At 37.4% G+C, this 66,956-nt stretch overlaps 3 protein-coding genes across 4 annotated transcripts; all 3 read left to right on the top strand.

Moving 5' to 3' along the window:
* Nucleotides 1-11,518: 11,518 nt before the first annotated feature.
* LOC103972790 (uncharacterized) lies at nt 11,519-30,873 on the top strand. Its single transcript, XM_065089854.1, has 13 exons — nt 11,519-11,937; nt 13,742-13,877; nt 14,380-14,510; nt 15,031-15,232; nt 15,779-16,017; nt 16,115-16,226; nt 17,365-17,509; nt 17,625-17,767; nt 26,853-27,022; nt 28,091-28,399; nt 28,488-28,543; nt 28,760-28,971; nt 29,238-30,873. Exons 1-13 carry the CDS (start codon nt 11,719-11,721, stop codon nt 30,431-30,433), a joined length of 3,270 nt encoding a protein of 1,089 aa, XP_064945926.1. The 5' UTR covers nt 11,519-11,718; the 3' UTR covers nt 30,434-30,873.
* A 1,239-nt stretch (nt 30,874-32,112) lies between these two features.
* Nucleotides 32,113-33,400, top strand: LOC135597209 (probable pyridoxal 5'-phosphate synthase subunit PDX1). The gene has a single exon (XM_065089855.1). It carries the CDS (start codon nt 32,232-32,234, stop codon nt 33,165-33,167), a length of 936 nt encoding a protein of 311 aa, XP_064945927.1. The 5' UTR covers nt 32,113-32,231; the 3' UTR covers nt 33,168-33,400.
* A 4,729-nt stretch (nt 33,401-38,129) lies between these two features.
* LOC135597210 (uncharacterized) lies at nt 38,130-59,077 on the top strand. 2 transcript variants are annotated; one of them, XM_065089856.1, is made up of 9 exons: nt 38,130-38,384; nt 38,480-38,580; nt 38,682-38,792; nt 49,994-50,098; nt 50,271-50,375; nt 50,892-51,030; nt 56,045-56,160; nt 56,248-56,304; nt 58,747-59,077. In XM_065089856.1, exons 1-9 carry the CDS (start codon nt 38,201-38,203, stop codon nt 58,846-58,848), a joined length of 1,020 nt encoding a protein of 339 aa, XP_064945928.1. In that variant the 5' UTR covers nt 38,130-38,200; the 3' UTR covers nt 58,849-59,077. The 2 variants fall into 2 exon arrangements, with proteins under 2 accessions (XP_064945928.1, XP_064945929.1); XM_065089857.1 differs by lacking the exon at nt 50,271-50,375.
* Nucleotides 59,078-66,956: the final 7,879 nt, after the last annotated feature.

Consider the following 66,956-nt stretch of genomic DNA (forward strand, 5'->3'; position numbering starts at 1 on the left):
TCTGATAGATGGTTGTCGCTTTCTAGTGGATCTTCTCAATGGAATCTCAACTGATGATGGAGGTGCTTGTTCAATTGGTTCAACATCATCAATTGTAGGAGTATCATCACTTGCATTCTCATCACAATCTTCTTGTTCATCTCTCCATGATCATCATGAACTAAAAGGAACTGGACCCAAACTCCAAGGAATATAAACAGAGGTTTTTGGCTTCTCAACTTTATCACCATCATCAAACAATTGTTCTTCAAGAAATACAAAATCTCTGCTTTTAATAATCTTTTTGTTCACTGGATCTCATAATTTATACTCAAACTCTTTATGACCATATCCCAAGAAGATACATACTTTTGCCTTATTATCAAGTTTGGACATTTCATCTTTGGAAATATAAACAAATGCTTTATACCCAAAAACTCTCAAGTGATTATAAGATATATATTTTCCTTTCTATACTCTGGAACATCACCTTTCAGAGGAACTGATGGAGAAAGATTTATGAGGTTAACTGTAGTTCTCATAGCCTCCCCCCAAAATGACTTCGGTAACTTGGCATGGGAAAGCATACACCTAATCCTTTCTTCAATAGTTCTATTCATCCTTTCTACCACACCATTATGTTGAGGAGGTTTAGGAATTATTTTCTCAAGCCTGATATCATGAAACCTGTAATAATTCTCAAAAGGACTCATGTACTTACTACCATTATCTACTCTAATATACTTTAGCTTTTTTCTAGATTCTCTTTCAACACTGACATGAAACTATTTGAAAACATCAAATACATAGTCTTTAGATTTCAAAGTAAAAGCTCAAACTTTTCTAGAATGATCATCAATAAAAGTAACAAAATAAAGAACACCTCCAAGAGTTCTAGTTTGCATAGTACAAACATCAGTATGAACTAAATTAAAAACATCTGATCTTCTAGATAATAGATATGTATAAAATGTAACTCTATTTGTTTTTCCAACTAAGCAATGATCACAAGATTTAAGAGATGTACCTTGCAACTCTAGTAAGAACTATTTTCTAATAAGAGTTTGAAATCCCTTCTCATTGATATTACCAAGCCTCTTGTGCCAAAGATCTATACTTTTACCCTTCTGAATTGCATTAATATCTCCTTTGTGTAACTTAGCTTCCATGACATAAAAATAGTTAAACTTCTTTCCTCTTGCCACATTTAGAGAATCTTTAGTAAGTTTCTATTTGTTTTCACTATAATAGTGTGTAAATCCCTCATCATCAAGTTTGCCTATAGATATCAAGTTAAAATGAATATTTGGAACATGTCTGACATCTTTGAGTATCAATTTACTCCCAATACTGGTCTCCAAGTAAATATCTCCGATACCCACAATCTTCGATGTACTACTGTTTCCTATTCTGACATTACCAAAATTATTAGTAGTGTAAGATCTAAAGAAATCACTATAAGAAGTAACATGAAATGAAGCACCAGAGTCAATTACTCAGTTACTGTCTTGAGCTACAAGACTGACACAATTGTCATTACAAACAATAATGATATCACCTTCAGCAGTAACTGTATTTGTCTCTTTCTCATTTTTCGTCCTTTCATTCTATTCTCGCTTTCAAAACCTACACTCTTTCTTCATGTGATCTAGCCTATTACAATGGAAACATTTGATATCTCTTCTAGACTTGGATCTTCCTCTATAACCATGTTGATTTCTGCTATGACTTCTTCCACGTCTTTCTTGTTTTTTAGTAACAAATGCACCAAAAGAATATTCACCCTGTTCTTTCCTTCTGGCATCTTCATTTAGCAAACTGTCTTTAACCATATCTATAGTTAGAGTCCCCTGTGGCGTGGAGTTATAAATTGTCACCACATATGTTTCTCAACTTTCTGGTAAAAAGTTGAGAAGTAATAATCCTTGCATCTCATCATCTATATTCATTTTCATAGCAATCAGCTTGTTTGCAAGACTCTGAAATAGACTTATATGCTCAACAATATTATCACCATCTTTATATTTCAAATTTATAAGTCATCTGAGGAAAAAAATTCTATTTCCCACTATCTTTTTCGCAAAAATATTTTATAACATTTGCCAAACAACATCAGCTCTGGTTTCATCATAAATATGCTTATGCAAATTTATATCCATCCATCTTCTAATATAGACATTAGCTTTTCTATGTTGAACTTCTCATTCTTCATCGTCTATAGTAGAAGGTTTATTTTTAATCTTGATTGACTTATACAAATCTTTACAATAGAACAAATCTTCCATCATACGGTTCCAAGTGGAATAATTTGATGAGTTCAATTTAATCATACCATCTGACTGTTCCATTTCAATCACACAAGAAAAAACTAGCACCAAATAATCTGGCTCTGATACCACTTGTTGGGAAAAACTTGTTAAAGCAGAATATTTTTTTTCCCTCTTTGTGTATCAAAATGAGTTCATCATCAAAATACCAACTTGTTATCAAAAGTACATATTTACCAGAACAACATAAATAGTAGAGTAATAAATCAATCATACAGTGAGATTAAATTTTTAACGTGGAAAACCCAATGCGGGAAAAATCACGGGACCGTAGTCCACTTTAAACTTCCATTATTAATAGTAATGATAATAAGTTGACAATAACTCTTCTTTAAAATAACCAGAAGATCACAATAACATCAAGACCACATAGTTCAAGAATAGCATATCATGAATGGAACTCATCAAAATAAGAATCCTAAGTCTCACAAAGTGGGTATAGCAAGAAAGTACATTAAAGAGGATAAACTATATATCAGTACCGTTAGGATTGTAGAGCTTACTGTAAGGATTCTCCATATATAATTTGAATCAAAACTGTCCAAGTTTGACCCTTGATCGTTAAGAGAAAACTCAAAATCCTTTTTTTTTCTCTCTCCTCTTTCTCTTATTCTTTTCTCTCCCCGTGCGCCGCTCGCTCGCTGCACACACACCTCGTTGCTGCTCAACTGCGCACGTCTCATTCTTTTTCTTTTCTTTTCTTTTTTGATAAATCAGATTTGGGCTTACATAACATAGAAGAACCCTACCCTTTCGTTTGGCAAAGTCCTTTAGCCATAAGTATTACCAAAAATTAGCAAAGCTTGATGGATGGAAAATTCATGTCTAGAGGATCTCTCAATTGAGTTTGATATGTTATATGTTGATCTCTCTCATATTCCACATTTATAGATGAACTTATTTGGACCAAAGATGCAACTATCCATAGAAAGTCGAGCCAAGAAATTAAATAAGATGCAGAAATGATGCCAAGAAATTAGTTAAGATGCAGAAATATTTCTATAATCATCTGGACTAGGAGATGCATCAACAAGACCAATCCTTTTTCATCAAAGGAGTGATCAACAATGGTTTCCCAATCTAATATGTCAATCTAGGATAAACCTGTTCTTGTTCACCATAAGTTGGGAGGTCAATTTTGATAGCAGATGAGATTTCTCTAACTGTCTGAGGAAATTTCTCTACTCTGAGAGAACATGTCAACACAATATAGCTTCTTGAATAATTCTTCCTTCTTCTATCTCTTTAACTCAGGGAGGGTGAGTTCCAGAAGCCCGTCCCTACCGTTGCTTAACTGTGTCCTCTACCATGATCAAATACAAGGTTCGCCTCCTTCTCTGATCTCTTTCTTATCTCGCTGGCTTCGATCTCCCCTTTTCAGCATGCCTCCATGAGATCCTTGGCACTCGCCCAGCGAAGCCTGCTACGTACCCTTGTGGGGAACCGTCATAGTCTTCTTTCCCCACCCGTGGCGCTCTCCCTTGACTTCTCTACTCGCTGCCTGGTGCCTCTCAAATCGCGGTGGAAGCAGCATAAATTTACTTGAGATCTACCTCTCAAACTACAGCCTCTACAATCTTCGAGATGCTGTGACATCTCTGTGGCCATTTCTTGGCTGTAGCGGCTGTCGGTATCTTCCTCTGCTGTGGTCGCTTCCAGGCTCCCCACAGCTGCTTCTTTGTCGCAACAGCGATCTATAGCAGCAGCGATCTATAGTAGTGATGATTTGCAGCAACTTCAGCAGTTGCAACAGTTGCAACAACCGCAGCAGCGATCTGCTGCAGTAGCAAGCAACAACAGTTGCGATCTGCAGTAGCTGCAATAGCTTTAGCAGCCGCAATAGCTGCAACAACCGCAACAATGATCTATCGCTGCAGTAGTCATATCCCTCCCTCATTCTCCAACTTCCGTGACATAAGCATCTGAGAAGACTCAAGTTCTCTTCTTCTGATATTCTAGTTCCTATTTCTATAGGGACTTACACTTCTTTTATAGGGCTTATCTCTATCAATGCCGCCACGCTAATCCCTTTCAAGTTATAAAAGGGTGACAACTATGCATCCTGGCGGGCTCAATTTTCTAATCTCTTATTTGGATATGACTTGTTAGGCTACGTTGATGGCTCTTTCAATTATCCGCTAGCCATGCTCAACATCTCCGGAGAACCTAGTCCAGTACCCAATCCAGCTCACAAACTATGGTTGCGTCAAGATCGTCTCATCCTCCAAGCTATTCAAGCCTCAGTTGCTGGATCCATCGCTCCTTTAATACCTTCTTGTGAGACTGCTGCCGATACATGGTCTAAATTACAAACAACCTTGGCAAATCATTCGCGTACTCACAAGCTCAGTCTTCTATCTAAGCTGATGGTGACAAAACAAGAGGGAAGTACTATCACTGATTATCTACAAAATATCAAGGTTATCATCGATGACTTGGCTTTGATAGGTTATTCCCTATATGATGAAGAGATCATCATCCATACCCTCAATGGTCTCGGTGACGACTACAAGGAATTGGCTACTATAATTCGGGCACACAACTCGCCAGTCTCATTTGAAGAACTCTATGACAAGTTCTCGACTATGAGACGTATTTGAAGCATGTGAACAAACTGCCCGGACCGACTATCATGGTTCAAGTCAGTCACAAGTCTAAACGAAAGAGCACTCGGTACCTTCCGAACATCACCAAAGGTTTGGCCAATGCATATCTTGATCCTATGGGTCCCATGCAATACCCCTCTTATCCTCCTAATCATAACTTATCACAAAGTGGTAACTCTAATAATCGTCCGTCTTGGCATCCTGCCCCACCGAACCATCAAAGACGGGTCATCTACTAGCTGTGTGATAAAATTGGACACTTCGCTAAAGTTTGTTGGTCTCATCCCCACCTCCTTGCTCTATTACACTAGCCTCAGGCAAATCTCCTAACTACTCCGACGACTAGCTAGTCCAATTGGATTGTTGACTTTGGTGCCTCCCATCATATCACCACTGATCTTCAGAATTTATCTCTTCACAATACGGCGATGAAGATATTATCATTAATGATGGTAAAGGACTTCCTATAACTCATACTGGTTCCACAACGCTTATTTCTAATTCTACTACATTTACACTCGATGATGTTTTATGCATCTCTCATATTAAATGCAACCTCATTTCTATTTCTCAATTTTATAAATATAATAATACTTTAATTTAATTTTTTCTTGATTCATTTCTTGTTAAGGACTTAAGCACGGGGGCATCCTTAGTTCAGGGCCCGAATAGAGGCAACATTTATGAATGACCATCAACTTCACAAATAACTCAGCCCATTGTTCATTCTTCCGTTGCGGCTCCAGTTGATGTGTGGCATTGTCGTCTTGGTCATCCCTCGTCTCTTATTAAGCAGAAATTACTTTCTCGTTACTCTCTTCCTATTTTTAAATCCACTAGTTATATAATGCATTATGATGCATGTCTTAGTAATAAAAGTCATCGGCAGCCTTTTGGCTCATCTTCCATTTCCTCCTCTAAACCATTTAAAATTATTTATACTGATGTTTGGGGTCCTGCTCCAATCATGTCTTTTGATAAGTTCATATTTTATGTCATTTTTGTATATCACTTCACTAAGTATACATGGCTATATCTTATTCACCATAAATATGATGTTTCCACCATCTTTCCCACTTTCCGAAATTTGATCGAAAACTACTTTCAGTCTACAATCAAAATGGTCTGCTCTGATGGTGGCAGTGAATATCAAGCTTTGGCATCATATTTCTCAGCTTGTGGAATCCAACATCTCAAGTCTCCCTCGCATACTCCTCAACTAGTTGGCTCCACCGAACGTAAATATCGGCATATAGTATAAACTAGGCTCACACTTCTACATCAGGCTTCCATGCCTTCAACATTTTGGACCGTAGTCTTTCAAACTGTCGTCTATCTTATTAACAGAATACCTACACTAGTACTATAATACTAGTCCCCCTTTGACACACTATTTCACAAAACCCTAAACCTTCGTAAACTCAGAGTGTTTGATTGTCTATGTTATCCTTGGTTACGTCCTTATGCCTCTCATAAGTTAACATCAAGATCTACTCCTTACATCTTTATTGGTTACTTATTAAAACATAATGCTTTCCACTGCTATAATCACCACACTCACAAAGTCTTTATATCACGCTTTGTTATTTTTGTTGAGTCTAACTTTTCTTTCCACAACCGTCACTATCCTGCCATGCAGACCACTTCACTATCCAATCCTCACCGCTTTCAGTCCAACCGGACGAGCCTCCCATGACATCGTCCAGTTCCTCCCCTCATGATCCACACTATACTACTCCAGTTCAGCAATTGCCCATTCCTACTCCACTCCTTTCTTCTCCAATTGATCAGGTAATAAGTTCCGAAACATAACCATTATCCTTACCTCCTTCTCGACCAAGTGCCCCTGACGTGTCTCTACTTGACCCGGCTTGTGCCACCGACTCTTAACCGCTTATACCACCAACATAGCCTCCCGATCATGTAGTCTCCAACCATCCTATGACCACATAATCTAAGAGTGGTATTTTCAAACCGCGTCAAGTCCTTAACCTACATGATCATCCACCAAATGAACATACCATATTCACTCAAGCCCAAAAATCTCTGCATTAGCGTACCGCAATGTGTGAAGAATATAATGCCCTCCTCCATAACTCAACGTGGGATCTAATACCCTTTCATTATTCAAAAAACATCATCGGGTGTAAGTGGGTCTTTCGAATTAAGCAGAACCCAGATGGCTCTGTTGCCCGATATAAGGCATGCCTCATCACCAAAGGGTTTCATCAACGACTTGGAGTTGATTTTACAGAGACGTTTAGTCCCGTTGTTAAGCCCACTACAATTTGGCTTATCTTGAGTCTAGTCAAAACTGAAGGCTGGCAATTATGATAATTGAATGTTAATAATACCTTTTTATAGGGTTTTCTAACCGAATATGTTTTTATGCAATAACCTCCTGGTTTCACTCATCCTTAGTATCCAAAGCATGTTTGTAAACTTCGGAAAGCTATTTATGGACTTCGTTAGGTTCCAAGAGCTCGGTACATTGAACTTAGCTCCTTTTTAACTTCCGTTGGCTTTCTCAACTCCAAATCTGACACCTCGTTATTTATATATATATTCTAGTATATGTGGATGACATTATTGTCACAGGCAATAATCCCGTCAAAATCCAAACATTCATCAAATAATTGGCAAATCAATTCTTACTTAATGATCTAGGATCCTTGGGCTACTTTCTGGGCGTCGAAGCTGCATTCATATCTTTAGGTCTCTTTTTATCACAACAAAAGTACATTTAAGATTTATTATTAAAGACAAACATGCTGGATACAAATACAGTTACAACCCCCCTCTCTGCTAGTGGCTCTCTTAAATTATCTGATGGAAGTCCTGCTACGGAACCCACTCAATACCGTCAAGTTGTTGGTTCTTTATAGTACTTAGCTCTTACCCGTCCAAACATCTCCTTTGTAATCAATAAATTATCATAATTTATGCAGAGGCTGTTGGGCTGATAGCCCATATTCAACCCATGTGGGCTAGGGCAGCCCACAGCCCACACCCCCTCTTAACCTAACCCTAATTAAGATTAGGGGGGTGTGGTGGCTACGTTTTAAAAGTAGAAAAAGGCTATAAAAAGGCAGCAACGAGGCAGATCTTGAGAGCCACGGGATTCCAAAGAGAAGAAGGAGAACAAGGCAGAAAAGGAAGAGAAAGAAAGGGAAGAAGACAAGGACAATGCAGATAGACTGTTCTCAATCATTTAGCAGTGTTCTCATCTTAGGTTAGATCAAATCTACAGTAGACTCTTGCTGTGATTACTTGGGGAGGTTTTAGATATTGTGGGCAGTGACGTGATCCTTGTATCCCAGTTATTCTCTTGTGGTTGTTGCTAGGGTTTTGGGCAAGAGATTGAGATTTGTATATTCATTATTCTCATAGTGGATTATCTCTAGTTTGCCCCGTGGTTTTTACCCTTCACATTGAAGGGGTTTTCCACGTATATCTTGGTGTTCTGTTTGATTGTGTTTCCATTTTATTCTGCTGCGTATTATGGTCTTCTAGTATTTGTTCATATACAAAGGTTATTCCTCTTTATATCCCCATCAGAGGCTGTCTACTATGCACTGGTCTGCGGTCAAATGAATTCTGCGGTATCTTAAAGGAACCTTCAATCATGGTCTTTTTCTTTGTAAACACTCTCCGCTTCATCTTCATGCCTTTGCTGATGCTAATTGGGTAGGCAACTTTAATGATAGAACATCCACATCGGGGTATATTGTCTTCTTCGGTGCTAATCCAATAAGTTAGAGTTCTAAGAAGCAAAAAACAATTGCACGGTCTACAACTGAAGCTAAATATCATGCCATTACCACTGGCACTGCAAAACTCAATTGGATCACAAATCTCCTCCAAGAACTCAACATCAATTCCACTCCTATAATATATTATGATAATGTCATGCTTCCTATTTGTGTGCTAATCCAATATTTTACTCCCGTACGAAACATATTACTATCGATTTCCACTTTCTGCGTGATCAAGTTTCTCGTCGTCAACTTTGTGTTTCTCATGTCCATATGGTTGTTCAATTAGTCTACTCACTCACGAAGCTTGTCGCTCGTAAATCTTTTGCATTGCATCGATTTAAGATTGGTCTCCTTGATAGGAGTATCATCTTGTGGGGGCATGATAGCAGATAAGATTATTCTAATTATCTAAATAAATTTTATTACTCTATTAAGAAAAATCGTCCCTTTTTATAAATAACTAGAGAATATGTCAATGTCTTGAAATTCTTCGCTACACATTGTTTATTGTTTGTTCTGTAGCTCATCATTCATTCTCTTAGAATGACAGTGAAGGATGTGATTGTTTTGTTTTAGCCTTCAGCTGTAAAAAAAGTGAGAAGAGGCTTCCAGCATCTTTGCACTAATTAAACTAAAAAAATAGTGCACGATTAAAATGGGTCAACATGAAAAGTTTCCCACTAAAAAATAATAATAATAAAATATAGATATAAAAATAGTGAACACAAGAATTGTCTATAACTACATAAAAAAATCAAATCCTTCACTATTAAAGAATAATAAATATAAAGAATAAAATTCTCTTTTGATTTAGTTCAAATTAAAATTTGTAATACGCTATGTTGGGATAAAATTTGAAAAAAAAAAGAAATTCTCTTTAACTTTTATAAATCTACCAAAAAAAAAAAAAAAGAAAAAGAAAGTAGTTGGTTTTCAAACTAATTTGTCAATCGATCGATCTTGGATAAAGTTGGAAGGCCAATTCTTTGCCACCCATTGCTTGTTTCGTAGCTCATCATTCATTCTGTAGGTTGAGAGTAAAGGACGACTGTTCCGATCCAGCTTTTTATGGCTGAACAAAGTGAGAAGAGACTGCTTCCTACATCTTGGAAATGACTAAAACTAATATTGAATCCCAGAAATATTATTACATGATAGGAATAATTAAGCAAATAACAATCAGCATAAATCCAAAAAATAGTAAATACAAAATTTACATGGTTCGATGATAATATAAATTCAAGAAATTAAGCTCTTTTTCTTTTGAGTAAACTCGGAGTCACTTCTTGTTATACCCTCTGATCATATGAATTTTGAAGAATCAATTGTATATATCTCATCAATCTAACTAAATCTATTAAAAAAGTCATAAAGCATATAAAGTGTGTTTGTTTCCTTATCATCTTAAGATGTTTCTATTATTTATAGGATAATTAACCCTTTATTTCTAAGAATATTTTTTCTATAAAAAGTTTTTCCATATTAGAATTCCTTATCCTCCGAATAACGTGATTTCAATTAAACAATCTAAAAAATATTTACGGGTTTCCATCGGTTCTTTTAATTCGTCACTGCGGTTAGTAAAAGAAAAATGAAAATCCACAACAGTAGAAGAGTAATCCGCATTTAAATGAAGTACATAACCTACTCATGCGTGCATGGGGCTGACATGAACCCTATGCATTTAAAGATTTCTCCCTGTTATTAGTAATGATACAGATTAATATAAAAAAGTCAATAGAATCATATTCAAATCTATTCATTTTTTACAAAATTAAATATACTTTTAGATATATAATTAATCTAATATATATATATATATATGTATATATATATATATATATATATGTATGTATATATATATGTATGTATATATATATATATGTATGTATATATATATGTATGTATATATATATATATATGTATATATATAAAACAATAAATCATAATGCTCCAACTATCAGGATCTTACTAATATGGTCTAATAAATAACTAAACTTAAAATACAAACAATCCATGATCCATAATGATATGATTTCATGATGAAACATTCATTATGTTTGTATTATCTTTAAATATTGACAAATTATATTTCTTTTCTTTCATTTACATAGCATTAATTGATTTCTTAGTATTACATATTACTAATAATAATTACATAAAATCATTTTTTAAATATTTAATTTTTTATAATATTTTTATTATTACTAATAACAGTGATAAGTCGTGATGTTATAAATTCTATCTATTTGGGGTCATTTATAAGAAATTTTTTTTATGTTATTAAGATTAAGATATTATTAATCTAATCTAATACGTAGCTAAACTTAGAACACAAATAACCAATAAACCATAGTGATATAATTTCATGACCTACATGCATTATTATTTATCTTCCATTTTCAAATTTGAAATTTTGTAAAACAAATTATTACATGTCAATAATTGATATCTTCTCATTACAAGTCAATGTAAAAAAAAAAAAAAAAATCATATTCAATTATAATCCATTTATAACAAGCATAAAACATATATATATATATATATATATATATATATATATATTTTAAATTTTTAGAATACTTTAATTATGACTAATAATAAGGCATTTGTAATGTCATCCTTAAATTATAAACTTAACTATGAATGAATTGTAAGACATAAATCAGCCCTTTAGAAATTAAACTATAGAATTAGATTTACATTATGTTTATTAATCATTAAAAATGAGGCAGATCATCAAATATTTCAGGAATCAGAACACCCTCCCTGATGCGGTGCTTCACTCATTTATAGCCTTACATTTGCTATATATATCTGCAGTATCCACTTCCATGTAACTGACCACCTCCTCCTCACACCTCTTCCCCTGTTTTCCCATCCTACTACTACTACCTCATACAGAGAGAGAGAGAGAGATGGCCACGTTCAAGTATCTTTGACACTGCAGGCTCAAAGGAGGAGTCTTCTTTCTTTCGGGGGAGTTGTTTGGGCAGGGCCACCGCCTCACATAGCAGCCGGAGGCTCACCATCTTGGGTGCCCCTGTGATGGGTAGCCGCTGGGGAGCTCTGTGCCGGCTCCCTCCCCTCATCTCCTGGACTGTCATGGCTATACTCTTAGTGGATGCAGATGTTGACTCTGATGCTGCTGTGAAGTTCTTGAAGGTCCCTCCGGTCTTCTCGGCCTCATCGTCAGCTACATTTCAGTTTGAGGTCACGGAGGGGAGGAATGGCAGCTCATGCCACGACTGCAGTATCAGCTGCAAGGTTTGTCAGTTCAATCCCGTTTCTTGCTCTCTTCACAAGCTTCTCTCTTCTTGTAATCTTTCTTGATCGATCTGCAAGTTAAACTATGTGCCAGCTAATTGGCACTCAAATAGTACATAGAGCAGAATATGGGGCTTCTTCTTTCTTTTATTAGAAAAGCTCCAGCACTTATCGAGTAATTATATCTGTAAATATGCAAGCTTTAAAGATGCAAATATTGTTTGAAGAGAAATCTTTTTGCAGGAATGCGTATAACAGAGGAGCTAATAACGTCAATCTGTGGAGTCTAACGATGCAGAATAGCAATATCATGTATCTTACCCATTGCTAATGTTCAACGTCGGTGCTTTCTCATGTGGCTACTTTGGGATTTAAAACTTGCTTGCTAGTTTTTAGAACATGTTTGCTCTTCAAGCACCATAAATATCAATAGCTACATCCTAATATATATTGGATGCGTGGTTTCATGCTACAGATCTTTTAAAGAAGTAATCGGTCGATCTTGAAAGAATTTTTCTTGTGGTAGTAACTTCCAGTGTCACAAAGTCAGATCCGCTGTCATGTTAGTGAGATATTCAACTTGTGCTCATTAGTTTATGAAAATGTCACTGATTAACAATTATAGGAAGTAACAAACAGAGAAATTACAAGATACATGGTTGGAGGGATGCGATCAGTGATCAACTGTCTCAAGACTATGGAAATGCTATTAGCTGTATGAACTTCAAAGCCTTATTTGGATTGGGTTTTGTCGGCCAGGTGTTAATACTGGACTGAAAGAAGAGACTTCTATTGGAAGGCATTGTTCTTTGAGCTCAGAAAGGAGATGCCTCATGCTATTAGTTGTATGAACTTCAAAGCCTTCATTGGATTGGGTTTTGTGGGCCAGGTGTTAACACCTGGACTGAAAGAAGAGACTTCTATTGTAAGGCATTGTTCTTTGAGCTCAGAAAGGAGATGCTGAGGCGGTCTGGTAGTTGCCTTCACCTGCAAAGGTGCTATAATAGAATACTGGAGGATTATAACCAAACCACCATGAACAATTCGTGCTTTCTCCTTCTTATCGCCTCCCTTATTCTAAACTATCTCCAAACTTACTGCATCGATTGCTGCTAGATTGGTGAAGCAGATATCTAAGTGTACCTTAATTGTTTCACACTTGAACATTTTGTAGCTTCGAATGGAATCAGTTTTAGTCTTGAGCTTTAATTTTATACAGTCTTATTCACTCCCTTTAATATAGCCTAGAGCCTATAATAATTTATAGATCAATAGATTAGAGAAAAACAATTTGAAGAAGTTGGTTTCAAAAATACTGGCATTTATGCAATGTCTATTTTTCATCAGATATAGGAAGCAACCAAAAGTTATATTATTGAAGAAACTGAAAGAATTAGAAACTGATCAACGAATGTTTCATGATTGAAAAATTAGTGTAGAGAAGGATACTTGAAAGAAGTTGATATATAATTTGAAACACACATGTAGGTGTATTAGATGGTTATTTGTTTCCTATCAAAATTTAATAATCTTTAGTGTTTAAATTTAACAATTTAAAATTAATATTACTATTAGGCATGTGCAACATGTTACAGTGTAATGGAAAAGCTCACAACATATAATGTTTTCTGTACATTAAGGTCATGTCATGAATATGTTTTGAATTAATAGTTAAGATACTGTATCAAATAGAGAAAAGATGAAGCCCTTCACTGAATTGCCTATTGTGATAATTAGTCTTAAAAAAATATTGGTTTGCTAATGTTTTTCTCTTTCTAATTATCACTGTTTGCACATAATGCAGTTAGATAACTACAATTCTTTTGCTTGTGAACGGAAGGAAGTTACATACTCAGGCTTGCTCGATGGAAATCATACCTTTAAGATCTGCTCCAGTGGTTCCCAAGGAGTTCGTTGTGCCAGCTATAATTGGACTGTTGGTTAAGAAACTGCCCTCGTCTTCCTGATTCCTTTTTTGATAAATTTAGTGACATTTTGTCATGAAAGTTATCATGTATCTTCTATGATATCTTCTTTTAGCTTTATGTTAAAATTTGACAAATTTAAATTTTAAACATTTAATCTTCCAAGCAGTCTTTCTTGTATCAATTTAATTTCTCAGCATCTCAAATAAATGTTCCAAATCAGCACAATTTCCAATTATTGATTATGTATATTGTATATTTCATGCTTAAATTATGAAAGGATCAGCTTCTTAGTTCTATTTGGAGAAAATTTCCTTTGAGAATATCTTCATATCAAGTTGCATAGTGTTCCATGTCTTGACAAGGGACTGCTCTGTAGGATTATCTACCTAATAACTACTGATTATCTACCTAATAATTTTCAAGGTATTGCTTGGTGATTGTTTATCTTTGAGCTAAACTGTACCTTGACGGTTAAGGCACTGCAGTTTCTGACTTTGTTGTCCTTTCACTGCAGATACAATTTCCCCTACTGCCTATATTTCTGCTGCATCTTTCACAAATGCGTTAAATATTTCAGTCAATGTTTCTTTCAGTGAACCTTGCACCAGTGGAGGTGGATTTAAATGTTCCCCCAGTCATTGCGATGTATGTATGCTGAAAATTTTAAATTTTGGTTTGATTGTTTAGTATTAGAGTCACGCCAGTCCCCATTTGGTCTTGTATGGGTTTGGTAAGCATTGGCATATCAACACATGAAATGCCAACTTGTGCCACAGAAATTTTTGTAGGATTTGAGTATACGTGTAGCCAGCTTGATAGGCCATCAAACTATGAATTGAAGGATATTTATCCCTTTTAGATTCACTATACAGCAATTGTTGTTCTTTTCTCACATGGTTGGAAATCTCTTACTTCGCTATCCCTTGTTGTCCTGTTTAGACATGGTATTAGGATGACTTGTCCAGCTAGTTTATCTGATTAATTGATGTGCCTTAATTTCTGTCTTCGGTGCTTACCTACATGAAATAAATTCTTGTTTGCCATATAATTTCCAGGTATTAGGCTTTAAGATTTTCCATATCTACCTTTGTTTTCTCCATCCCTTTTTCTTTGTTTTTCCTTAAAGGTAAAAGGTCAATTATCTGATTGCTTCTCTTTTCTATAGCTTCTCATTTATGGAGCTGGCCGTGTTTTACCATCTACTCTAAGGGTTCTTCTTCCTGGCCTGAAATTTTCCTTTATGGTGGGAATATCAGCTGATGTTCAGTTTGGTCGTTTGATACTGGCAATGGATAAGGTATTTTGTACTGACAATGCTGGGAACATGTTCAAACAATCATCAGATTCAAGTTTCATATTGCATTTTGGTATGCTATCTGCTTCATATAATTGCTTCTTTAATCTTATCAAGGTTTCATCTAACTGCATATATTAAGGTTTTATTTTTGGATTTGTTCTTAATAATCTAAAACTCATACTGGATTGTCTAAAAGGCCTGACAATCATATTACTTGCAAAATTTGCATTCACTTCAATTTCTTTTATGCTATGAGGTGAGAATGAAGAAACTATTTTACATAATTATCTCTGCATTTTTCCAAATATTAAATTATATATAAAAAAATTGCCTTACAAAAGTAATATCATGCTTGTATAATATGTTCAATTTCCTGAATTATCGAAGTGTCAAGCTAGATCAAAAAACTCTGAACATTTCATGCTGCCAATGCTAAGTCCATGGTGTTGATATCTTGCATGCGCCATCGATTCTAAAATTCAAGGCTTCAAGCTGTGGTTTAAGACTTTAAGTAATTAGTTTTTCATTAATGTAGTACATTGAAGCATCAAGATAGACTCATATGCGATGTCTTGGTAGTGCTTTTTCACCTTTCCTCTTCCTTTGCAACTTGCAGATAGAAGAAGTGTTTTCATGAACTTGACAAGTCACGTCCCAGAAAAGCTACTTCAACTTAATGGCTTGCTTCGAACTGTGCAAGCTAGTAACAGTGCTAGGGATTTGAAAATTTATCTGTCATTCTCAGAGCCAGTTCTTAATTCATCTGAAGAAATTCTGGATCTTCTTCATGCAAGTAGTGGTTTACTTGTTCCGACAAATAAGAGTAATCTTGGAAACCGTCGGTTTGGCTACCTAGTCAGTTGTTTTAAATGTTCACTTCAGTTATTCAAATTTTAATTATTGTATCTGATTTTCTTCAAAATTTATGCCTTCAAGTATATGCTTCTTTTAGGTACAAAATATTTCAAGCATGACTGTTGTTACTATAAGTTGTGATACTACATATATAATCACCAGACAAGGGACTCCAGTTTCTCCATCAGATCCAATCACATTCCTTTATGGTACACTTTTAGTAGTTTTAAATTCTATTCCAGAATTTTTTGACTTTTTCCTATGATATGAAAATTTGGGGTTGTGTGAATACTATTTCAAGTAGCAATTTAGAAATTTTTACCTTATAATATTATTCAAATCACAAATTCAATACGAAAGGCAAATGAATATGGGAAAAATTCCATTGTCACATGAATATCCATGTTACATAAATGATTATATGTTGATGCTTTAAAAGCTTATTGTAATTTTAGTGCATGAAACCTAATTTTCCAGATATATTCAAAAGTCTTGTAATTTTTATCAAGAATTAAAATCTCGGTCTGATATTGATAGCCAAATCGGTATGATACCATCACTGGTTAATGCTTGGTACAGACTGGTAATAGTCGGTACCACTTGGACCATGGAGAAAGATTGAGAAAAGAAAGGGAAAAGGCAAAGAAAGAGGTTTAGGCGGTAGGAGGATGAGTTGGAGGAGGTGACGACATGACAAAGGTGGAGGCAGAGGAGTCGGAGGAGGTGGCTGAGGAGGAATAGAAGGAGGTGGAAGAGGAGGTGGAGATAGAGGGGGCAGAGGATGAGACAGAAGGGAAAAAAAAAAATGTCAATAGTTGTCAATATATTAGAAAACTAGAAAAAGGAGTTGGTACTGCTATCAGGCTGTAGGCTTACCATATGTTACAGTATGGTCAGTACCGATCAGCTTCCTATCCAGTAAACCTGACAGGGTGAGTTTAATGAGCATGGGCTCAGTTTTGAATCACAGCAGGCAATTGCATACCATCAGTCATAGATTGCCAAAACCGGTCAGCATCAATTACCACTACCGAAACTAAAATCCATGATTTCCATTTTTATCTAATACACTTGAAGAACCCATTGGAAATAGTATATTCATATTTTTACTACATAGATGTCACTTTACATGATGATGATACAAGACTTAGTGTAGGTTTGCAACATTAGAAACTGAACTTTTCTACATAATTTCCACGGATAAGATCAATATCAAGCTGTGTAAACTTCCTGGTGCTTTCCTTTTTCAGAAAATGAACTATAATGTTTCTGAGTTGCTCTTTATCCATCCATGACTTATTTTTACCACCCTTATCTGATACATGTTAATTGGTCCTGAATAATTAGATGCTGACAGGCCATCTGTAAGGCTGAGTACAACTTCTAACATGCGGACCAGACAACATAAAATCCCAGTGCTGATAAACTTTGAGAAGCCTGTTTTTAACTTTAATTCTTCAGCTATAATAATTTCTGGAGGATCGATACTGAGGTATGCTTTTCGCTGCTTGTGAATACTTTTACTTAAAGCTCATCGTTCTATGCTTTAACATAAGTTGGTTTAGTGGCCCTGACTACTGAGAGTTTCTTGTTGGCTTTGAGATTAGTTTTCATGAAATAACAAAGAGCACATATATTAGTGAAATACACGGCAATGGTAGTGTGATATCAGTGGAAGTTCCTGAAAATAGGACAACAGATATTGCCGGAAACAAGAACCTTGCATCAAACCTTCTACAAGTGAATCACTGTAAGGTTTTCTGTTTTTCCGTGTGTAAAAGTTCTTTCTCATCTATCACTCTGAAACACAAATTTATATCATTTCATGTCATAATTGTTTCTGTTTTTTTAACTTCAACGTATTGAGGATCAGTTTGCAGATTTTAGCTGAAAAGTTTGTATCATTGAGAACACAAAAATTTATGCAAACCTTAGCAGATGCAGTGACATATAAAATGGCCCTAGAAATACATGTGGTTTCCTCTGATGTTAGAAAAGGACAACATGTATATAAATAAACTTTACATTTAATGGTGAGGAGTTCTTGAGCAAGCAGTAAAAGGTTTGGTAGCCATTGCTATAAAATTATTTCTATTCCTGCGGAGGTAGCAAATGTATGATAGATATTTGTAGTTGGTCATTGTGCTAGTCTGAGTTCAAGATTGATCTGGCTGCAGTTTGATGGGACCCACTTTTATATTTTATATGGATTTCCAAGTGAAGTTTCTTTGTAGTTTATTATCAGGTTTTATGTTCCCATTATGAGTTGTCCTAATGCTTACACATATGTTACCTTCCGGAAGTTATTAAGCCCTTTGTACCTAAATGGTGAGTTCTAGATGTCTTTTAGATATGATTGTATGGGATTATAAATTTTCCATAGTAGTAAATTATTACCCTTCAATTTGTTTAGTTAGAATGAGTTCCGTGAAGCATTTAAATAAGGGCAGTACGTGCAGCTACTTTCTTTGGCCAGTGGCTATGTGTTCTCTTTTGTAAAGTTCTTAAGCCTTTCTACATATGTTTATCTTCCTCCTTTATCTTATACTACAACATTAAGTTGCTGCCTATCTCCTTACTACCTTGTCCTTAATTTGCTAATTTTCCCTTAACATAATGCGACATAAATTTCTATCAAATCAATTAAGGTTTCTGGTGTTAGGATCGGAGCGGCACTAAGAGGGGGGGGTGAATTAGTGCAGCGGATTAAAACTTCGATTTTAACAAAATCTTTCGTACGTTAAGAATGAAACTTGAGAAATTTAACTTGAAGGCGTATTCTTAAAGTTGCGCAGCAAGAGTAATAAGGAACTAAAGCAGTAAGAAGATTTGCAGTAATGTAAATGACAATAATAAAAAGCAAACCAGAGATTACGCCGATTTTTAGAGTGGTTCGGTCAAATGACCTACTCCACTTGCGAGGCCCCTCTTCGATGAGGCTCCCACCTTCCACTAGCAAGTCTCTTGAAATGGAAGGGTAAACACCCCTCTTACAACCTTTTACAAGCAGCTCAACCTCTTACAAATTTTCAATAAGAAAGAAGGAGGAGAACTCTCTAGCAAATTGAAAACAAGACTTGCTAAGACTTTCTAAGACTTTTCTCTCAATCAAAATGCTTCTCAAAAGTTGTAACCTCAGCTGAGATTTGAGGGGTATTTATAGGCCTCAAGAGGATTCAAATTTTGGGCTCCAAAATTTGAATTCTCTTAGGGTTCCCGGTGCTGGCGGTTCCACCGCCCAGCCAGGCGGTGCCACCGCCCAGGGCTCGGGTGCTGGGCGGTGCCACCGCCCAGCCAGGAGGTGTCACCGCTTGGCTCTCGGGTGGTGGGCGGTGCCACCGCCCAGCTAGGCGGTGCCACCGCCTACAGTGTTTTCAGCCCGACTACAGTGTTTTCAGCCCGACTACAGTGTTTTCAGCCACTAGTTGGGCTTCAATCTTGGCTCTCTAGTTCGCTGGTTTAGCCTAAACCAACTCTGACTTTGGGCCCAGTTGGCCCCTAACCAGGATATAGGATTATCTCTTAATCCTAATCCTAATTACAAGTGGACTACATAACCAAAACACATCCTAAGCAAATTTTCAACCGCGAACGTCGAGTCTTGTTCTGGCGAGCTTTCCGACGAACTTTCTGCCGACGGGCTTCTAGCAAGCTCCCGAACTTGTGATGACTTTAATGAGTAGCCGAGCCTTCTCGGTGATCTCCGTGAACCTCCGACGATCTCTTCGGCGAACTTCCGAAAATTCCGACAGGTTCCCGATTTCTTCTCGGTTGGTTCTGGCAGCATCTCCGACGATTCTTCGGACTCTTAAACGTCCATCGAACTTGACTCCGGTATTCTCGCTTTGTGTTTTTTGGTTATCGTAGTTAATCCTGCACACACAAGCAAACACTCTACTCCGATCTAGACAATTATTATAACGCAAATTGACATTCTGTTGCCCGGCACGTCATTGGTTGGCGCTTCATCCGATTCTTCGGTGCATCGTCCTCTCTTGCAGCTTGTTGCCCAATCGGCGGTTGACCTCCGCAACCCCGATATCCTTGGCGCAATTTCGCTCTCCTTGGCCCGATGCCCGACGCCCGAAGCCTTCTGCCATCCAATATCCTGACGTGATCTCCTCCGACGCAACGTCAATTCCTCCTGCGTTAATTGTCTAATCCTGATCGAGTAGACCTGTATCACTCAAAATGTAGTCAAACATTTAAACACAATCAATTAGTTTCATCATCAAAATCCGAGATTCAACAATCTCCCCCTTTTTGATGATGACAACTAATTGATGACTAACGGAGTTAACCTTAACTCCCCGGAGTTTAACTAAACTCCCCCTATCAATATGCCATTGATAGAACACTTGGATTATCCCAAATCCAAGTAACATTCATCACATGTTATGAAAAACATTTAAACTATCATGCAAATATATAAAATATTTAATTCAATGCATGAAGTCATCAATATACTTCTCCCCCTATGTCATCAACAAAAAGGAGAAGTAGCTACTCTTATGTGTTTATTATATGGGTTCAAACCATTGCATGAAAAACATAATATTAAATTTTTATCATCATGCAATTTTGAAGATAGAAAATTTAGCAAGTAATGCATCATGCTTGGGACATTCAAGCTATCAAGTTTTAGATATACAAGTTTTACAGCATATAAGATAGCACTTTTGGTAATGTTCAAGATAGCAAGTTCTACATCATGCAAGCTAGCAATATTGAGATGTTCAAGAAAGCAACTCTTGCTTCTTGAAATATGCAAATTGTAAGCTAGCAAATTTTTGCTTCCTTTGCAATGTTTGAGCTAGCAATTTTGCTTCCGTTGCAAAGTGCAAGTTAGTATGTTTTGCATCTTGAGATAAACAAGATTGTATTTTTGGTATGCAAATTTATAGTATACAAGCTATCAACTTTTGCACATAAAAAGTTAGCAAAATTTTACATCTTTTGAGATGTGCAAGATGGACTATTTTGCCTCTTTTCAAATTGTGCAAGCTAGCAAATTTGCTATCTAGCAAGTTTTGCTCCCCCTTTGTCAGTGTCAAATAGAAGGGAATAACAATACAATCATGTAATTCATTTCTCTTTACTATAATATTCAAATCATGATAAGGGTAAATAATAAAGATGAAAAATGAATGTCAAAAGACATATAACATTTTTGACAAATTTCTTCTTTTGTAGATAGAAAACATGATAGGAAACAATCTTGATTCAAAAAGAAAACTCAAGTTATAAATTATCAAGATGTCAAGTAGCATGTCATGGTTTACAAAAACAAGTTTCTTGCTAGTTAATAGCAAAAAGAATCTCAATTCATGCATATAAAATCTTATGATTCACATAGAACATCTCCTCTTTTATAAAACGAGAGAATCATGATGAAGAATCTTGATTTACATAGAGTTTCAAAATATAATTATCAATATCATGAATACTAAAAGACCATGAAAATTTTGATAAATATCCTTTTAAATAGAAAACAAACTTGATTCATTCAATAGAAAATTGTGAGAAATCAAGATCATGATTTCAATAAAATCCATTAAATTCAAATCATTTTCATAATCTATGAGATTCATAAAAATAATACAAATAGATTCATCAAAATCAATAATATAGAAAAAAAATAATTTTCAAGAAGAAAAATGTTCTTCTCTTTTAGTTGCTTCAATTCATGTAATTTATTTCATTCAAGCATGCCTCCCTTTTTTTTTATGTCAAATAAAAACATGTATCATGTTTAAAACCGAAAGTGCTAGATTTATTATGACAAGGATCAATAAGGCACTTTCATTATGGTAAAAAGAAAATCGATAATCTGTAAATTACAAGATTCATTATGCATAATTTTAAAAATCTTATGCATAGAACAAAATCATCAATCATGATATCAAGACATTTATCATTTAAAGCATTCATGATTCACATCATATGCAATACATCACATATATTATCATAATAAAAGGCATAAGTATTGCATGCATCATTCCAAATTATAAATATTTCAAATCATAATGGTATTAATTTGTCAAATTGCATCCTACCATGCATGATCATAACTTTTCATTTGTATGCATCAAAATAATCTCAAGAGTATTTCATGCATGATTTTATATCACCAAAAAAGGAATATCAAGAAGAAAATAATTGGTGATGCGATAAACATTTCATGAATTTAAGGAATTACATAAAAATTTTATCATGAAGGATTAGAACATGTGAATACTAGAAGACATGATTTCTTTTTGAAAAACCTACTCATTAATAATCAAAAGAAAATCTTAGGAGATCGATTAATGAAAAATCTTGATTCATAATAAATCTTCATTTGTAAATATCACGGAATCAAGATCATGATTTTAGATAAAACTCATTCAAATTCAAATCGTCTAAATCATCAAAATCTCAACATTTCTTTCAAGAGATTCAAAATGACATAAATAATTTTATTGGTCTCTTAGGTATAAATCAATAAGATAGAGAAAAAGAAAATTTTCAATAAAAAATCTTTCCTCCTTTTGTTTCAACTTATTGATTGATTCCATGCATGCATCTCCTTTTCTTTCAAATCCATGCATCATCGTTTTAAAACAAAAAAAATCAAAGATCATCAAGATAAAAAAGTGCAACACATAATTCCAAAAAAAAAATGATTTCAACTCATTACTTCAAGTCAAATCAATATCATGATTTTGATATAACTCATTTGTAATTCAAATCATCAAACCAAAATCATTTTCAAGGGATTCATATAAATCAACAAGATAGAGAAAAATAATTTTCAAGAACAATGCTTTTCTCTTTTTAGTTATTTAAATTCATGTCATTTATGCTAGATAAAAATGTGCATCAACATTTAGGATCGAAAAATGAATTTTGTCATAAAAACCATCAAGACCAAAAAATCATCATGTATAACTTTACAATCTCATGCATAAAATCATCAAATCATAGCATCAAAACTTTCAATAGTTTCATTACAACATCAAGTAAGGTTTTATTGAACATAATTTTGAATGATTCTTATAGATATTTAAAATTTCTTTAGTTTTACTTTATATGATTGACTTTATATTAGCATGCTTCAAATTTTTGTTCTTATGTCAAAACTATACATCATGTTTGAAAACCAAAGATAAGGTTCATAAAAAAAATCATAAAACCTTCCATTCAAAAGTCATGCATCGACATTGAAAATCAATATGGAAATCGTCAAAGTACAAATTCTTGCTTCTCAAGCACATATATAAGATTAATCTTACTAGGTGTATAAGCATTATATTTATATCTAACATTTTATTGCATTAACATAACACAAGCAATTTTCAAGAAAATTAATCCTAAACTAAATTAAAAATAACTCAAGAAAGTATTATGTAATTTCGAAATGAATTAGTGGGATTTTGATTACCTCATTGTTGAAAGAGGGTGAGGCATAGTTTGCCACCTCGCCTTTCTTGATTTTCTCCTCGTCTTCGGAAGAGCTCAATTCATCCCAACTTTTGTTCTTCTTGCGTTCAAAGCAAGTAGTTCCATTCTTTTTGCTTTTTAATTTTTGTTTCATTTGTAGTTTAAGTTCACCATCACTTGAGCTTATGCTCGAGTGGTATTCATGTGTTCTATGTCCCAAATCCTTCCTATCATTTGGAAGGTTGTTCTCGAGTTTCTTTTTTTCCACATTGTTCATTTCGTAGGTCATTAGAGACCCAATAAGTTCTTCGAGAGGGAATGTTTTAAGGTCCTTGGCCTCTTGAATGGCCGTAACTTTTGGATCCCAACTTTTTGGAAGGGATCTTAAGATTTTAGTGACTAGTTCAAAATTAGAAAAACTTTTACCAAGAGCTTTGAGTCCATTGATGACATCCGTGAACCGGGTGTACATGTCTCCGATGGACTCACTTGGTTTCATCCGGAAAAGTTCATAAGAATGCACAAGAATATTGATTTTGGACTCTTTCACTCGGCTAGTGCCTTCATGAGTGACCTCTAGAGTTCTCCAAATATCAAAAGCCGAGTCACACATCGAAACGCGATTAAATTCACTTTTGTCAAGTGCACAATATAAGGCATTCATAGCCTTTGCATTTAAAGAAAACATCTTCTTCTCCAAATCATTCCAATGGTTCATTGGGAGAGAAGACATTTCAAATCCATTTTCGACTATGTCCCATAAATTCAAATCCAAAGAAAGTAAGAAAACTCTCATTCGAGTTTTCCAACAAGTGTAGTCCGTCCCATTGAAAAAGGGAGGACGAATGAGAGAGTGACCCTCTTGAAAGCCATAAAGAGCCATTTCTATTTGGGTGTTAAACCAAAGTAGAAAACCGTGGCTCTGATACCACTTGTTAGGATCGGAGCGGCACTAAGAGGGGGGGGTGAATTAGTGCAGCGGATTAAAACTTCGATTTTAACAAAATCTTTCGTACGTTAAGAATGAAACTTGAGAAATTTAACTTGAAGGCGTATTCTTAAAGTTGCGCAGCAAGAGTAATAAGGAACTAAAGCAGTAAGAAGATTTGCAGTAATGTAAATGACAATAATAAAAAGCAAACCAGAGATTACGCCGATTTTTAGAGTGGTTCGGTCAAATGACCTACTCCACTTGCGAGGCCCCTCTTCGATGAGGCTCCCACCTTCCACTAGCAAGTCTCTTGAAATGGAAGGGTAAACACCCCTCTTACAACCTTTTACAAGCAGCTCAACCTCTTACAAATTTTCAATAAGAAAGAAGGAGGAGAACTCTCTAGCAAATTGAAAACAAGACTTGCTAAGACTTTCTAAGACTTTTCTCTCAATCAAAATGCTTCTCAAAAGTTGTAACCTCAGCTGAGATTTGAGGGGTATTTATAGGCCTCAAGAGGATTCAAATTTTGGGCTCCAAAATTTGAATTCTCTTAGGGTTCCCGGTGCTGGCGGTTCCACCGCCCAGCCAGGCGGTGCCACCGCCCAGGGCTCGGGTGCTGGGCGGTGCCACCGCCCAGCCAGGAGGTGTCACCGCTTGGCTCTCGGGTGGTGGGCGGTGCCACCGCCCAGCTAGGCGGTGCCACCGCCTACAGTGTTTTCAGCCCGACTACAGTGTTTTCAGCCCGACTACAGTGTTTTCAGCCACTAGTTGGGCTTCAATCTTGGCTCTCTAGTTCGCTGGTTTAGCCTAAACCAACTCTGACTTTGGGCCCAGTTGGCCCCTAACCAGGATATAGGATTATCTCTTAATCCTAATCCTAATTACAAGTGGACTACATAACCAAAACACATCCTAAGCAAATTTTCAACCGCGAACGTCGAGTCTTGTTCTGGCGAGCTTTCCGACGAACTTTCTGCCGACGGGCTTCTAGCAAGCTCCCGAACTTGTGATGACTTTAATGAGTAGCCGAGCCTTCTCGGTGATCTCCGTGAACCTCCGACGATCTCTTCGGCGAACTTCCGAAAATTCCGACAGGTTCCCGATTTCTTCTCGGTTGGTTCTGGCAGCATCTCCGACGATTCTTCGGACTCTTAAACGTCCATCGAACTTGACTCCGGTATTCTCGCTTTGTGTTTTTTGGTTATCGTAGTTAATCCTGCACACACAAGCAAACACTCTACTCCGATCTAGACAATTATTATAACGCAAATTGACATTCTGTTGCCCGGCACGTCATTGGTTGGCGCTTCATCCGATTCTTCGGTGCATCGTCCTCTCTTGCAGCTTGTTGCCCAATCGGCGGTTGACCTCCGCAACCCCGATATCCTTGGCGCAATTTCGCTCTCCTTGGCCCGATGCCCGACGCCCGAAGCCTTCTGCCATCCAATATCCTGACGTGATCTCCTCCGACGCAACGTCAATTCCTCCTGCGTTAATTGTCTAATCCTGATCGAGTAGACCTGTATCACTCAAAATGTAGTCAAACATTTAAACACAATCAATTAGTTTCATCATCAAAATCCGAGATTCAACATCTGGTAATCATCATTTCATCATTTTCCACCAAAGATTTAATAGGATCCGCATCATGATTGTGGGATTTAGAATCCAGATCATTCTGGATCAAATTTCTTCATCTAGGCTTAAGATCACTACAAAACAATGTTTGACAAAGCTGTGGCTACAATATGTGCATGCAGTCTTATGAGCACATTGCATAGACCTATCCAGTCTCAGTATGTGATGTTATTACAGATGGTTGCATATACTATGCAACTGCTTAATGGCCACATAGCAGTGAAAATATGGCTGCATATACAGTTGAATGTACGTATGCAGTATGCATATGGCTGCATGGTCCATGTTAGCTTGAACATGTTGATGTGACCTCATGGAGTAGTGAAATTCAAATCTGCGTTCTTTTTGGTTCTTAAGTTCTTTTTTCATCTCCTTTAGCACATTCAGTCAAGGCCTCTTACCTATTTCAAATATTCTAAGACAAGTCATTATTTACAAGAAATAATTAATCTTTTCAGTTTGATAACTTTGGTTTTGCTTTATGTGTTGCATTCTAAATGTTACTGGCATGAAACAACAATATTTCACCCGGAAACTAAAAATTTATAGCTCAATATGCTTTTGACTGTTTTCTTGCCTTAATATATAATTCACAATTCTCCTAAATTTACTTATATATGCATTTGACTAGTGAAAGATTTGGTGCCATGCAACTTACTTCGTACTCTTACTTACATTTTACAATGTGATCGTTTACTTCTGACTTGGTTTGACATTTCTTTTCAATTTGGGCCTCTAAAATTTGAAATATGATCAAAGTATAATTACAGAGTGTCTGACTTACTATTTATACTTTTCTTTTGGGATGGTATTCGATTGAAATTCTCCTTAAATGTGACAGATTCCACGCCCACAGTATCATCATTGTTATCAATAGTTGCTACTGTTGCACTTGCAATGACATCAATGGTGGCAACCCTCCTTACTCTTTCATCTTCGAGCCTTCTATATTCTGGAGCAATTTCTGGACAGAAATCATATGTTGTTTCTGAACCATCAAGGAACCTTTTGGTAGAGCGCAGAAGCTTTTGAAACTTAGAAATTACTAGATTATTAAGTTGTTTTTTTTTCCTTTTGATGTCATATCAATTCAATAAGAAGCTAACCATAACTCTCGATTTCCTAAGCATCACCTGTGTTCATATCAGTTCCTAAAAAAACTCAAAATGACATTACAGTTTATTAGTAAAAAAAAAAACACAGATTGTACTTACATTAATAAGAAAAATTGTTAATACTTAATACACTTCAAATTGTTCATGTATTCAAAAATAAGATCTATCATGGGCCTTGTATATTTATGTTCTTTTGGTATCCTTTTTTGTGCATAAATTCATCATTTTGCTCAATTTGAATTGGACAGGCATTAGTCCAAGCTAGGTATAACCGAATTTAGTTTGTTTGAAGTTTTCTGTATTATATAAATGACAGTGCTCATGGTCATTGAAATGTTATCTAAAAGCTATGTCTTTATTTACTACTCAGTCATGGACTTGTTTTAATAGCATAGGATGTACCGATGTAGCAGTTGGTGTATATCACCATATTGATGGGCCAGCCATTTTTTCAAAGGGAAGTATAAGTTCACATTTACAGGAAAACATGGGAATTAATTGTAATGGATTGAAGAGTACATAACTATGATAGACTATTTGCCTTCGAAAAAGTCAAGACATTTGACTTAAAACAAGTACACTCTTTGGGATTAATCTTCAATTGAGGCACTCCTAAGATCAGTTAGAATCTGGTAATCAGCCTTTCTTGAATGTTGACTTTCACACAATGATTAAACATGGCAACTGCCTAGCGATCCCTAAGTACAGATGATTACATACTTAAACTAGTTGAAAGAAAATATGGCTTCATGACATGACTAGTTTAATGCAAATATGGCTTTACATATTTAGAATGATTGCCATTAGACGAAGCATGGAAAAGGACTCTAACAAAAAGTAGAGGTCTCTTGGATTCAGTTAAAATTGGATTTTAGTCTATAAGCTTGAAAAAAGATTGGGGTGCTAGGACATAGGGTTCTATATTCGTGAAGGATATTGACTGCTTGTCTTTCCTTTTCTACAGCGGATTTTATGCCACGTCCAAATTTTTGCACTCTGTAGATGGTTGGTAGTTACCGTTCCTGTTGAGTATTATGAATTTTCTAGGGGCATAGAATGGAGTATTCCATACATTCATCTCCCATGGGAATCGAGCTCCAACAATTCATTTATTGAAAATTCAACGTTTACACTTGGGGCTTATTTTGAAATATGGGAAAGAAGCAAGTTGAGAACTTTTAAATCCCCATTGACTACAAACCAAATCCTGGGAGTGGACCCTTCTGTACATGGAAAGCCACTTATGCCAGGGGAATACATGTCATTTCTTGAGGTCAGATTTTCCTGTCTTCACATATTTTCGCTAATGTCTGTAGTAACTTGTATTCCAATTGAATCATTTTGTGATTGTATGCTTGCAGAATCAGAACTTTAATCCTGAAGCTGAATTCATTATGATTTCACGAAATTCAGATAGGTAGGTCAAACAGAGGCAAGGCATATTTTGTGTTTTTTTCCTTATGTCCTGCTTAAATCAAGATTGTCCTGCTAACTGTTGAGAAAAATAATTAAGTTCCACCATGTGATTTTTTTTAAAAAATTAGACAAATGAGTTTACCGGTATATTTTTACTGAATATGTAATCATACCAAATTTAGTATGTAAAGAACTCAAGCAGATTTTATCGCAACAGGTGGAAGCATTTTGGTAGAAACATGTTCTGGTTAGCTATATTTGGTGGTGGGCTGACCTTGCTCCATGTGGCAATTCTTTGCCTTTTGAAATTGAGGAGGGATTCAGAAAAGCAAGAAGAGTATGGAGCTCTGGTGTTCCCAAGGTTCGAATTAATTTTGGTTATGCTTGCATTACCATGTATATGCCAGGCATCTGCTGCTTTAATTAAAGGTAACTGCAGCTAAACATAAATTCCTTTTTCATCTTAATCAAGCGTAGCAAAGATATTGGTAGAGATGTGCTTATTTTCGGTAGAGAAATTGATTATAATTTACTGGAGATTGATCAATTTTCCTGTCATATTTTAACTTAATCCACATAACAACTATGCCTCAGCTAACATCACTTTTAATTTGTATAACATTCTTCAAAAGTCGAGATCGTTCTGATATTTGAATCACTTCTAATTGACTTTCTTCTTCTCTTGTCGAAACAAGGGAAAACATCTACAGGTATTGTTGTTGGAGTTGCACTCCTGGGTATCTCCACATCTTTCCTTATCTCCTTGCTGCTGTTCCTCTCAATTGGCATCACAATGGCTAAGCTTCTGCAGTACAAAGAAGTTCATCAAGAGGGGCAAGAGTTCCATTGGTATCAAGAGTTTATCCGTGTAACTCTTGGTCCTGGGAAAAGAGGCCAATGGACTTGGACAGATCAACATAAATCAATTAATCAAACAAAACTAGGTCCATTATTCGAAGACCTCAGAGGGCCACCAAAGTACATGTTGACACAAATTTCTAGCGAGGGGAATCAAGCAAAACATGAAGACCAAGACCGAATCATTGCTTCTGAAGATGAGACTGAAGATGCAGAAGCCCCATTTATCCAGAAACTCTTTGGCATCCTCCGAATTTACTATACACTTCTGGAATCAATTAAACGTGTCTCTCTTGGAATTTTGGCTGGTGCTTATTCATCAAATAGGCCTTCTAGGATTCCAACCCTCATTATTTTGTCCATCACGTCTTTCCAACTTTTTTTCCTTGTCTTGAAAAAGCCCTTTATTAAAAAGAAGGTGCAGTTTGTTGAGATTATCTCAGTAGCTGGTGAAGTGGGTTTATATGGGGCTTGCCTTGCTCTACTGGAGAAGGATTTCTCTAGTGCTAATGAGAGGAGAATAGGGTTTTTCATGCTGGCAATGTTCATCATCATGTTTACTGCACAACTGGTCAACGAATGGTATGTCTTATATCGCCAAGTTATTCGACTGAGCGCAACTAGGAACTCATTCTCTTCAGGATTAAAAAGAGCTCTTGGTGGACTTTTACTAATCGTGCTACCCACACGGCTGTCAACAAATCTGAACAACCAGTTATCCTCCAGAAATGGAGAAGGAGACAGTGGAATTACAGTTACTCCCATCGGTCAAGTCCAAAGAACTTCAGGTACAAGTGAAGGGTCATGGCTGAGACAACTAAGAGAGGATGCAAAGACTAGCTTCAGTAGAGAAGATGCAGGAGCTCCTAATGACCCTTCAAGCAGCATGTACCAGAGAAGTGTGTTTTGGAGTGGAAAGAGAAGCAGAAGCTCTTCTGTAACATCATCATCTGACTCCAAGTCAAAGGGGGACGGCAAGCTGAAGTTAAGAGGGTTGTATAAGGATTTGGAGAACATTTTCTCATCAAAGTGATCTAGTAATTGATCAACTCATTCAATTTATGTGAGTTCAAAGCTCATACGAGCCTCGATGGAGAAGTGGATCCTGATCTTATTCAAAGAATAAAAATAGGTATTTGCACAGATATATGGTGTTTCGGGTCCAGGATCATGCCAATGGTCACTAATTGAAGGGAATAAAGCCTATGAACCAAATCCTGGTTTCTGTCAGTGCTTCATACTTCATAGCTTATTGCTATTATCGATTTTCAACTTTTGTTATGCTACATCTGGTCTGCGCCTTCTTCTCATTTGATAGTTTGTCTAATCTGACATGTTTTCTATAGGAAATGTTGTTTCATTAAAAGCATCAGAAGATGATCTTGTACTGTCTATCTGAATCCGGTACAATGTATAGTTGAAGGGAATGAAAACTACAAACCAAATGCATATTCATTTCGTATTAAGAGTGTATTTTTTTATGTATATGCTTTTGATCTCGGTTTAAATAGTTTAATTTTTTATGAACCCATAAATGATGGGGTTATAATAATAGAATTTAATTTGGCTAGATGATATCTGATTGGTTCTTTGGCAAGGTACAGAATGTATCAAATTTTAGAAATAGCCAAAAGAAATGATTTGATTATCTTATTTGTTGAATTGAGAGATCCATGAATTAGTATTATGATGTATATAAATACAAATAATTTCATTAAAGGACCTGAGAAATTGATATTGTAATATTTATGGAATCATCAAATACTTGCTGTTCCCCAACTGGATCACATCTGAAACTAGCTGAAAGGAATTTAGCCTATGAACCAAATGTAGTGTTTTGTTAGTGCTTTATAGATTATTGTGTTGAAATATTTACAGGAAAACATAAAATTTCCCATATCCGTAATATATTTTTTTTCTCTTTGATTTTATTTTATTTACCAATTGTTGTGTAATGAGGAGGCATACGAGATTCATGCAGGATTTTTCATTTTTTACAAATGATAAATCAAGACAGAATTTGGTCTCAGAACATTGCATTATTTATTTTTACGATCGGGATCAAAGCTAAGATTATTAGAGATATACAAATTTATTATTTTTTAGAAAATAATTTTTTGGAAAAAAAATCATATGTCAATATTTAATAACCTTGCAGAAATAACAATTAACTATGCTATAAATTCGAATAAAATTTTTATTGTATATTCACTTGATTTCAACTTTTTATTTATATCAGATTATAAGTCAACATACTTGAACTTAAAAACTTTACTTGCCTCAAACATTTATCTAATATTTCTTGGTAGTTTAAAAAATATATATAATTTTGATATTTGGAAAAGATAATTAATGGAGTGAGGATATGAGAGTATAAAATTTTATAGTGGTCAAAAGGTAGTCAAATACTTTGGTGGCCTTAGAATAGCCAACCCAAAATAAGAGGTAGGAATTATTTTTTTCCTTTTATCCTTTCCTAAAATTAATAAAATTGTGTGATTCACAGAGTTATTTTTTTTATATGTGATTTTTCATTAAAAATAAGCCACAGTATGCAGCTTTGAATTCCTTTATCCTCTCAAAATAAAAGAAAAAATCGAACAGCCGTGAAGTGACCACGTGGCGCATTTAGGACCGATCGCTGTTTGTATGCTTTACTCCGCCGCGTACAAATACCCCCCACCGCCCACTCTCGTCTCTCTACACTTGAGATTGGCATCGAGATTAGAGAAGGGAAGCTTCCAGACTACGTTTAGTTCACCGTTACTATCGTCGGAAGAGAGAGAGAGGGAGAGGGAGAGGGAGAGGGAGAGGAGAGCATTTCGTCGAGCATGTCGGACAGCGGCGTCGTGATGGTCTACGGCAACGGCGCGGCCCTGACGGAGCCGAAGAAGTCGTCCACCTTCTCCGTGAAGGTGGGGCTGGCGCAGATGCTGCGTGGCGGGGTCATCATGGACGTGGTCACGCCCGAGCAGGCCCGCGTTGCCGAGGAGGCGGGCGCCTGTGCCGTCATGGCGCTCGAGCGTGTCCCTGCGGACATCCGCGCCCAAGGCGGCGTCGCCCGCATGTCCGACCCTGGCCTCATCAAGGAGATCAAGCGCGCCGTCACGATCCCCGTCATGGCCAAGGCCCGCATCGGCCACTTCGTGGAGGCGCAGATCCTGGAGGCCATCGGGGTCGACTACGTGGACGAGAGCGAGGTCCTCACACCGGCCGATGAGCAGAACCACATCAACAAGCACAACTTCCGGGTGCCATTCGTGTGCGGCTGCCGCGACCTGGGCGAGGCCCTCCGCCGCATCCGTGAGGGCGCCGCCATGATCCGCACCAAGGGTGAGGCCGGAACCGGCAACATCATCGAGGCCGTCCGCCACGTCCGCTCCGTCATGGGCGACATCCGCGCCCTCCGCAACATGGACGACGATGAGGTCTTTACCTTCGCCAAGCGCATCGCTGCCCCCTATGACCTTGTCATGCAGACCAAGCAGCTCGGCAGGCTCCCTGTCGTCCACTTCGCCGCCGGTGGGGTCGCCACCCCCGCCGACGCGGCCCTCATGATGCAGCTCGGCTGCGATGGCGTGTTCGTCGGCTCCGGCATCTTCAAGAGCGGTGATCCGGCGCGCAGGGCCAGGGCTATTGTCCAGGCAGTCACCCATTACAGCGACCCAGAGATCCTGGCGGAGGTGAGCTGCGGCCTGGGAGAGGCCATGGTGGGGATCAATCTGAGCGACGCTAAGGTGGAGAGGTTCGCCAGCCGCTCAGAATAGAAGTCGGGCAAGGAAAAGTTGCCCCTTTCTCTCGCTTTCGATCCTCTTCTTGACTGAATCAAAATAGTCTCTTAAATTGCTTGCTTGCTTGCTTTATTAGCAACTGAAATATATCTGTGCTTAATACCAGTATAACCATGATCCATCTGTTCGTGGTGTGTGCTGTAATTTTGCCCATCGTTCATTTCAATGTGTCAGAAACTCTCATAGTCAATTAAAAGTATGCTTTTTTACTCGTAAATCTCCTGTGGTTTAATAGTGCATCTCATGGCTCATAGGGGCCCTAGAAATCTCTGATGTTTCATTTCTCCTTGCATGGATACAACGCAATCATTCTTTTACATCTTTTTATTACTCTTTTGCTGGTATATGGTGGCTATGCAGGACACTGTTCGGGATTGAATAGTGTAGAATGATGGTTTATATGTTTGATTTATCTGAAATATCTGTATTACTTAACTGCATGGTGACAGACATCCGAGTACACTAAATTTCAGAATTACATGGTTATTGAAAATATTATGTTTGCATGATAATTTTTTTTAAAATCTTGAATTGTGATGCTCTTGTTAGCCAAATCAAATCCATAATTGGGTTGTGATTGTTATGATGATATCAGATATTTTGCATATATCTTTTCTGTGTAGAATCTGGGCATTGTTTACCCTTTCCATTTCTTTTCTGAATACAAGCTTTACTTTCAGTTCAGAAATTGAGTTTTTACATGTAATAGGCAACATGTATGCTAAAATAAATATATTGCTCAGCTTTAACATACATGTTAAATGTCTCCTATATATATGTCAATTCAAGAGGAAACTCTTGATTTATTTTGGTTACTTTGTAATCTTGTTAGTGGAACTTGTTATCTCACTGTAAACATGTACTGCTTCAAGATATTGTACTGCTATGAACCAAGATATCGTTCTACCCAATGATATTACAACATTATGTTTGGTGCCGAAAGTTCCTGATGAATTCTACATGGATGATACCTTAGCAGATGATTTTTACTGGTTTACTTGCCAACAGGAGTACTCCACAAGAAGGATGATCCTATTAACTAACCTGCTATGTTCTTTAATTTCTTTAATTTAGGGTGTGTTTCTTACGGTATAAATAAAATTGTGGTCAAGTAATATCAGCATAATAAGAAGTTCCAATAAAATCATTATAGGTTGAGGTCTATCTAATGCATGATTGTCATTAATTGCTGATGAACTTGGCCTGCATGTGGTTGAATGGGTTTTTAGGGTCAATATGAATTAATCAGGTTAAAGTAATAGTTTTGATGAGTTACAGTGAGGTGTATTTTGTTGATTGTTGTGACCCTAGGAACTGACTTCTCTTTTGGGAACTGACAAATAAGGAACCTGCTTATAGTTTAAGCACATGATTTGATTATAAGTTTCAAACCAAAGATTACTGCAACTGTATGTCTGCACCCAACAGAGACATGATTCAGAATCTCATGTTCCAGATGATTATTTCAACAGACAAGGCACTTGAGGGTTATGATAGCAGTGGTTGATTGCTGGCTATCATTAATAGAAGAGGAAATTTTGTCAAGTTTGCATGTGTTCATATCCTCACCTATTCTTTGTCTTTGTTTCTTTTAGAAGGCTGCTTAAGTAGAGAGGTATCTGGCAAACAGTTTTTGCATCTTAAAGATCAAAATTTATCAATGTTCTTTTTTCCTTGTTATAGGTGTTGTTCACAGGGAATCAATATTAGATTATTATGTTTGTTCCTCTAAGTACCTAGGTTTTCGTTAACCATCAAAACACCCTTAGCAATGGAGTGACATAGCATGCTTTCTAAGTGTTTGAATATTTCCATCCATCCCTTTTCTAAAGTTCTAAATCATTTATATTTTCGGTGTCATTTTATGCATGTCATTGATGTAAACATGAGGATTTATCCCATATCTACGAGCACAATTATTCAACCTACAGATCTGATATCTCGAAGTATTGGGACTGATTTTTTAATCTCAAGATAGGGCTGCATGGAAATTTTTTGTTAGAGAAGAAACAAGCAGCAGCCTGCTGTGCACCCTGGAAAAGAAGAGAGAAATTTGAATAAAAGATGTTCCAATATGTTGAATCTGGACACCATGATGTTTAGGTAAAAGTCTTATTTTGAATGAGATTTGATTTGAGTCAAATTCTAGTCAGTTCAGGTTGCTTGAAAAATTTTTGCCAGGTAAGAAACAACCAGAAGTTTATTGTGGAACCTGGAAATGGAGGGAGTAATTGGAATAAAAGCTGTTCCATTATGTTGAATCTGGAACATGATGTTCAGGTAAAAGTAGGATTTGATTTGTGTCAAATTCTAGTCACTTGGGTTTGGTGGGAAATTTTTGTTAGTGAAGAAACAAGGAGCAGTCTGTTGATCACCCTGGCGAAGGAGGGAATAAAAGATGTTCCAACATGTTGAATCTGAATACCATGATGTTTAGGTAAATGTCTTATTTGAGTGGGAATTGTTTCGAGTCAAATCCTGGTCAGTTCTCAGAAAATTTTGATAGGTAAGAAACAAGCAGCAGTTTGCTGTGCACACTGGAAAAGGAGGGAGGAATTGGGATAAAAGATGTTCCAATATTGCTGAATCTGGACACTGGCCTTTAGGAAAAGGTCTTAATTGATTAGGATTTGCTAATCGGTTCGTTGAAGTAGTTGAAAAGTTTGATTTGATTTGTCTTTGTGTTTCTTGACATAAAGAGTCCTATTCACAGGACCTCCTGTCCACCAATGTAATTTTCTTTTCTGGCCAAGGGTTCCTCCTTATCCCTCAATCCTTGTTGCTCAACTTTTCTTCTTTTTTTCCTTTCTGCTTCAGCAGCCAGTCATCCCTTTTTGTTTTGTTTTTTTTTTTGCCTGTGATCTGTCATGTATTCAATCTGAGTAGCCAGCAGAGACCGGACTCTCGCTGGAATCTTCTGCGGTGATCAAACAAGTGCAGCAGTCCCAATCTGAAGCAAGGCATGTCTCTGTCTACCATCTGTTATTACTGTCCTAAGATCAATATCTGACATCTTTTAGTAGGATTGTGAACTTCCCTGGCACCCTCCTATTCATGTCAATCTGAAGAATTTGGCTGCTATCGTGAGGTCGAAACCAACTTATCAGCCTTCAACCATCAAGTCCCTCTATTTTCATCTAGAACTAAATTGGCAGTCTTTGTTTGATTGTCTGTGTTTAGGAATGATTGTGTACAGTAAGTTGTGGTGGCCAATATGGATTAAGTAGGGCTCAAAGGGTTCTAAATATGTACAGGATGAGGTTATTCAAAAAGAAAAGAAAAAGGAATCTTAGGAGATTAATTGTACCAATTTCCTCGCTCGACAGGAGTAGGTTTTTAGCTAATGAATGATATGTAGGATGATGGATCTTAAAAATTAGACTAACCATTGTTGGCAGGAAGATTTAGAGGAACACACTTTTGCAAAGAACCAGTGTTATTTTGTGAAGCATTTCCAACTAAACTGAGGTAACTGCAGAAAGATTCAAATCAACAGGAATAAGAAAGTCAGAGAACCAAGCTCTTATAATCATGTCTTTCTGTGGCTCACGCTTGAATTGGCTATCTTGTACAGAATCATTGAATGGGATTTGTTGGACTAGATTGGACGACTTCAGATTGCCAAAATAATTCTACTTGACCTTCAAAGAAGAAGGCTGTGCATTTTTTTTTCTGCCAAACAGATGCTAACCCAGTCTACATGTAGAAGAGGAAATTATTTGTGTATCATTGGAGTGTTCGACTAGATATAAGTTTTATCTAACACATTCTTCACACGATATATCACCTGATTTGACATGTGTCTGCTGACTTGATTCCATCATTAGCTCTTCTTCTTATATCATTGCCATGACCATTGCCATCTCCGCTTCAATCATGTGTGAAAAAGTATGTTTTTTTAAGTGAGATTTTTATATAAGATATTTAGATTTTTATGTGCACTTTTCAATGCATATTATTTAAGTGTAAATAGGTTTGTTAATTCTGTAAAATTTAAGTCATTTTTTCAAAAACTAATTATATATTATCTCAAGTGATCAAACTTTGTTAGCATTCTTAGGTTTAAAAAAATTATATTGAAATCTTTATAGTTATGAAAAATGAAATATATAGTTTCATTTATCTTAATTTATTCGATTTTACTTACGAAAGCATAAAAACGATGAGTAGAAAGATAATTTTAATGCTCTACATTTGTGTCGACATCGACGTAGATGCAGAGTGACGAAAGGGCTGCTTTACATCTACATCGGTATTGACACAAACGTGTAAAGTGTCGACATCTATGTCATATTCTTCCTCCACTCCATTTGTCTTCTTTTCTCATCCACAACAACCGCCTAAAGTGTCGTTGTCCGTCACCATCGAAAATATAACTAGGACGTTGACATTTAAGATAAAATCGATAGTGTCGTTGGTCTGCCACCACCTATAGTATCGTTGTTTTAAGATAAATATATAAATAAAATCGATGACATTTAAGATAAGTATATTTATATAAATATTATAATATAAATTAAATGTTCATCGTCTAGGCTGACCATTACTAGACGAACCATTTAACAACACTGTGAGAATATGATCGTTCCCCTTTTATTTAGATTTCAAAAAATTAATTAGCTTAACATAGGCGGCTTCTAAAGGGGTATAATGACACGAACATCCGTCGGATTCTATTTGGGACGGACTGCGGGACTCGCCAAACAACCATCGTTATCACCAATCATTAAGGCAGGTAGATTAGTGGGAACACTCTGAGTATCAAGCTTTTGCATTTTAATCGCCAAAGAGCCGTGTACCTGACTGTTGATTAGATTACCTGTGGGCACCCACGTGCGATCGACCAAATAGCTGCCGTACCTCTCCAATAACAGGGCCGGTATTCGTGTTGGTGCGGTTTTGAGACTCCGATAATATTTATGCAAAGATATTTATATGATCTGTTTCATGGATTGGCTCTTCCCCCTCCCTCCCCTCAACCCGAGCATAATTGGGCGTCGCTGCCGCTGATGGCGTCCTCTGCCCTCTCTCCTTCTCCTCCGTTCTCCTCCCTTCATCACCGTCAACAGCGTCATCTTCGTACTTCCGCAAGCCCTTCATCCCTCCCCGCCGCCCTCTTTCCCCTCTTCGGCTTCCCCAATGCCGACCCTCACCGCCGCCGCACTTCCGTTCTCATCCTCTCCTCCTCCTCCAGTATGAATAATCTTCTTCCTTCACCACTCTCTACACGAATTACTCAACCGACTAACCCGGGCCTATTTGTTGGAATGTTTCGTGGCGTGGCGCAGATGCTAGGCCGGTCTACGGGCGTGAGTTGGAGCGGAAGCAAGAAATACTGGAGACCCACGGCCTCGACCCGTCGGACTGCATCTCCCTATCTGCCCACAAGGTTCGATTTATTCTTCCTCTTTTCTCATTAACTGTATCTACTCCCCTGTGTAATTCTTCAATCTTTGTTGTATTTGGTTGAATCATCAATGCACGCCGTAGCTGAGGAGGAGGAGGAGGGATGAAGAAAACAGGGCTGGGAAGGGGAAGCGCATGCCCCTGCCACTTGACGAGCCGAAGCCGCCGCCGCGGACTACCCATAGGCTGCTTCAGGTACTCCCCGCGGGAAGTTCTTACTGTGTTTTACATTGTGCACATGGGTACAAACTAGCTTTGAAGTGGCAGCTGTTTTCCCTAGCTTCAGGCTACTTTGTGCACCATTATCGAGAGATTTCATGCTTTTCGACAATAGTAGTCCCTACGCCAAGGATCAGTCCACAATATAATCTCAGCTATCTTGTCGCATGATTCTAACTTTTAAGGCTAATAACGAAGTTAGGGAAATAGTGGAAATACCTTCAGCTAATGTGCTACCCCATATTGATGATTGTCATATCTCCCAGACATTGATAAGCGAACATGAATGCTGTTAATATAGTTTCCTTTTTTCTGGAAAAAAAAGGTGAACATGAATGCTTCCGTGCTGGTCTTTTTGTGCAAAGGGGAAAGCAGCTCATGTTTGAGTGCATAACTTTTTTCTTGATGTTTCCATCCCCATATTTAATATAAATACATTTGCATTTTTTATAGAAGGCATTATACCTTTTTTTATTTATTTTCCCTTTTAGGTCATTCATCCTCCCAAATCTATTGAGATGTTCATCTTTCCTCCTGGAACATCTTCTTGATACTTGGATCCTTTAATGAGTCTCGTGGGGCGATGCACCTGCCTTTCTGGGGTGCATATATATATATATATATATATATATATATATATATATATATATATATATGATGGTCTTCTTTCCTTGCTTTTTTCTATATTTCCAAAATTTCTGCAAATTATGGTGATTTTCCTTTTTTGGGAAATTAGTTATTTTGTGCGCTTCTAGTCTGTGAAAATGGAGGAAAACATGGGTTCATGATTCTAAAAGATAAAAGTGAGGGAAAATGGACCAATAAAAAATTCCTGTACACATTTGATTATAATAAAAGCATTATTAATTAAATGGGTTAAGGTCTAATTTACTATTGTTCTACTTATTTACTGGAACTAGGATACCCGGATTGTCATAATTGGTTTTGTGCAGCATCACGTAAGCAATGTTGTGATAAAACTACTTTTGAGGAGAACTTTTGTGAACTTTTTTACTGTTTAGGTGATTGTTTGCACACATCATGTTCAACTAAATGATTGATGCCATCCAAGTGTAGATTAGGATTCATTTAAGTTGGTTTGAGTTTTGAAATGTTTTAAAACTCTGTATAGGTCCAGGTTTATTAATCAGTTGGTCTAAGTAATAGCTAGGTAGTTCAGATCCAATCTTAACAGAGTGGCAATCCAGATCTCAACTCTGACCTAGATCCTGAAAATCTTGGCAAAAGTAGTATATAGCAATCACAAGACCATTGTATAACAACTACTGAATATACATGCCATTTTAACATAGCTGTGTTCCTTGCAAAGTGTAGCAACACTTAACCAATTAGATGGCTGGTTTAGGTATCAACCTCTACCATAGGGCTTGAGCAAATAGGGAACCATAAAGAGGTTTCCTGTTAAAATGATTAAAATGCATAAATTAATCATACTTGATAGCATTCCTTGGTGATGTTCAATATAGCTAAGTTCTACATCATGTAAACTAGTGATTTTTATAACATTTTTGAACATGCATAATCACCAAAGCATCATAAATTTTAATGATGTGCAAAATTACAAATTTTGCATTATTGCATTTGTGTCTTGAGATTTGCAAGATAGCACTTCTTGATGATGTTCAAGATAGCAATTTCTTCTCTTTTGAGAAGTGCAATTTTTGCTTTCTTCTTGAATTGTGCAAGCTAGCTATCTCCCTTTTTGTCATTGTCAAAAAGAAGGGAAAAACCCTTTACATCAATTTTTAAATCATGACAAAGGTTAGTATCAATCTCATTTGTGCATCATTATATTTTCAAATTAAAACATGCACATTTTCAAAACATATAAACTCATTATTATATGCATGATTCCAAATCATTATTCATATTATTTCAATCATTGTTTCAATCACCACTTATAGCTTATCATGCACAATATATAAAATCATCTAACATGATACAATCATTTATTTTCAAAATATTTATCACTATTTTATTGTATGATAATGAAGTATTCATGATACCGAACATTAAATCAATATTTTTTAAGTATTTATCACTTCATTTTAATCATGATTCCAAACATTTATCATTTAAAGCATTCATGATACACATCATAAAAAAGCATATGTATCATTCCAAATCATAAATATTTTAAATCATCATGGTATTAATTTGTCACATTGCATTCTACCATGCATGATCGAAGCTTCTCATTTACATACATCAAAATAAATTCATGAATATCTCATGCATTCATATCATCACTTGAGGAATATTGAAAAGGAAATAATTGGGTGATGAGATAAATATTTCATAAATACAAAGAATTGCATAAAAATCATATCAAGGAATACAAGTCACAATCATTCAAGAGAAAAATCAAGATCATGATTTTAATAAAACTCATTTCAAATTTGAATCATCAAAATCATTTTTATGGCTCACAAAATTTATAACATAAATAGATTCATGATTTCATTGATAATATATTTTTTCCTTTTTAAGTGTTTCATTTTAAGTGGTTGATTTCATATTAGCATGCCTTTTCATTTATGAAAACATGCATCAATTTTTTTAAAGCCACTGTTATTATCATGAAAATCGATAATCAAGAATCATCATACATAATTTCAAAAATATATACTCATTAATCATAACTTCAAATTAAACATGATTTCATATACTCAAAATCGAGAAATAACAATGGAAATCAACATGATACACTTTATTACTTCTCAACCACATATAGCATGATTTCATAAGGTATTTTTAATCAAAATCATTTTGTTTATCATAAACATGTAATTTTCATGATTATTTTCAAAATTACTAGAATGATAAGCATGATTCCTAATTTTTTGTATTTTCATTATAAAATTATTAAACATGCAATTTTCAAAAAAATTAAAAAAGGAGAAATGCTTTATGAAAAGCATCATGTAATTTCAAAGTAAATTAAAGGCATTTTGATTACCTCAGCGTCGAAAGGCGTAAAGGCGTAGTTTGCCACCTCGCCTTTGTTGATTTTCTCCTCGTCTTCGGAGGAGCTTGATTCATCCCAGTTTTTGTTCTTCTTCTTGCGTTCAAAGCAAGTAGTTCCGTTCTTTTTACTTTTTAATTTTTGTTTCATTTGTAGTTTAAGTTCACCATCACTTGAGCTTATGCTCGAGTGGTCTTCAAATGTTCTATGTCCCAAATCCTTCCTGTTCTTTGGAAGGTGGTTCTCAAGTTATTCACGTGCATTGCACGTCATTTCATATGTGATCAATGAACCAATTAGTTCTTCAAGTGGAAATTGGTTCAAGTTTTTCGATTCTTGAATAGCATTTACTTTTGAATCCCAAGTTTTAGAAAGTGAGCGCAAAACTTTGTTAACGAGTTCAAAATCCGAAAAGCTTTTACCAAGTGATTTTAAACCATTGACGACATCCGTAAAACGGGTGTACATGTCAACAACGGTTTCGCTTGGTTTCATATGAAAAAGCTTGAAATCATGCAGTAAAATATTAACTTTCGAGTCTTTGACTCTACTAGTTCCCTCGTGCGTGATTTCAAGAGTGCGCCAAATATCGAAAGGCGTTTCGCACAAAGAAACCCGATTGAACTCATTTTTTTCCAAAGCGCAAAATAAGGCATTCATAGCCTTTGCGTTTAAAGAAAAATACTTCTTCTCTAAATCCGACCATTCGTTCATCGGTTTAGAGGGAAGTTGAAAATCGTTTTCAACGATATTCTATAAATCCAGATTTAGAGAAATCAAGAAAACTCTCATTCGAGTTTTCCAATAGGTGTAGTCCAATCCGTTAAAGAACGGTGGACGAAAGACCGAAAAGCCCTCTTGAAGAGCCATTTCTCTCGGGTGTAAATCCGAAATGAGAAATACCCCGCTTCGATACCAATTGTTAGGATCGAGAGCACTAAGAGGGGGGGGGGGTGAATTAGTGCAGCGGAAATCTTTCAGCGATTAAAAACGAAAGCTGCGTTCGTTCGATAAAAACTATTTTGATGCAAAAGCCGATTCTAAGATTACTTATGATTAAGTGCAGTTTACGTCTAAACACAGTTTGCGTCTAAGTGTAGTTTACGCAGTTTGCGTCTAAATGCAGTTTGCGTCTAAGTGCAGTTTGCGTCTAAATGCAGATTGCGTCTAAGCGCAGTTTGCATCTAAGTGCAGTTTGCGTCTAAGCTCAGATTGCGTCTAAGCGCAGTTTGCGTCTAAGCGCAGATTGCGTCTAAGCGCAGTTTGCGTCTAAATGGAATCAAAACGTAAACGTAAACTGCAAAGAAACTCGTTCGTAAAAGCGCAGAAGACAGTTTGCAGTTATAAATAGAATCAAAACGCAAATGTAAACTGCAATGTAAAGATCGTACGAAAACACCGATTTACGTCTGAATGCAAATTCGGAAAGATCAGAACTTAGAAACTTGTTCGTAAAAGTGCAGAGAGCAGTAGCTATGTAGGAGGTTTGCAGTAATGATAAAGTGCTCAAAATAAAAGCAAACCAGAGATTTAGAGTGGTTCGGTCAGTCTTGACCTACTCCACTTTTGGCTTCCTCCACCGACGAGGTCACCGACGTCAACTAGAAGCCTTCCTTCAATAGGGGAAGGCCAACCACCCTCTTACAGATTCACTCCTTTTGACGGGCTTAGGAGACAACCCTTACAGAAGTTTTCTCTCCTCTCTTTACAACTCAAACTTGAAGAATAGAAAGAGGAGAACTAGCAGTTTTGAGCTCTAAGAAACACAGAAAGATAGCAAGATTTCGAGTGTATGTTCTATACTTTCAGTGCTGAATGGGTGGGGTATTTATAGGCCCCAACCCAGTTCAAATTTGGAGCTCAAAACGATCAAATCTCGGAATTCCGGGATCAGGCGGTTGCACCTCCTGACTGGAGAGGTTGCAACGCCTGGCAGAGCTCGAAGACTGAGCCTCTGGGCGGTGCTACCTCTGTCAGGGGCAGTTGCACCTCTCTACCAGAGCTCGAAGACCGAGCTCAGGCGGTTGCACCGCCTGACTGGAGAGGTTGCACCGCTTGGCAGAGCTCGAAACTTGAGCTCTGGCGGTGCTACCTCCTGACAGAGGAGGTTGCACCGCCCAGTCTCGCTCGGAGACTGAGCCCTGGGCGGTTGCACCTCTTGGCTGGGGCGGTTGCACCGCCCAGTCTCGCTGAGAGACATAGCCTGGGCGGTGCTACCTCCCTGCCTGGGCGGTTGCACCTCCCACAGCAACCTGGGTCCGAATGGGTTGAACCATTCGACCCAATTTGAGTTCTTCAGGGGCCCAATTGCCCTAAGATTAAGCTAATGGGATCACCTCCCATTTCTAACTTAATCAAAGTACTAACTACGATTATTTCCTAAGACATTTACTGCAACTTGCTCCGGTACGTCAATCGCTTCTTCCGGTGAGCTTTCGGCGAACTTCCGTCGATCATCCGATGAACCCTCGGTGATGCTCCTACGGACTTCCGGCAAACTCCTGGACTTGCGACGATCCACTTGGCGAGTTCCGACGAGCTTCTTTGGCAAGCTCCTAGACTTCTCGGATTTGTTCCCGTAGAACCTCCGATGACCGTCCGAACTTCCGTAGAACTCTCGAACTCCCAACGTGATCATTGTCTTGACTCCGGCGCAATTCCTACTGCATGTCTTTCTTCCATTGTAGTTAATCCTGCACACTCAAAACAAAAACTTCGATCGAGACAATTAATCCTAAGCAATTAACCAAGTTGTCCGGCATGTCATTGGTCCCTCGACGCTTTGTCCGATTCTTCGGCGCATCGTCCTTTCCTGCAGCCTATTGCCCAATCGGCCTGTTGACTCCGCAACTCCGATATCCTTGGCACAATAACCGCTCTTCTTGGCCCGATGCCCGAGTCCACGACCCGAAGCCTTCTGTCGATATGTCGACCGATCCACCGGCCCGACGTCCAATCTTCTGATATGTTCCTCCGGCACAACATGATATTCCTGCTTTAATTATCTCATCCTGATCAAAGCATCCTACGTCACTTAAATAGCAGATTAAATCATAAACATATATCAAGTAGTTTCATCATCAAAATACGAGATTCAACACAATTGCCCCAAGATTAAGCTAATGGGATCACCTCCCATTTTCAACTTAATCATTAGTGCTAACTATGATAAATCCTAAGACAATTTCTGCAGCTTCCTCCGGTGCGTCAATCGCTTCTTCCGGCGAGTTTTCGGCGAACTTCCGTCGATCATCCGATAAACCCTCGGTGATGCTCCTGCGGACTTCCGGCAAACTCCTGGACTTGCGACGATCCACTTGGCAAGTTCCGATGAGCTTCTTTGGCAAGCTTCTGGACTTCTCGGATTTGTTCCCGCAGAACCTCCGACGACTGTTCGAACTTCCGTCGAGCTCTCGAACTCCCAACGTGATCATTATCATGACTCCGGCGTAACTCCTGCTGCATGTCTTTCTTCCATCGTAGTTAATCCTACACACTCAAAACAAAACTTCGATCGAGACAATTAATCCTAAGCAATTAACCAAGTTGTCCGGCATGTCATTGGTCCCTCGACGCTTCGTCCGATTCTTCGGCGCATCGTCCTTTCCTGCGGCCTATTGCCCAATCGGCCAGTTGGCTCCGCAACTCCGATATCCTTGGCACAATACCCGCTCTTCTTGGCCCGATGCCCGAGTCCACAGCCCGAAGCCTTCTGTCGATACGTCGACCGATCCACCAGCCCGACGTCCAATCTTCTGACATGTTCCTCCGGCACAACATGATTTTCCTGCTTTAATTGTCTCATCCTGATCGAAACATCCTGCGGCCCTCAAAACGTAGATTAAATCATAAACATATATCAAGTAGTTTCATCTTCAAAATACGAGATTCAACACAAAAGTGATTGCTTTAGACATTTTTCTAAGTTTTGTAAACTTGTTCAAAATGAAAAGGGTTTTATGATTTCATCGATTCGAAGTGATCATGGTGGTGAATTTCAAAACTGTGATTTCCAAGAATTTGGGAATATAATGGATACCACCACAATTTCGCTACTCAAAGAAATTCTCAACAAAATGGAGTAGTAGAAAGAAAAAATAGAAACTTATAAGAAATGGCTAGAACCATGTTAAATGAACATAGTCTTCCCAAATACTTTTGGGCCGAAGCCGTAAATGTGGTATGCTATGTCACGAATAGGATTCTAGTAAGACCATTACTCTCCAAAACTCCTTATGAGTTGTGGAACAACAAAAAACCCAATGTTTCATATTTTAAAGTTTTCGGGTATAAATGTTTTATCTTGAATGAAAAAGATGCCTTAAGAAAGTTTGATGCAAAATCCGATGAAGGAATTTTTCTTGGCTATTCTTCTATTTCTAAAGAATTTCGTATTTTTAACAAAAGAACTTTGGTTATAAAAGAATCTATTCATGTTGTTTTTAATGAAGTTTCCCGAGTTAAGAAAAATGATTTTGATGATGATCTTAATTTTGATGCTTTGGATTTAAATAAAACCCTTTCTCTCTATCTAGCAACTTGGATGTATCTTCTTCTGAAATATCCTTACCTAGGGGGCCCAAGTTATAAACATCCTTACACTCGAGGCCACTGGCTTCCACAACCGATCTTCTTTCAATAGGGGAAGATCAATTACCCTTTTACACCCATTTTTCTCCTTTTCATAGGTTTAGGAGATAACCTTTACAACCACTCACCCCTCTCTCAAACTTCACCCAACACTTAAAGCTTGAGAGGAGTTCTCACAATATTACAATAGTGTTTTCTTTCTTTTTTTTTCTCTCTATTCTTATGTAAACTGAATAGGGATAGTGGAGTTTTTATAGGCCCCAAATAGATTCAAATTTGGAGCTAAAAATTTAAATCCCTAAGATTTCAGGGTACTAGCGGTGCCACCGCTAGTATTGGGTGGTTCCACCGCTAGTACTTTCTGACACTAGGTGGTACCACCGCCCAGTCTAGCATTATTACCACCTGACACCCTAACATTGGATAGTACCACCGCCCAGTCTGGGTGGTACCACCGCTAGACCTTGCTATTGGACACTAAATGGGTCAAACAACATGCTCAATTCAGCTCTGATTCAAGCTCAATTGGCCCCTAATTGAGTTGGCATTGTTTCACTCCGATATCGACTCAATTAGACCTAAACTCGATCTAGACAAATTATTACAAAGCATGAATCCTATGTTGTCCAGCATGTCATTGGTTCTTCCGGCACTTCGTCTGATCCTTCGATGTTTCGTCTTCTCCTTCAGCAAATTGCCTAATCAGCATGTTGACTCCCGTAACTTCTGATCTCCTTACCGCACTATCTGATCCTTTGGCTTGATACCCGAACTCACGGCACGAAGTCCTTCTGCCGGCACGTCGATCGATCCTTCAGCCCGACGTCCAATCTCCTAACATGTTCAACTCTAGCCTAACGTCATATTCCTCCTACTTCAATCAATTTGCCTCTCTTTGATCGAAGCTAGTCCTATGTCACTCAAAATATAGATTAGATCACAAACTCATCAATTGATTTCATCATCAAAATCTGAGATTCAACATCTTGTAGTCGATTCTCAATTATGGTTTCTAAAGCTTCTAATTAGGCGTTCATTGAGTTGTCGGGAGCCATTGCGTAAGACTATAGATCTATAATCTCCAACTCTTGTTTCTGATGTCGGGTCAAGGGCATCAGTACTACGCTATTCGATGTGGCTGATGTGAAGTTTGGCCTGGGGCAACGTTGAGGGTGTAAGGGAACGTGAAGCTACCAAAGAAGCGGACACCGAGGGCAACATAAAGGCTTGTTGCAGTCGTTGCGAGGAGGAAAGGTTGCTGCCCCATTTTTATCGCTACATGGGGTGATGCTATGAGGGCTGGAAGGCGGTAGCATCAGCATGGGGAGCAACTGAGGGTGGTTATGCTTATGGCTGCGGTTGCTACGACCTAAGGGGAGCGATCATCGAGCGGCTAGGGGAGAGGCTGCAGGGGCTGGAAGGTGACGACATCAGCGTGGTAGCGATTGAGGGTAGCTGCATGTGTGGCTACGGTTGCTGCAACCCAAGGAGAGCTATCGCCGAGCAACCGAGGTTAAGGCTGTAGTAGAAGATGCAGAGTTGCCCTATTTTAGTCACCGCAATGAGGGGAGGTTGCTGCCAAGGTTGAGAGACAATAGTGGTTGCATGGCTGGGAAGCAGTGGTGGCGATGGTCGTTGGCCGAGAAGTAGTAGCAAAAAGGGAGGAAACAGCGGTGACCGACGATTGCGGTAGAAGATGCAGAGTTGCCCTATTTCGATCATCGCAAGGAGGGGAGTTGTTGCCCGACGTCAAGACGCAACAGTGATGGCGCGGTTGGGACCAGCATCACCAAGGGTCGTTGAGGGTTGAGATCGACGAGGGGGATGGTCTGTTGGTCGAGAAACAACGACGACAGCCCTTCTTGCTCTAGCAGGATGCGGGTGGTCCGTTGGCCGGGAAACAACGACGGCGTCAACGTGGGCAACAATGAGGGGGGTGGTCGCTGGCCAGGAAGAAACATCGATGGTGGTCGCTAGTCGGGAAACAACGATGGCGGTGGTCGCTGGCCAGGAAGCAATGGCCCATTCTCGCTGCGAGGAGGATGGGCGTGACCACTGGCTTCATTTTATTTTATTTTTTAGATGATGATGATAGCTGCGGCCAGGTGTTGTGAGAAATTACAATAAGAACGCCGAGGATTATTGCTCTATTATCAAATGATAAGACTCCTAGGGTTTTGTAATAGAAGAAGAGAGAAAAAATGAATGATCACTTTAAGGGAATCGACCTCCTTGATTACTTCGAAAGGATCGGCCTCCTAGGGTTTGTCAAAAGACTAAATAATTTTTTTTTTATTTACAAAAAAAATAGATATATTCCTATTTATAGAGTTCCACCTAGAATTATCAGGACTTGGACTCTTCATAAATAAATAAATAAATATCAAATAAACCTCTATCTAATTTTTACTAAACTAGATCAACTTAAATAAAATATTATTCAAAGCTCTGAAAATAAAATGAACCTAATATATATATATATATATATATATATTCAAGAGAAAATATTATTTTATTCTTTTGGCTGTTGATTCATCATCATTATTTGGTGCCCGTAATGAATGGGTTCTCAGCGAAATAATCGCCAAAACTGCACAACATTAATGTTCATTCTTCATGGATTTCGGTGTGGGCTACTCGTTGTCCTCCCTGTGCATTAACCGGACTTCATGAATGGTTTTTGAGCATTGAATCGATCGACGGGAAGGATCATGCTATTTTGGCCAATAGGATCCTCTCACAAATCTTTCTCGTGTAATGTGATTTATAGACACGCATCGCACTAGGATCTCACACGCTGAATTGTGCCCCTAATTTCTTGGGTGCGCAAGAAAAGCTTTTCCACGAAGACGTACCCAAAGATTAAACCTAGTTTATTGGTTGGAAAACTACTTTGCTTCTCTCAGGTAGTCTATAGAGGTTTTGTTGGGTCAAAATTAGCTCTCGATTCATGCCACGGAGTTGATCTAACTTGGTTCGATGTATAAATATTATTACGTCATGACAATTCATTTGTAAAACCGATATCTTATATACCTAGCATGGTTACTATGATAAGTCAATAAGAATTCTAAAGTGTGCATTCTTGAGAGCTAATTTTAGGAACAAAATCATTACAAAATCACATGCCTAAAAGAAAAAATCTTGACCAGGTAGAACCATTTTTTAATTAGTTCTTTAGGAACATCATGGTCTTGTGTCATTCATTCCCAGTTGTTAACTTTGAAGTTTGAATCATGGCCACATCAAGCATCTTACAGGATGAGGCCCTGGGATGACTCTATGGGTTTAATTTACTTGTAATTTGAAACTTCCAACTTGGGTACAACATTCGTTCAGTAATCCTTCCAGAAATTTGCCTCCTCACTTGTTTCTTATATTTGTATGATTTAGTTTATGACTACAGTTCCCTTTTCTGCAACTGCTATGTTTCAGGTAACTTCATAATTATTTATCATGAACCATATCCTTTTGATGCTTCTTCATTTTTGGAGATTGAGAAAATACAGGATGGTTTATTTGTTCAATTTCAAGTTTATTTCTCAGATTGTCATGGCTTTGTTAATTAAGAAATGGATTTTGTTTTTTTTTTTTTGCCTAGGTGTTAGGAGGAAAAGCTCGCAGGAAGAAGTTGCTTTCGCCTAAAGGTATGGATGTCCGACCTATGATGGAAGTTGTCAGAGGAGCAGCCTTTGATATTTTACAGGTATGGATGAGATCTGCAGAACTTAGTTGGTGTTATTTAAAATTGCAATTTATTTGTACTTGAAAATGTCACAATTATAATCTTCAGCATCCTTAGCATACCATAATATATATATATATATATATATATCTCCAATAATGAGATTGGTTTCAATAGTTTCTATGGCTTTTAGGTGGCTGGTGGCTGTCCTGCTTCGCTAAGGCCAGGACGCTGGTTGGACTTGTATAGTGGAACTGGATCTGTTGGAATTGAAGCTATAAGCCGTGGATGTTCAGAGGTGTTTTCTAAGTTAGAAACTTTATTTGTATATTAGTTTCAAGCAAGGTTCGCCGTACCGTACCGTACCGGCGTTTCGACTCATGCTCGGTACGGTACGGTACGGGTGTACCGACCGGTATACCGAGGTGTACCGAGCACTGTAGCACTGCTACAGTGCGGACCGGTACAGGGCGGTCCGCGTACCGACAACTTGTCGGACCGGTACGTACCGCCCGGTACGGGCGGTACGGCTCGGTACGGCAAACCCTGGTTTCAAGTATTTCTGTCCGTCTCATTTCATACCTGCTTCAGCTTCTGAGTTTCACAACTGATCTTGCTGGCAACCCTTATGATCTGGTAGACAAAATAGTCGGTTTCTGTTTGTTTGGATTTACCAAGTTGGTTATCCTTGATTGGTGGCTCATTGTTTAATGAAAATTAATATCTTGCCAATATAAGCCGTCTCCTTGTTCTATTCTTCTTCATCGTTTTATGTGTTATTTATTGTAAACCGCCAATTTGCTTCTTTTCCCAGGTACACTTCGTTGAGATGGATCCTTGGGTTGTCTCTGAAGTGCTGCAACCCAATTTAGAATGGACAGGATTTTCTAATGTTTCAGTTATACATACAATTCGTGTTGAAAGATTCTTGGAGCAAGCTGAACAATCTTCAGGTACTCATGTTGCTTTACCTGCCATTAGTTCATTGCAATCCTTGTCAACCTTAACTAGGACCATAAATTTGTCCAAAGGACTGGCTTTACTGATAACTATTCCTTTTTCTTATAATCGGCAATAACTGTGGTCATAATTTTGTTTGCATCTCTAGATTATTGGTAGCTTGCTCACTTATTAATTAAATATTAGAGTCAAACTAAGTGCTCCATGCATGCTTAGTGGCTTGTGGCTGCCACAGAATGGAGTTGGTACATTTTTTCAAACGCATATGTGCTACTAACAAAAAGCACCAAATAATGTTCACTGTAACACTTGTGAACGTTTTCACATTTTTCTATGATTAAAGCACTTTGTTGTGCCCATCGAGGCATGACGTGCACTTCATGGGCATGCATCCATGGCCTATGTCTGTATATTGTTGACAAAGTAAGATGTGATTAGTAGGCGGTATACTCATGAACCATTTTGTTCCGTTGAGTGTTTTGAGTCTACTGATTATACTGTTCTGAAGAGAAATTATCCATTTTTTTAAGAAGTAATATCTTTTACCCTCTATTTTTGGGAATGTTAGAAATCATTTCTGGGTTCCTAAGTTGTATGATCATGTTTTATATTTTGGTAAATCATGGAAGTCTTTGATGTTTTTATAGAAGCTCAGTTGCTGGTTTTATTGAGTCAAATAGGGTACTTAGTTATTTTGCCTTAAGGGTCATCAAGTGGTGTTTAACACTGCTTATATGTTTATATTTGTTGATAGGATTTTGAAGATTAGAAGTTTATTGTACCTGGCATGCTTTATTTGTATCAGTGTGAGGTTAAATTTTAGTCCTCTCATATTTAGTATCCTTCCATTGAAGTAAAATAATGCCTACAATAGTTAATTGGAAAGTATATATTTTATTTGCAAATTCTTTACAATTTGGTTTAAAGTGGAATAAAATCCCAAGAAGCTAACATATTAGTTAATCATTTGCTCTCACATGAAGGGCATGCCTTTGCCAATCCCTTCTTGTCCTTGGTAAAGTTGTATTGGGTATAGAGTATCATAGAATTAAACACCAAATCACTGAGTACAGTGGGTGGTTGACTAATGGATTTGAGGTTCTTGTGATAGAGACCATGCTTGACTTTCGTATGTACTTGCGTCAGGATTGGTGTGCTTCAAGGAGGCTTTGGATGCATTATCTTTATACATAATGAGTTCATGACAGTCAATAATTAAAATTAGAGGAATTGGTCAACCTTGCCTACAATATAGGAAAGTTAAGCTATACTAGTGTTGATTTATGGGTTAATAATATAGATATACTTATTACAAGTTCTATTGCTAATGCATAATATTCGAGATAGTGATGTTTTATGTTAATTTTGGCATGGATTTTAATATTGATTCACAAAATAGTTCTGTATTTAGGCAACAAAAGGGTATCCAATTTTACCTTCACATTGAATGAAGATATAAGATCTGCGATATTTCTTATTTTCCTTTTTATAGTTATGGGTGCTTTAATATTTTTGATATAGTACACTATTATTTGTTCTTTTATTTTTCTAAAAAATGTAACTCTCAAAAATTTAGATTGTTTGGATGTATGATAGATTGCATCACTGTTAGCCCTTTTTATTTTCTTACAATTTAATCAAGCTAAGACACAAAGTGGACTTGGATGCACACAATTGAAATATTATTTAGATTATGAAACTCATGGTTCGGTTTACCGATCCGTGCTGATGTACTGATCGGTCATCAGTACAGTACATACCGATATACCGACACACAATACAATGAGGTATGTCGATAGACTGATATGTACCACCTATATCGGTCCCTTGTCAAACTGGTATATATCGGGCGGTACACCGTGGTATGACGAACCTTGATGAAACTTATGATATATATATATATATATATATATATATAATTTAAAAAATTTTATTAATAAGTTGCACTTCTTGAAAAAGTAGACTGACATTAAAAATATTAGGTGGAGTTTCAAACGTTGATGCCCATACAACAATAACAACAACAAAGTCATAAATTCCTAACTATTTGATATCAGTTGCATGGATTTTTTTGTATCGTTGAGTTATGTGAAAGTCATATCCTTAGCTAAGAGTATCTAAATCTTCAATTATATTTTTTTTGTAATTTCTTTTCAGGTCACCCTCTACCTCTCCTCGTATTAATCATTTCACCACTCATTAATAGCACTTTAAAAAATTTTGTGAATGTCTCAAGTACATTAAGTTTGGGCCTTTCTTACAAAATTTGTTTGCCACCTCTAACCAAATGTTGGCTTGCCAAAGCAAAACAGAATTGGCAGAGATTCAGAATACATCTTCCATGAGAAGCTTTTTCTTTTTCAAATGCACTGTTGTTAGGCAAGGATTTTCATACCATGGTGTAGGGGTGTGCCTATATCTTCTTGGCACTGTATAGGGTAGCACATATCAAAGGTCAACATTGGCATCTTTGTTGTAGATTGACATGATGCATGTTGGTATTGTTTCTGCATGGTATTTTTCAACCTGTCTTGTAGGTTGAGTGATGACCATTTTTACATTCTATAAATGATCTTCCTATCAGAGTATTTCCAATTCAAGAATTAACCTTTACAAAGATGAAAGGGAGAGAGTGAGAGACGAGAATAAACCACTAAGGTATGATAATTATGCTGTAATTGTAGCAAAACGATTACCAAGACTTGCAGTATGGTACACAATCCCATCTAAAGACACGTTTATCCCTTCTTTTCCTTCTCTCCCTCCTCTCCTCTTCCTCTTTTGCTTTTCCCTCCTCTTTTTCTCCTTCTACTTCCCCTTCTCTGTATTATGGTACATACTAGTCTACCATGTTTCAGTACATCATTATTAACGAATCCATGTAAATCTGGTCATCCACCAGTGTGGATCTATACTCAAGATGTAAAACCCTCCTTAGGAGGGTGATTCTTAGGAGACAAGAGTATAACTAAAATAATAGACAAATAGAAAATCTAGCTGCCAGTGGAGGTGGGACCCTTAGGAGGGTGATTCGGTGTCTAATGGCTTCATAACATTGTGCCGATATGCATCCATCGACACAACATTGTTAGGTAAACAAGAACTTCTTTCCTTCACCCACTTAAGAAGAGTGGAAGACCCAAAAGTGGTAAAGGATCCAATTGGGTCAGCCACTTATCAATATAAGAGTATAGATATAAAATAAAATTGTTCTGGATGTATCCATTATGTATTTGGTTGGGATTTCATGTAAATACTTATCACAATCTAATATGGATGGACTAGGTGGCACATTCCCAACTTTCAAAGATGTTGTACATCTTGTTGAAATTGTACTAGCATGACATTTTGTTGTCTATGTTGTCTCTTTTGGAAAGCTGCATCAGGTTGTAAATTGATTATTGGGATATGAGTCCACATGTTTGTCTACTAAGCATCTCAAATTGAATGTATTAACAATAAGTTGAGCCTAGATTGCTTGGTACTCCTTGTAGAGGAGAGATCTGTTTTTTAAAATAATCCCATGGTCAAAGCTAAAAAACAAAGATCTCACAAATGGACAAATTAAAATTTCATTTGTAGAAAACTTTTATCTGAAGAAATGATGCTTCATGTTGAGGGATACCTTTCCTACAACCCTTCTGCCGGATGTACTTTTAGCTATTATATTGCTCTTTTGACTATTATCTATTTCCTTGAGACACTAAGATGTTATATTTATGAAATTTTTGCAATTTTCTCGCTGGAGATGTTTTCTAGTTCAAGTTGATACCCATCATAGGATGCCAACATGATACATTTAGGATGAGTGCTTATTTTAGCGAAACTTGGACATATTTTAGTGTGCTTATGCATACAGTGATTGGTTGGTGTGTTGGTTCCACTGTTATGTAAGATTATATGGTATCATTTTCAGTGATTGAAAAAGGCGCTCGGGCGCTCGGGCGAGGCGAGGCGAGGCCCGAGCGCCTCGCTAATCTCCCAGGTGGCGCGCTTCAAACAGGTGCCACTTGGGCGCTTCGGGTGAGCGCCTGGGTAAACCAAGGCGACTGAACCAGGATTTTAGGTCTGGTTCGGTCCTGGTTCGGTTGCTAGTTAGTTCAATCGAACCAACTAAACCGATATAACCTTTACCCAACCCTAACCCTTACCCAACCCTAACCCGCTGCCACTGCCGCCGCCGCCGCCGCTCCCGATCCCGATCCTGATCCCGATCCCGATCCCAATCTCGTTGCTCGCCACTGTCGCTGCTCGCAAACGTTGCCGTTGTCGCCGCTCGCCACTGTCGCTGGTCGCAAACGCTGCCTCTGTCGCTGCTCGCGCCTCCCGCTACTCGTCGCTCCTGCTCCTACTCCCGCTGCCGCTACTTGCCGCTGTCGCTGCTCGCCGCTCCCGCTCCCTTTCCCGCTGCCGCCGCTGCTTGCCGCTGTCGCCACTCGCCGCTGCTTCATCGTTTCTCCGTCAGCAGGTTTATATTGTTAATATTAAGTTTATTTGAATTTTGAAATGATTAATTTTCAACACTGTTAATAAAATTTTATTGTTTTGAATTTTGAAACTTTTTGTTAATGTGACATTGTGATTTTGTATCTTAGATTTTTTTAATTTAATAGCATATTTTTATTTAAAATTTTAAATAATTATATTTATTAATTATATTATATATTTTTATATTTTAGCGCCTCGCTTCGTTCGGGCGAGTGCTTAGCGCCTTGGGCGTTTTTTGACCTTGGCGCCTTTTGGCGCCTCGCGCTTTTTAAATCACTGATCATTTTCACTTTTGGTGGCCATACCATATTAGAATTTGTAAATTGATTTTAGTTATTGAATGACTAATATTGCCTATAATAACAACATATTTAAACTGTATCCAAAAAAATAATTTATGGCCTTGTTTCAATATTAATTCTTATCTAGCTGAGTCATTCTTTATGTTTTCAAGTTGCTAGCTCTTCAGTCTAAAGACTTGCCATAGCTGATAAATTTGAAAATTTTCTTCTGTTGCAGATAAGAACAGATCATTTGACTATATAAGTGTCACACCACCCTACATGGCCGTCGATTATACCGTGCTCATGGATCATCTTGGAAAATCACCTTTGGTTGGAGAAGACTGTTTCATCGTGAGTCATGCTTTGGCATAATTTTTTTCTTTTTTCTTAATGCTGCTCTGGTCAGATTTAACTGTAATACTTGTCTTTTTTTGCTAGCTGGTGGAGTATCCCCTTAAGACTTTGTTGGCTGACTCTTGTGGTCATCTCATAAAAGTACTTTCTATCAACTTTTTATTTTTGTATTCTTATCTTAATATCTTTAATAGTATGATAATTTTTTATTTCGTTATGTTGGCACTTGTCAGACAGTAAAATACTTTTGTTTTAGGTTGATAAGGGATTAAATTAGAACAATAGTTTGTTACAAAAAATTTGTTTTTTTAAAATGTTTTAATATTAGGGATATAATACCCTGCTTTAGTCTCACATTAGAATTGATTATGGGTTTATAAGGGTTTGATGGGTAGAATGTTGTAAGTTAGATTTAGGCATTTTGGACTGGTGGTTCAGGTTTAATAAGTTAAAGTTATCTTATTGGAAGTAGTCATGATAAATGGTATTAGAAGTAATCTAGTATTGAGGAGGGTGAAGGACTCGACTAAGAAAGGACTACTTGTGGACGGGACTAAAGGGCACGCCATAGTGTGAAGCCATCACTAGGCTAGGCCTCACATGCATTAAGGTTTATGACCTATTTTGGTTCCTAATCAAATCTTCAAGCGAGAAATATTTCAATATTTTGATTTAGTTTGACATTGGAAGTGGCTATAGATTTTGATTAACTTATAAGGGTCTAATGAATATAGTACTATTAACTTGGGCTTAAGTTATTCCATTGGGATGGATCATGACTTGGGACATTTTGTTTATTTGTTCTAGTTCTTTGGTGAAAGGAACTCATAGTGTGGACTATAACATTTTGTTTGTCATCATACAAGATGTTTTTTTCGTGTGGATTATCATAGCTTGTCCCTTGCTGTATATTAGTCTATAATAATAAATCTATGCTTGTTAAACTTATCCCTCTTGTTTATTAATGTCATGCTTATGTTTATTTTACTACCCTGATTATTAAATTATGTCACAAATCGCTGTTGCTGTCATAGGACCAAGGCTCAAATGTGCAAGTCACACTATTTTGTGTGTTAAAGCTTTTCTCTATGATTCCTGTCACCCATTCTTTTTCCGGCATTTAATATTCGATTTCTTTGTTTTATTTTGTGTTACCACTGAATAAACTAGTTCTTGTACATTTTTTTGGCACAATCTGTGTACACAAAATGATTATGGTTCTATAACTTATTAGTGTTTAATTCAACTAGAATGTACTGGCAATGATATTCTTTTCATGATTTATCTTTTCCATATGGCATTATGGTAATTTTTCATGTAGATGTAGGCCTATACGGATACTTGATGTCCTGGATACCTATGAATATTAGGCCTTAAGGTTATCAGCACAGGTGGTGTGTGAACTAGAATGTGCCTGTTGGAACGGAATTGTTTTGCAGCATTTCCTGTGGCACTTCTGCTCTGGCAAGACATTTTTTGTCATTAAGAATACTTTCTTCAAATATACAAAGGTTAATCAACAAATTTACTACAGGGAGAGTGGGCAGAATAATATATTAAAATAAATGGTGTCACTGAATTGTTGGTCCATATTTTTTATGATGATCTTTAGCGAATAGATGCAAATTGAACCAAAATTGTTTGCAAGTTTCTTTGAGTGCACTGAGGCCTCTGTTTGTATTACCTCTTTTTCTTGAAGAGGTTCTAGGTTCAAGTGTCTGTGGAGATGATGACATGGTACTCGCCTAGGTATTTCCCTAGGTGGAGGCCCTCCCCTCTATCATTTGCAAGAAAAAAAAAAAAGAGGGGGGGCGGGGGGCAGTCACGGTCAGAGTTAAGGAATTAATTATATCATCTATTAATTGTATGAAGCAGATATTTTTGCTTATGATTCTGAACTCAATTGTTTAATTTATCAGTTCCTCATTTTCTTCTCTACCTAACACCTCATATCCCAGACACCATTTCAGCATAAAGATAGATGAAATGTAATATACTATAGATGGACATATTGTATAAACCAAGGACCGTTGTGCCGTGTTGATTGGTGGTATCCGTCCCTTGGTGGACTGGCATTGACTGGTTAGTACTGTGAGATGGTATGCTGGTATGTATCAGTTTTCGGAAAACAGGCTGGAAAATGGTCAGAAAATAGGAAAAAATCATTTGTAAAGATTTTTTCTATTTAGATAAGAATAAAGTGTATCTAAGCCATAAATGAATAGTTTGGATCTAAGGAGTAAAAATTGAATTTATCTTTTTGGATCTGTTGGGAGGAAGTTTCTTCCATTGATCTTGAGCCATTTAAGAACTTTTAGTCACAAGTAAGAGTTCACAAATGACAGTGAGAAAGAGCGAGAATGAGAGAGTGAGTGAAGGAGGAGAGGGAGAGGGATTTAAAGCCTCAATAAAGGCCCCAACGGTCAATTTCTATTTTTCCTCATTCAGGTAGCATGTTGAATTTTCCTGTATATCATTGTTTCTATTTATTCTGTTGCACAAACACTTTAGGCCTTCAAATAAAATGTTTGACAAGCCTATCAGTTAAGCAGTAATACTCACCCATTAAGTATCTTACTGCAGATAGCTGATAGGAGATTTGGCAGGACGAATCTGGTAATATATGGCCCATCTTGGGCTGAAAAGAAGAGGAAAAGCAGGAAGGATTTACTGACATTGGAGTAAACTTGTGCTCAGAAGTAGTTCAAAGGATGAATTTTGATCTGGATCCTGTAATAACTAGAAAGATGATTTTATCATATTGAGACTCCTTATCATACCTCGGAGACTCCTAATTCATAAAATAAGAAATACTTTAAAGAATATTTTTCTCTTTAGTTCATGCAAACATGAAAAGCTTGTTGTTTTTATTGACAAAAAATATTGGTCATATTGAGTGTTGTTCTTCAATTCATATACTTTGAAATCAATTTGATCCTTATAATCAAACATGGAACTCAAGTTGCCCTATATCAAGGTTATAAATAGTAAATAAATCCCAAGATCATTCATAAAACATAACTACCAGAGGCATTCATTATCCTTAGCAGCACCAAACATGAGTAATTAAAACCAGGTGTTCTTAGGAGACAACCAGATCCGGAATCAAAGGCACAATTGGAATCAAACTCATTTAATTCTCACTCACAGCTACACACCACTGTTACGATAGATGGCCAGAGCATGAAGGTACCACCAGCTCATTGTCTTCAGGTCCAGGTTTCACGTATTCCATGCTTTTTAGCTGCAATAGAAGCCATGATTGATTGCAGCCCCATCACATGAGCATGAGTGATGAATTTAGGATGCTTCATGTGAGTCCTCCTGACACTCCATTGTTGCGTCAAGAGCTTCAACCCTAGAAACTCTTCATGGAACAGGCTATATCAATACATGATACCCATCAGCTTTAGTGCTGGGTTTAGCTCAGGCTTCTGCCATGCCAAGGACAGTGTGCAATGACAGTCACAGTGTGTATTATCAGAATGTGTATACAAGGACAAGCATTCAATTGTTCTATATCTAGTAGTTGATGCATTTATTTCTGAAGATATGTTAGTGAGGATGCTTAGGATTGATTCGCTTTGCTTGAAAACCTAACCCTAGTCAATATGTTCAGGTCTGGTAGAAATGAGGTCAAGTCGATCAGGTTAATTATGAGTTGACAAAACAACAAGAAAATACATAATATAAAAAGAAACATTTATTTGATATGCAAATCAAGATATGATATCTTATCGACATATTACATTTGAAGCTGAGAAGCTAATTAATGCATTAGAATCTTAATTTAAATCTTTAATGTTTTCTTTTGATTTATAACTAAGTTTTTGGTTAACATATAATATTCATCAAATACGAAATTGTCATTACATTATCCTGAAAACGGACACATTAAACATCATGTTTCTTTAAGTATTTATTCAACATTTAAATCCTATCAATCTTTCTGCAAAGATTTAAAAGGGATTACTGAAAATTCTGGTATTGACATTTAGGAAAATTAAACTGAAGCTTTATGCATTTCATGGCATGAAAGTGATAACCTGGGATGGCATTCCTGATATTAAGACTAACGTCAATGGCAAAGAAGAAACTGTTAGATCCGTCGCACATCCCATGACAAGCTATATACTCTGCACGTCTCCTCTCATTTCAAACATAGGACCTTCGTCGTCGTCTTGCAGGTGGAGCTCAGGCGAAGAGACTCACTCGGGAATGATAACGGTGCGATCGCGTGGATGTCGACGGCCGGTTGTACGAGGAGGAGGAAGGTAGGAGTTGGGCTGTTGCTGACGCTGCAGCTACTGCTGAGCTTCTGGCTGTACTTCCAGAATACTACTGCAGCTGCTGGCCCTCAGTTGTTTCTGGCGAGCTCCGGGAGCCACAGTGGAGGCCAGGCGTTTTTCATCGGGCGGAGACCGCTACCTCCCCGGCCTTTTCAGACGGCAGGCATGGAAGATAGCAAAAGGAGGGTACCGAGTTCCTCCGACCCCCTCCACAACGGATGATGAAGATGAACCGAGTCGGTCTTCCCAGCATATATATATTACGGTTCCTTAGTGTTCATTGAATAAGTGGGTTGTGCATACTAGGAAGAGAGAGAGAGAGAGAGAGAGAGAGAGAGAGAGAGCTTTGTTCTTGGTGTCTAGGTTATGAGGAGAAGAGGAGAGAAGGCTTTGTATTGATCGAATCACCTGAAGCTTGTTCTTGATTTCTTCGTAACAGGAGATTCTTGGCATACAGAGCTTTTGATCTGTTTGATGCTGAGAGAGAAACCATTGGAAGTAGGATTCTCTATGTAGATCTGTTTGAACCCAAATGTCTTCTTTGTCGTCTCGATCATGATCCTACAGTAGGGGAGAAGTCTCTCGATTTTCTCCTGTTTGATTCTTGTGTATCATCTCTTATCGCCAACTTAAATGTGAAATAGTTAGACCGCAAACACCATTTCTGAATCCAAGCTTTGTATTGCATGCTTTGGTTCATCATAAGGAAAGGATCGGCATCTTCATTTGAATCAGCTACTTAAATGCTTCATACAGATTTTGTCGAGCTCAATGGAAGAGACTTAAGCTCACAATTCATCTTAAATCTGCTCTTCTTTTTATTAAAATGTCAGAGTTTTATGTCTAAAAAATTATTTGAGCACAAAATTAAATTCAAATTAATCTGTAATACTAGCCTGAAAAGAACTAAAATTCAAAAGATTCAACTCAAAACTCAAAAAAGCAAAATGAAAAAAAAAACTATTAGATTATGTGGCCCCGATAACATACTAAAGATTTTAATTAGATATCAATCAAAATTCAAAATCTTAAGAGATAACCTTTGATGAGTCTTATAATTATTATTTTTATTTTACTCTCTACTCTCACTTATATATAATTTTTATCTTATCATCGAGATTTCTTATATTATAATTTTTATCTCAATTTTGGTATTAAAGTTTTTTACATTATAATTAAATTTTAGATAAACATCATCAGCTTTAGATATTTTAAAATACAAAAATCATGTTAAATTTGGTAGTAGAGTCAAGGATGAACATGAACCCCAACCCATCTATTCCTATTAATGTTTCAATTGATACGTTCAAGGTTGACCGGACATTTTGGGGATGACAGATTTAATCTTAATCATCCTTGGACACCAAAAGGTTTCTTTTCTAACTAATAATGATTATCAAACCAAGATGTTAAAGATTTTGATTGAATCTTCAATAATTAAAAGACAGTAATCACAGCTTTGGAAATGAAGAGAATGTTTCACGAGATGTTCCAAAGAAGTCGGAAACAAATTACAAGTTCATCAATAATTGTACAATCATTGATTTGCATGTAATTTTTTTCTCAACAGTCTTTTATTTCTTAATTTTAAGAAATAAAATGAACAAAAATCGGAGAAAATCATAATGGATCGATTCCTCCGCCACCCTCCTACCATCATTTCCCACGCCGTCGGAGCTGACACTGCCCTCTCCGACGGCATCGAAGTCCTCCAAAGTGAACGGCGGACGCCACCTCGTCGCCTACTTGGCTTCCTCCTCCTCTCTCTTCACCTTCTACTTGGCTTCCTCCTCCTCCCTCTTCTTCTTCTTCTTCTTGTCTCCGTGGCTTCCTCTTCCGGTGAGGCTCTTGGACGCCGCATGCAAACGCCGAAGGATGGTGAAGAACTCCACCACCTCTTCGTCAGTCACCGCCTAGTGCTCTTCCTCCCCTTTTCCGTCTCCCTCTGCGTCGCACACATCGCCTCCGTCCTCTCCTGTCCTTTTCCTCTTCTCCATCCCCATTGAAGACAGATTGATTTTATCGACGAAGGTGGCGGTGGTGGTGGTTCTGCTGAAAGCCTTGGTCCATTATTCTCAAACAGAGATAGATAGATAGATAGAGAGAGAGAGAGAGAGAGAGAGAGAGAGAGAGAGAGAGAGAGAAGCTAACAAGGAATGAACAATGTTGACTAAGCCATGTCTCCACCCTATTTGTCATGTTAAATTAAGATTATATATATATATATATATATATATATATATATTGATGCAATTATGTTTTTTAAGGATGGCTTAATTTATTGTTTTAGAAGACATAAAAATATGAAATATGTCCACCACCTCGCAAGGTTTATTAAGAAACAATATATTGTTTAAGAAACTATATTGCCATGACGTTCACCTCGCAACGTCATCAATGGAGGAGGATTCCACCAAACGAACAAACAAACAAAGACCAATAGCTGGTCAAAGTCAACAAAATAAATCGAGTTCCATGTGATCCTCCCCTCTTACGTTAAGTATTCTATTCTCAATCGGCCTTTAATCGTGGTATTTTAATTGATGTTTTGCTCATTTGACATTAACAGTATATTGATGGGATATAAAGAGGAATAAATTTTTAAATATGAATAAATACTAGTAGATTAACACGCAGTAGAATTAAATAGAAGCACAATCAAATAGAACACCAAGATATACGTGGGAAACCCCTTCAATGTGAAGGGTAAAAACCATGAGGTAAACTAGAGATAATCCACTATAAGAATAATGAATGTACAAATCTCAATCTCTTACCGAAAATCCTAGCAACAATCACAAGAGAATAATTGGGATACAAGGATCACGTCACTATGCTCAAAATTCTAAATCCTTCATAATTCTCTCTAAGTAATAACAGTAAGAATCTACTGTAGATTTGATCTAACCTGAGATGAGAACACTGTTGGATGATTGAGAATAGTCTCTCTGCGTTGTTCTTGTTTTCTTCCCTTTCTTTCTCCTTAGATTTCTGTCTTTTTCTCCTCCTTTTTGCTGCTGCCAAGATATACCCTACTGCCCTCGTTGCTACCCTTTTATACTTATTTTCGTAGCCACCATACCCCCCTTAATATGATTAAGGTTAAGTTAAGAGGGGATGAGTTGTGGGCTGATAAAGCCTACCTTGGGATGAATGTGGGCTGTCAACCCAACAACCTCCCCCTTCAGCCCATAAGGGAGGCTGTCCCAAGACTCCTCAATGTGAAGTCATGCCAACCAACTATTGGCATATCTCCTGTCTTTCTTTTGGTAAGGTCTTTGTCAACATGTCTGCTCCGTTGTCATCTGTATGAATTTTCTGAAGCTGCAACTGCTTCTTTTCAAATACATTTCGAATCCAGTAGTATCTGACATCTATATGCTTTGACTTGGAATGAAACATTGGGTTCTTACACAAATGGATGGTACTTTGGTTGTCACAATGCACCACATAATTTTTTTGTTTCAGCCCCAATTCTTATAAGAATTCTTTCATTCATAACATTTCTTTGCATACCTCTATAGCAGCAATATATTCTGCTTCTGTGGTGGAGAGAGCAATACACCTTTGCAACCTGGATTGCCATGACACAACTCCCCCTGCAAAAATAAGTATACATAACCTGAAGTGGACTTCGTCGTATCTATATCTCTTGTCATACTTACATCTGTGTAACCTGTCAACACAAATGGTCCACCTCCAAAGCTTAAACAAACCGTAGAGCTCCCTTTGAGATATCTCAAAATCCACTTCACTATTGCCCAGTGATCTTTGCCTGGATTTGCAAGAAATCTGCTAGTAACACCAACTGCATATGCGATGTTTGGCCTCGTAAATACCATTACATACATTAAACTTCCAACTACTGAAGCATAAGGAACCTTTTGCATTTTCTCCTTCTCCTTATAATTTGATGGACTCTATTTTGAGCACAACTTAAAGTAACATGCAATAAGAGAACCAACTAGCTTTGTATTGCTCATACTGAACCTTTCTAATAACTTCTCGATATATTTCTCCTGTGACAACCAAATCATCTTGGTTTTTCTGTCACGAAAAATCTACATGCCTAGTATTTGCTTTGCTGGCCCCATGTCCTTCATCGCAAAAGACTCACTTAATTCTTTCTTCAACCTGTCAATTTTAGACATATCTTTCCTAAGAATAAGCAGCATGTTGTCAATATAGAATAATAAAATTCTCACCAAACCATTTGATGTACACACAATGATCTAAAGCTGTTCTTTTGTATCTATTTTCTATCATAAATAAATCAAACTTTCTATACCACTGTCTTAGAGCTTGCTTTAGGCCATATAAGATGTTCTTTAACTTACAAACAAAGTTCTCTTTACCTTTGACTTTGAAGCCTTCTGGTTGCTCCATATAAATTTCCTCCTCCAAATCACCATGAAGGAAAGCTGTCTTCACATCTAATTGCTCAACCTCCAAGTCCTGGCTAGTAGCAATACAAAGATCAACATGAATAGAAGACATTTTAACAATAGGAGAAAAAAATATCTTCAAAGTCAATACCTTTCTTTTGACCAAAGCCTTTCACAACCAATCTAGCTTTGTACTTTGGTTGAGAACAATAGTCTTGAGTCTTCAACCTAAAAACTCATTTGTTCTTCAAGGCCTTCATTTCATTTGGTAGTAGTACCAAATCATAAGTGTGATTCTTCTGAAGAGCATCCATCTCTTCTTGCATAGCAACTAACCACTTCTCTTTCCGCTCACTTTCAACCGCTTCTTGGTAACTCTCTGGTTCACCTGCATTAGTAAGCATCACATACTCATCTGTAGAGTATCTTTTGGAAGGTTGACGTTATCTAGAAGATCTTCTCAATTGAGGTTCTGCGAGAAGTTGCTCTCCAACTTCTTCTTGCTCAACATGTCCTTTAAGTAGATCAACATCAGGCTGTACACCGTCTTCCTGCATATCTCCCCCATCACCCTGATATACTGGAGGAGTAACTAGGGCACAATCTGCTAATCCTTCTGCAGAAGTCTTGGCTGGTGTCTTCTTCTTCAAATTCTCAAAGGTTTGATCCTCAAAGAAGACCACATACCTGCTTCTAAACATCTTCTGCTTTTCTGGATCCCAAAGCCTGTAACCAAACTGATCATGTGAGTAGCCAAGAAAAATACATTCTTTAGTCTTACCATCCAGCTTGGATCTCTCATTATCTAGAGCATGTGCAAATGCACGACAACCAAACACTCTCAAATGCTTGTAGGAAACATTTTTCCTTGATCATACATACTCTGCAATATCACCATCTAGGGTTATACATGGTGACAAGTTGATCACATCAACTGCAGTCCTCAAAGCCTCATCCCAAAACTTCTTGGGTGGCTTAGCCTATGAAAGTATACATCTGATCTTTTCCATGATAGTGTGGTTCATCCTCTCTGCAATAGCATTATGCTGAGGTGTATCAGGAACTGCTATCTCATGTTAGATACCATGTGACCTACAATAATCGTTAAATAATCCTGTGTACTCACTACTATTATCCGATCTTATGTATTTCAATTGTCTTTCCATCTCCCTTTTAACTTTGGCATGAAACTCTTTGAAGACATTAATAACCTGATCTTTGGTCTTCAAAGCATATGCCCAAGCTTTCCTGGAAAAATCATCTATAAAAGTGACAAAATAAAGTGCATCACTTATACCAGGAACATCAACAGATCCACCAGGAGTTTTTATCCTCAAAGGACCACATATATCTATATAAACATGGTCTAAGGCATTTATTATTCTAGACAAAGTAGGACTAGCAAATGAAACTCTGTGTTGTTTACCAACCAAACAATCAACCTCTGAGGTCTGGAAATACTTCTCTCTTGGAAAAAACGAAGCACCTGTGTCAATCACCCACTCAAGATCCTGACACACATAAGAAAAAAAATCAAATAATCACCACCCTGCACTATAGTTGTGATATTATATGTCATGACCCGAGCCTGATGGGCTAACTAGGCTATCAACTTCGTTTGGTCTAAACCATTGACCAAAATGCTTAAGCTGAAGTTAATAATAGTATACTCATCAGACCCTTATAAGCCAATCTTAATCTTTGCCCACTTTCAATGTGGGACTAATCAGGAGTGTTACAATCACCCCTACTCAAAGGCAACATAACCCAAATGCTAGATCGGCTCTGATACCAAATGTCATGACCTGAGCCTGATTGGCTAACTAGCCTATCAACTTCGTTTGGTCTAAACCACAGACCAAAATGTTTAAGTTGAAGTTGATAGTAGTACACTCATCAGACGGGACTAATCAAGGGTGTTACATTATCTTTTGACTCTGTAGACTCCACTTATTTTTCCTTTTTCTTGCTCTTCTTATGTTGCTTACATTGGTTCTTGTAATATCCTTTCTCACCATAGTTATAGCAAACAATATCTTTTCTTGATCTTGACTTGCTCCTACCCATGCATGAACTGCTTCTAGACTTTGATCTTCTTCTGTTCTTTGAGATAAGTGTC

Source organism: Musa acuminata, chromosome BXJ1-11 (assembly GCF_036884655.1).
Source record: "Musa acuminata AAA Group cultivar baxijiao chromosome BXJ1-11, Cavendish_Baxijiao_AAA, whole genome shotgun sequence".
NCBI classification, from domain to species: Eukaryota; Viridiplantae; Streptophyta; class Magnoliopsida; order Zingiberales; family Musaceae; genus Musa; species Musa acuminata.

Bases quoted from the DNA above. Each gene is read 5' to 3' on its own strand.
- LOC103972790 (XM_065089854.1), top strand. From the start codon at position 11,719: ATGGGTAGCCGCTGGGGAGCTCTGTGCCGGCTCCCTCCCCTCATCTCC. The intron at 13,878-14,379 runs GTTAAGAAACTG...CTTTCACTGCAG, and splicing joins CAGCTATAATTGGACTGTTG to ATACAATTTCCCCTACTGCC. The intron at 16,227-17,364 runs GTACACTTTTAG...CTGAATAATTAG, and splicing joins TCCAATCACATTCCTTTATG to ATGCTGACAGGCCATCTGTA.
- LOC135597209 (XM_065089855.1), top strand. From the start codon at position 32,232: ATGTCGGACAGCGGCGTCGTGATGGTCTACGGCAACGGCGCGGCCCTG.
- LOC135597210 (XM_065089856.1), top strand. From the start codon at position 38,201: ATGGCGTCCTCTGCCCTCTCTCCTTCTCCTCCGTTCTCCTCCCTTCAT. The intron at 38,793-49,993 runs GTACTCCCCGCG...TTTTTTGCCTAG, and splicing joins CTACCCATAGGCTGCTTCAG to GTGTTAGGAGGAAAAGCTCG. The intron at 50,099-50,270 runs GTATGGATGAGA...TATGGCTTTTAG, and splicing joins CAGCCTTTGATATTTTACAG to GTGGCTGGTGGCTGTCCTGC.